Source organism: Pelodiscus sinensis, chromosome 22 (assembly GCF_052426305.1).
Source record: "Pelodiscus sinensis isolate ZL-2025 chromosome 22, ASM5242630v1, whole genome shotgun sequence".
Taxonomy (NCBI): domain Eukaryota; kingdom Metazoa; phylum Chordata; order Testudines; family Trionychidae; genus Pelodiscus; species Pelodiscus sinensis.
In genome coordinates this window covers 9,840,831-9,901,778 of record NC_143073.1, presented here as the reverse complement: position 1 = coordinate 9,901,778, position 60,948 = coordinate 9,840,831, and the positions used below count along the sequence as shown (strand labels likewise).

The 60,948-nt window shown below is 55.9% G+C and overlaps 3 protein-coding genes across 4 annotated transcripts; 1 reads left to right on the top strand and 2 right to left on the bottom strand.

Moving 5' to 3' along the window:
• Positions 1 to 858: 858 nt before the first annotated feature.
• SCNM1 (sodium channel modifier 1) lies at positions 859 to 8,255 on the bottom strand. 2 transcript variants are annotated; one of them, XM_014568962.4, is made up of 8 exons: positions 7,968 to 8,255; positions 6,493 to 6,563; positions 5,180 to 5,268; positions 4,367 to 4,464; positions 4,185 to 4,285; positions 2,703 to 2,890; positions 2,077 to 2,203; positions 859 to 1,660 (listed from the first exon to the last, which is right to left on the bottom strand). In XM_014568962.4, exons 1-8 carry the CDS (start codon positions 8,016 to 8,018, stop codon positions 1,606 to 1,608), a joined length of 780 nt encoding a protein of 259 aa, XP_014424448.2. In that variant the 5' UTR covers positions 8,019 to 8,255; the 3' UTR covers positions 859 to 1,605. The 2 variants fall into 2 exon arrangements, with proteins under 2 accessions (XP_014424448.2, XP_006113991.1); XM_006113929.5 differs by having other exon boundaries at positions 859 to 1,665; positions 7,968 to 8,250.
• Positions 8,256 to 8,425: 170 nt separating this feature from the next.
• Positions 8,426 to 14,459, top strand: LYSMD1 (LysM domain containing 1). Its single transcript, XM_075907582.2, has 3 exons — positions 8,426 to 9,092; positions 10,892 to 11,193; positions 12,620 to 14,459. Exons 1-3 carry the CDS (start codon positions 8,913 to 8,915, stop codon positions 12,777 to 12,779), a joined length of 642 nt encoding a protein of 213 aa, XP_075763697.2. The 5' UTR covers positions 8,426 to 8,912; the 3' UTR covers positions 12,780 to 14,459.
• Positions 14,460 to 14,469: 10 nt separating this feature from the next.
• TIPE2 (TNF alpha induced protein 8 like 2) lies at positions 14,470 to 34,928 on the bottom strand. The gene is made up of 2 exons (XM_006113927.5): positions 34,726 to 34,928; positions 14,470 to 18,683 (listed from the first exon to the last, which is right to left on the bottom strand). Exon 2 carries the CDS (start codon positions 18,676 to 18,678, stop codon positions 18,118 to 18,120), a length of 561 nt encoding a protein of 186 aa, XP_006113989.3. The 5' UTR covers positions 18,679 to 18,683; positions 34,726 to 34,928; the 3' UTR covers positions 14,470 to 18,117.
• Positions 34,929 to 60,948: the final 26,020 nt, after the last annotated feature.

The following is a 60,948-nucleotide window of genomic DNA, read 5'->3' as shown; positions in this document are numbered from 1 at the left end:
GCTGGAGCGCAGGAGTGTGAAGGCTCTGGCTGGGGATGCAGGCTCTAGGGTGGGGCTGAGATTGAGGGACTCAGGGCTGGGACAGAGAGTTGGGGTACAGGAGGAGGGTTCCAGGTTTGGGAAGGGGGTCAGGATTGGGGGTGTGGGCTTTGGGGTGGGGTCAGGGATGAAGGTTTTAGGGTGCAGGCGGGTGGCTCAGGGCTGGGGGGGAGGGAGGGTCAAGGTGGGACAGGGGGTTGGGAGTTGAGCTTACCTGATAGGGATAGCGAGGGAAGCCCCTTTCCCCCAGCCATGGCAGCACCAGTCTGGGTTTGGCAGGGAAGAGCTCTCCTCTGCCAGCCATGGCAACTTGAGGGCTTGGGGAGAGAGATCTGTCCCTGCTGCATCCCTGAACCCGTGTGGGACTAATGGAAAGCTGTGTAGCTTAGGGGGAACATAGGTCCTGGGCCACAATTGAGCTCCTAAGTACTACCATGATACACAAATAATATACAGCACCTAATGCAAGAGGGTCCTAGTTCATGGCCAAGGCTTTATGGTTCTACCGTAATACATCTAACAAATAATTATTTTAGCCCCCTTCTCTAGAGGGGACTGATCTCCTATTCACAGTTAAGCACATGTTCAAAGGCTTTGCTAGCTCAGGCCAGGAACACCGCACAGAGAGCACCACCCCATTTCGTCAGCATGTGTGGTCACTGGAGGCGGCATCAAACAGTAGTGTGAACAGGAAGGTGCTCCCTTCCCAGTGGGCTGCTGCAGGACAGGTCCCAGGAAGCAGGAGAACAGACGCAGGAGAAAAGCAGGAGTATGGCTTTTTAAGCATCAAGCCACTCCCAGAGCAAGGAGAAACTGATCCAATTTTAAGATGGACTTTTTAAAAACAACTTAAACCACAGAAAAAAAAAAAAAGGCCACAGAACTGCCTGTTAGGAGACAGCATTGTCCAGCGAGCTCAAGGGCTAAGAGCGTCTTTGTGCAGCGCCCAGCCCAATCCAGGGCCGAGGTGCCCAGTGCCACCGTAATACACCTAATAAAGGTAATCAGAAGTGAGAGTCAGGGCTCCTGACTCTTCCCATGGACTCACGTGCATGTTGCTGCCGGTTGGTGCCTGTTTCTCCATGTGAAAGGGGCATGATGCTTGCTTCCCTCTGGGAGACGCTTTTAAGATGCTAGGTGAGACCAAAGCACTAACTTCCTCTGGCACTGCCCCTTTCTTCTGTGTCCTGCCGAGAGCTGCATCTCAGCCTTGGGCTCATTCCCGAGACAGAACAGGCCTCGTGCTGGGAAGCTGCGGTGGTGGCGATAAGACAGCTCCCAGTGCGGGTGACCCCAGTGGTATCCCTGGATATTGTGAAGCAGTTACGGGGGGAGGTTCTAGGAACTGTTTGGAAACATCCTTCTCCCCCAGTGATTTATATCTGAAGTCAAAGCCATGGAGGAGGATGGGAGGATGCAGATAGGCTGTTCCTGACCCCCTCTGCCCGTCCCAAGAGTTCGGTCAGTGTAGCTTAGCACCAGGCCTGGCCGCTAGGGGTATCCTGCTAGCTGGAGAGGCTGGGAAGTCAGGATGGCGACAGGATTGGTGGTGCATCCTCATCAGAGTCAAACTCCACATTCTCGTCTTTCACCCATTTGCCAGAAGGGTCCTGGATCCAGCCTGAGCTGCAGGAAGGACAGACTGACAGGGTTACAAACACAGGACAGGGGGATGCCAATTTAAGAAGACAGAAGTATGGTGCTAAGGTGATGGTTTGTCTACTGACCAGACATAGGACAAGAATCCAGGACTCCTGGTTCCGTAACCAATTCTGTCAGTGCCAGTCACTTCATCCCATGCCCTGTGCCTCAGTTTCCCTCCACCTGTGAAGCCATCCCTTAGTAAACATTTAGAGACGGATGGCTGGGGAGGGCTCTATGGGACTGCTGTCCAACAGCAAAGGGCTTGGTAGGACTTAGAGGGCTTTTTCCCCTTTGCTGAGTGATGAGACAAGCTCTTACCACATAGTCTCCAGAGATCAGACCCCTGCCCATACACTCTGCTGCTCGGCAAGGAACAGGCAGAAGCCAGCTCACCTTCTGAGCAGGAGATAGTGCTCCAGGGCCTGGCGTTTCTCAGGGCTGATGGCTTCAGGCTTGGCAGACAGGCAGGATTTTCTTTTGCTGCTTCTCTTGATCTTTGTAGAAGGTTCCTTTTGCAAATCTAGAATGAGAAGAAAGGGGCAAGATGAGGCTGTGAGGCCTTGGAAGGTTGGGAGCATCACTGCCCATCAGCACCTCTGTGGAGACCTCACCACCTCTGTGGACGTACCTAGATCCAAGCTGAACCGTCAGCTCATGGCAGACGGAGATCCGGGAGCTCATTCAACAAAGGTAATGGCACTTTGGCATGTTTACAGTGATCTGTAACACTGCTTACAAAGTGGAGTGACAATGATATCTTGCACCCCACTAGGGAAACCAAGACCTGGGTGTTTGCCCCAGAGAAACAGCATATAATTGGTGGTGACAATAAAAAGAATCCAGAAAGCCTAACTCCCTACTCACCCTCACCCTCCTCCCCACACACTCCCCTTCCAGAACTGGAGCTAGAACCCAGGAGTCCTGACTCCCAGTCCCCCACTCTAACAAGCAGACAACAGCAATGGAATTTCCAGAGGATTACAGAAATATACAAGCTGCAGAGCCCCTCAGGCTGGTACCTGCTCGAGGGCTGGCATGTCCACGAAGCTGTGTGGAGGGAGGAATGTCCTCAGCAGCACATCCCTCTTCGCCTCTTGCCACAGAGCCTCCTGGGTCTCCTGGCTGCTTCTCCACAGCACCTCTTGAGGCAGCAGGGACAGCAGACTCTGTCCGAGAAGAACTGAAGCTTGAGCTGCTGCCATCAGACCTAAAACAGATGGCAGGTCTCATGAGGACAGTGGCAACCAGCTGCCCACTGTGCATGGCCACAGTAACAAATCTGGGACAGCATCTTGCTCTCTAGAGGAGCATCTATCAGAAGATTCCCCAAGTGACTCCTGGACAGGGAGTAACCCTCAAAGCTCCCTGTATAAGGGAAGTAAATATTCTCTCTGGCTACGTCTACACTGGCGGCTTCTTGCGCAAGAACAGCTGTTCTTGCGCAAAAACTTGCTGGGTGTCTACACTTCACACACGTTCTTGTGCAAGTACATTTACAATACAGCGTCAGAAAACAGGGCTTCTTCCAGAAGAGTTATTCCTCTCCCCACGAGGAATAAGCCCTCTTGCGCAAGAGGGCAGTGTAGACAGGCAACATGAATTTCTTGTGCAAGAAACCCCTATGGCTAAAATGGTCATCAGCAGGGCTCGCCGAGCGGCAGCGAGCCCCGCTCGCCGAGCGGCAGCGAGCCCCGCTCGCCAGCCACACGGTTCTGCGCTCTGTGCATGCACAGATCGCTCCACGCCGGCTCTTCTGGGGTGTAATCTATTTGCTACAGGTGAGGATTACACTATCTGTCGAGCCCTGGCGTGGAGCAAAAACAGTTCTTGCGCAAGAAGCTGCCAGTGTAGATGTAGCCTGTGTGTTACAGAGGGGAAAACTGAGGCACAGAGGGATGGTTCTTCCCCCTAATTTCCCATTCTAACCACCAGACCTGCTTCCTTCTTTGATCTGGGAACAGAATGCAGGATTCTTGGCTCCTTGCCCCCACTCTAACCACTAGACTTCATTCCCCTCCCAGAACTGGGAGAATCCAGGTATACTCCTAACCCTTTGCCCTAAGCACTTAAGGCTGGGAACAGAATCCAGGACCCCTGCTCTGACTGTCAGATCACACTCTTTTCTCAAAGATGTTGCCTTTACATGATACATGTTTTGCTGCTGAAATGTAAAGCAGGCACAGCAGAGACTCGCAAGCCTCTGCTCCGAGACCATTCCCACTGCACTCTTAGACTGGCCCACCAGGAGAACTTAAGGATTCAGGGACCGATCCTGAGCTGGTGTCAGCACCATGCCATAGATATCCATGGAGCTATGCTAAGTGACCCCAGCTAGGTGAACGGTCCTTACAGAGGGACAGAGCAGAAGAACCTACTGCTGTGGAGATGGTGGCACTACCTAGCAGCGAAGACCTAGCCAAGACCATGCCTGGCTCTTGTACCAGCCCCCCATGCCATGACAAACCCTCGACCTAAGCTGGCAGGGAACGCACAGGTATTACCTGTTCCTTCGGCAGCAGCTGTTGTAGGGAGAGGCCTTCAGCAAAGCATTCTGGGCAATTTTCCTGGTCTGAGCCAGCAAGGGTGCAGGGCATGCAAGATCCTAAGGAAAACACAGACAAGCTAAGGACAGCTAACTAGGTAAATGCTGTAGGAAGGTTTCCCGATGGGGACACATGCCAACCTGTGTGCCTGCCTCTTCTGCCCGCAGGAACTCCTGCTGCCGCCGCTTCTGCACCTCATTCTCGTGCGAGCGCTTCTTCCCATAGAAAGTCTGCAGGCCTGGGACACACAGAGACAGACACAGGCTATTCATTTGGCGATTCCCCATTTTTTCTCCACTCATCTGAGGAAGTGAGGTTTGCCCACAAAAACTCACGACACTATATATATTTTTGTTAGTCCCTAAGGTGCTACAGGCCTACTCATTTTTTTACAGGCTAATCCAGGCAGCACGACTCCTCGCCAGGCAGTCTGCCACCTAGCTGGGGGTACATCACCACTGGGATACCCACAACATGGCTAACATTTTGGGATGGCATGAACTGCCACTGCCTGCCGTGTTTCAGGGGACGGATGGCTTTAAGCAATGCAAGCACCAAACCTTCCAAGGTCATTTCAGTTTGTCTTTCCCAAGACAGATAGGCAGATCACCCTGAGAGCACAGATTTTGAAGGGGTTCATGTCAGTTACAACTGATCTCTATTAGGCACCAGGAAAAGCCTTATGGAGAGGCAGATTCTCTCACATCTGTCAGTCACACCTGCCTCCGAAGCACCTGGCACTGGCCACTGCTGGGCTGAGGATACTGGCCGAGAAGGACTTTGGGTCTGATGCAGCCTGGCAGTTCTGACAGTGGTAAGACAGCTCTTTTACATCCCAGCACCATCAACTGCCCCTGAGCTCTGGGAGTCTAGCTGGATTCTTCCTTCTGCACCATCCCCACGACCCAGGATCAGCAGTTCCTTGAGCAACTGAGCCCTTGGGGCTGACTTACTAGCTACATGTTTCTTGCCAGCCCTGTGGACTGTCAGCATGTCAAGTGTGTCGAAGACCGGACGGTGGAAACACACTGTGCAGGCATATCTGAGAAAGGAGAGGAAAGATAGTCAGATCAAGCCAGGATAACCCCTGCCCCCTCATGCACACCTGCTAGGGCAGTTGGGCCCAGCCTTTCTTATTAGCATTAAGAGACAGTGCACTTGGTAATACTGCAAGTGGGAGAGACATTCACTAGAATAAATGACCATGGTCCTCAAAGTCATTCAACACAGTGGGATTTCTACAAATATAATTGGCCAAGGTTCCCAGAGCACAGGTAGCCAGGATAAATGTTACTACCCCATCTTACACGTGGGGAAGCTGAGAGATTTGCCCAACAAGTCATGATTCCCACACCAGTGTCCTGGATGCTGGACCACATGCCCTTTATTTTGTTATCTCCAGTTTGAAATTTAGGGAAACAGGTCAGAACTTAAGTGACAACCAAGGAGAGTCAAGAACTGAAACCCAAATTCCTGGCCCCATGGCCACTGGTTTATGCTCATTCTCTGCTAGGCATTTAAAAGTTTGAAAGCTGTATTCACTCTGTTCGCTTGTTATGTTGCACATGATTTCTACTGCCCTGTACTGTTCTGTAGTAATCCCTCACACCTCGGTGACACCTGTCTGAGTCTGTAATATTAGCCAGAGGCTCTCTTGGGGGCATGTGGCTCTTTTATATCTGAAGGGAAACAGGAACTGTCTGCAAAGCCAAAATGAAAACTAACCCAAAAAACAAAACACCCCAGATCAGCCTCAATGCACTGCACCCTGGATTTTGGTGGTGTTTCAAGTCCAAAGCTAGATCCAGGTTTATGTTTTACAGACCATCTTTATTTTTATAATGGGCCTGAGCAAAACATTTCTGAATGCTGGAAATCCAGATCAGAACATTTAATAAACACTACCACCCCTAGGCGAGCACTTATCAAGTGCTTTTCATCACTAGATCTCAAAGCACTTGAGAAAGGAAGGGCAGCATTGTTATCCCCATTTTACAGATGGAGAAACTAAGGCACCGAGTGATAAAGGGATTTGCTCATGGACACAAAAGAGGTTTGTACCAGAACAGGAAGAATCCAGGTGTCCTGCCTCCCACTTTGGTACTCTGTGCATTAGGTCACGTGGTCAATTTTGCAGCTTCAGCCCCCAAAATATATGCAGTAATCAATTAATTGAACTGGTTCAAAGATTCATCTGTAATCTGATTCCTATGGCACATGGTCCTCTCAGAACAATGCTGCCTACCTTAGAATAGATCTAACATACCTGCCGCTCCTTAGCAACAGTGCCTCATCCTCAGGGATATAGTTTGCCAGCAGATCTGCAACTCTTCTTTTCTGAATAAATGAACAGGCCACGTTACTGAGGAATCAATATTTTGGGTGTGGGCGGCATAGCACCTGGCACCAGGATGAATTGGGCCCTTCCATGAAAAATGAGTCACGGACCATGAAACCTGGCCATCCATTGTGAAATCTGGCCTTTTGTTTGCTTTTATCCTATACTATACAGATTTCATGGGAGAGATCAATGTTTCTCAAATTGGGGGTCCAGACCAAAAAGGGAGTTGTGTGTGTGTGTGTGGGGGGGGGTGTCATGGTAATGCCACCCTTATTTCTGCGTTGCCTACAGTTGAGTGGCCATAGAGCCATGGCTGTTGCTGGGCACCCAGGTCTGAAGGCAGCATCCTGCAAGCAGCAGCACAGAGGTAAGAGAAGCAATACCATGCCATGCCATCCGTACTTCTGTGCTGCTGCTGGCAGCAGCTCTGCTTTTAGAGATGCTCAGCTCTGAAGGCAGCACTGCCACCAGGAGCAGTGCAGAAATAAGGGAAAAGTACCACAGTCGTCCCTTCCCCCCACAACTCCTGCTGCAATTACAACACCGTGAAATTTCAGATTTAGATAGCCAAAATAAGTAAATGTATTATTTTAAAAATCCTGTAACCATTAAATTGACCAAAATGGATTGTCATTTTGATAGGGGCCTATAGAACAACCACCACCACCTCTAGATCTTATCTAGTGCTTTTCTACTGTGGGACTCAGAGCACTTTACAAAGGAGGCTGGTATTATCATTATTACAATTTTACAGATGGGAACATTGAGGCACGGAGCAGGGCAGTGACTTGCCCAAGGTCATCCTGCAGACCAGTGGCAATGGCTAAGAATAGAACCCAGGGCAGCAGGAGAAGGGGGCCAGAAGGCAGGCGCCAAGGGCTGAGGAGTGTTGTGGGACCACTCTGGGGATGGGGGAGTAAAGAGGAGGGGGGAGTAGCAGGGAAGCAGCCGGGTGGTCGCTCTGGGGCTGGGGGGAAGGGTTGGGAGGAGGGCAGGCGATTGTTTGGGGGACGGGAGAGCAGGGGGAACAATGTGGGGGCAGGAGAGTGTCGGGGGGGGGGGGGCAGGGGAAGGGCTGGGGGAGGATGGGAGGCCGGCAGGGAGTTGAGGCGATTGTTTTGGGGAGGGGGCGTGGCGGCGCTGAAGGGGGGGCGGGGAGAGGCTGGGAGGTTGCGAGGGGAAGCAGGGGGCGCTCTGGGGCTGCGGGAAGGCTGAAGGGAGGACAGGGGAACGGGGCTGCCAGGAGTTGGGAGGGGCTGCGGGAAGAGCCAGCGGGGCGGCGTTGGGGAAGCTGAGGGGCTCAGGGAGTTGCTCTGGGGATGAGGAGAGTTGTGGGGCCCGTGGTGGTTGGGGGGGGTCGGTCGGGGGGCGGAGCCGGGGTGTCCCGCCCCGCCGCTCACCTGCAGCACATTCAGCTGGCCCGAGTCATCCCCCTCCCGCTTGAAGGACATGGCGGCGCCCCGGGAGGGCTAGACCCCGTCCCAACCGGCGGTAACCATGGCAACTGGAGCCACCCCGCACTTCCTCTTCGGTTCACTTCCGGGACTACCCTTCCCAGCATGCCTCTGGGCGCTCGGCACCGATAGGCCTCTGGGGTCAAAACCGCCGTGATGCGTGGAGAGGTCTAGAAGGCGAGGGGCATGCTGGGAAATGTAGTCCTCACCCACGTCTCTGCTTCCGCTAGGCGACGCTTGTGGCTGGGTTGAGGGGGGTGGGATGTTCCCCACTGTGCTTCTCCAGTGGCCTCCAAAGGGGCGGAGCGTTGTTAGGCGGGGAGGAGCTTGCTAGGGAGAGACTATGTTCCCAGAGGCCTTTGCGCGGCGTGGGCGGGGGCTGGCCCCGCTCCGCTGTTGGGGCGGGGCGGAGGCAGCGCAGACTCTGGCTGCCCTGCGCGGGGTGGCGGGGTCCGTGGGGTGGCTGGATTCCGGGGGGAGGGGAGAGTAATTTGCCCCTCCCCCCGAGTAAAGGGGGGGGCGGCGCGGATGAGATAGAGGACCCCCCCTTTATCCCTCTCCGGCGGAAGGGGTGGGGAGGAAATCGGGGGACCCCCTGCACCCCCATCTGTGCAGGCTGCGTTTTGCAGTGTGGGGCGGAAATTGGGTGGCCCCCTGCCCTGGACTAGAGGCCGAGAGGGGGGAGAAGAAGCAAGACCGGAGAGAGACCCTTTGGGGGGGGGCTAGAAGCGGGGGGGCTAGAAGTGGGGGGTCCCTAGTCTGCCTGGGAGGCCCTTGTTCGTTCTGCCATGAGCACCCCTCAGGAAAGAGGGTGCTGGCAGGAGTCCTGACCCCTCCAGGCCCCTCTGCCGCCTGCACTGGTTGCACCACTGACTGGGGGCTGGGGGGGAGATGGCCTCCCCCTCCAGGCAAGGATCCCCTGGAGGGGCTGGTTTGCTCTGTGGCAGCAGGACCCGGTCCTACGGCAGCCTCATCAAGTCGACACACTCCCCGGTGAGGGAGAGGAGGGTGGAACATCGTCTGGAGCCGGGGGACACCTTGCAGGGGCTGGCACTCAAGTATGGCGTCACGGTAGGTCTGCGCAGCAGCTTCCCCTTGCGATCTGGGGGATGTAGCTGGGGTGCCCATGAGGTCCCACTGTTGGAGCAGGGGGCAGTACCAGGACTCCTGGGTTCTGTTCCCAGCTTTGGAGGGGAGTAGGGTCTTGTGGATGGAGCAGGGAACAGGAAGCCATGTCTTCTGGTTTCTGGTCACCACTCTATACCTTTTTCTCCGTTTTATAAAAAAAGCTATTCCCATGGATGTACCTTTTGTAAAGTGCTCGATACCTGACCTGTCCCGGCTTCCCTTCTTTCTTGTGTCAGCCCTGATCCTGCAGCTTGGGGCCTCATTGATTTCCACTGATTAGGGGGACCCCATTTTGTACTGTGCTTTGTGTGTCTTGGATGAGGAGTTCTGCTAAAATACTCAGCATTACTGCTTTTTTGTTTGCTGAATGTCTGGGGTGAAGTAGGGAGGCTCCCATCATGAGCACCCCTAAGAAGAGGGGCTGCTGGCAGGAGTCACCTCTCTTGCGTCCAGGCACCTCTGATTCCCCTGTGGTGGGATCTCCTGGTTCTTGGCTGAGGCTCCTAGAGGCTTCTGCAATACACCTAATGATTCATAATAGTTTATGGCACTCCAGAAGGGGATTGGCAGCAAAATCAAAGCCATAGTCCAGCGTTCTGATCATGAAACTTGGAGTGGGCACCCCACTGGGGTCCTCGGAGTATGGGTGGATGCACGGGAGGGCTGAAAGTCTGAAGTCTCATGCAGATTTAGGTCTGAGGGTTCCAATCCTGCAATTGCTGTCTCCTCATGGTTGCCCAGGTGTGCTGTTGCCTCTTCATGTGGCTGATGGGATCCGGCTAATATGCACTTGTGCATTTACATGAACTCGCACCCTTCTCATTTCCTGTATTTTGCAACTTTGTGTTGTGGCCCCAAGTGGTTTTCACAGGAGTTCAGTGTATGCAGCAGAAATTCCCCTGGTGATGGGAACAAAATCCCCCCCCCTCCCCCACACACACATATCCGGCTGGGCCGGGCCAGCTTTGCTGTCTGTGGTGTGGTCAGGCAGTAGTGGCCCTCAGCAGTTTAAACCTTGATAGGCCTGGAGCCTGACCACAGCAATTCATTCTTCCCTAGAACTCTTGCATGCTGCTCGCTGCAGGAGTGCCTTGCCGTGCAGCTGGAGGGGCAGGGAAAGAGGGGAGCTTTCTCTGAGGCTGCCAGCCAGGGGGGCAGCTGTATTTCAGTGCCAGTGTTGAGAACCTGCCAGCTCATTTTGCAGGGACCTAATGAGCAGCCAGTAAGGTAGAAAGGAGGGTTTTTTGGTCTTTGGGCTGGAGATGAGGCATGTGCCGTGGTGAAGGGTTTCCAGGTTGTCTTTCCTCATCCCTCCCACCCCCAGCAGAGCATAGGAGACCGGTGGGGTGGACCCGCTAGCAGACTTGTCAATGGCATGGCCCTCTCCCCTCCAGTGAGAGAGCACAGACTCACCTGGCTGCATTGAAACCTGAGCCTCAAGCATGCGGAGTCTGTCCCCCCACATTCTCAACATTAAATCTCTAGTGACCTCCAGCCCTTCTCCCTGCCAGCACAAACCCAGCATTTGCAGTCCAGGCCAGCTGTGTGCCTGCTTTCTCTCATTGTGTGGTGTTCTGTTTGCTTACTGGTGCCCTCCACCCCAGAAGTGGCTGCATTTTGGTAGTGACTGATATTAGGCACCCAGCTTGCAAAGTAGCTTTTAGGACCATGCTCTGAATAGAGAAGGTTGGTGATGTCTGTCGCAGGCTAGTGGGCTTACAAGTCTTATGGTGCCTTCCCAGATGGAGCAGATCAAGCGGGCAAATCGTCTGTACACCAGTGACTCCATCTTCCTCAAGACGACACTGCACATCCCTGTCCTGGTGGAGCCCGAGGAGATGGTGAACGGCTTAAAGCGGGAGGAAGGAGCCACACAGCCTGCCACGGGAAAGGAGACGCTGGTGCTGAAAAACAGCTCTGCGGCCAGTGCAGGCTCCACCCCCCGTCATGACCTCTCGGCCACGGATTTCTTACGAAAGCTCGACTCCGAGATCAACCTGTCCAAGAAGGCCGCGGTGAAGAAGCTGAGAGAGGGGGAAACAACGTGAGTGCCACCCTGCAGTTACTGTGGCACTAATGTGGTGCCCGGGCTGTATGGGCCGGGGGTGGAACCCCAGTCCTGTTGCTCCAGCACATAGGCCCCTGCTAACAGCATAGAAGGAGAGTCTCTGCCGGCTGCCCTTGTGTTTGCCCTGGGTGGCATTTGAGTCTCTCTTGGGTGGTCACCTCGGGGCTCAGCTTTCAGGGAACACCGGTCCCCAAGGTTAATGGGCAGTATCCTGGTGGGGGCTGACGTGAAGAGAGCTCCGGCCTGAGGGGGACGGCGAGGGGTTCTTCATTGTTGACTGGGCAGAGTTGATGTATGCCCCAGGCTTTGGCTGCTCCGAGCCTCCCCAACCCCCATCCTGCTCCTCCTCGTGCTGTACAGTGGCCAGGCAAGTGCAGATGCCGCTGGCGTTGTAGCCAGCGATCTGGCACGGGGAGGAGAGGCTTGATTGCGCGTGCATGGCAGGGAGTTATCTGAAGGTGATGAACAGCCGTCCACGGCAGTGTGGGCGCTCAGACGTGCTTGCTGTGATGCTGTTTGGCCCCTCCCTGCCCCCCCCCTTCATCTCCTATTGGCGCTGTGCTGGCAAGAGCTAAGAAATCGTGTCCTGCCAGGCTCGTGCTGCGCACTGCCGAGGTGGGAAGGAATTCACCAGGGTCCCAGGCTGTTTCCTGGGTCCCTCCAGGGGAAACGGCCCTTGGTCGCTCCTGAGGGGGAGGACACGCTAGGTGGGATGGATCCAGTCTGTCACTGTCTGTGGCTCACGGGGCAGAGGTCCCCGTACGGCTTGGATTGTTAGAAACCGCCGGGTTCTTGTCCTCCCCTTGGTGCAGAGCTGCAGGGGGATCCGCTGCCAGTGCCTTGGCTCAGGGCGAAGCTGGAGGAGCCTGTGGCCACAGTCGGGCCCCCCACTGGCTGCTGTACAGGGAATCCCCGGCTCCGAAGCCAGCTCGGCTAGACTTGGGGGCCACTAGAGGGCGCCGTTGCCTGCGGTGAAGTTCTCTGCTCAGAACTGAGCAAGGTTCCAGCCCCTAAATCCGCACCCGCAGCCCCCTCCTTTCCCAGCCCTGGGCTCCTGGCCCTCAGTCTCAGCCCCAGGCCATGGCCCCCCCACCCTGCCCCCAGTTCTGCTGGTTCACACTCTGCCCGAGGTTCCCGAGCCATGTGAGGGTTTTGTTGGCTTTGAACAAAGATCCCACAGAGCTTCTACAGTCGTCCCTCCTTCCCATCTGTACTCTGTCCTCTCCGGTCTATTGCACTCCTAGGAATCCCACCCTACCCTCGATCCTTCCCAGCCCCAGCTGTGGGCACTGTGCTGGGTCACACATTCCCTAGCAAGGCACAGCAGAGGGATCCCCGAGCAGGGTCTGTCTGTGGGGGCCGTTCCCCTGCTGAGATCTAACCCCCTCTTCTTTCCCTGCAGAATTGCTGGGATGGAGCCAGGAGCAAGCAGGACCTTTCCCTGTCGGAGCGAGCCCTCTCCTCCCGCTCAGCAGCGCTCCCTGCTGGGCCCCGTGCCGCTCACCAAAACCACGCGGGCCGCCACGTTGCGGGACAAAGAGGACGAGATCTTCACGCTCTGATGGGCGGTGTTGTCTTGCCTCTCACGGGCCTGCCTCTCCCCTCCATCCCTGCACATCCATCCGCAGGGGGTGGCACAGGATTGGAGTGGCTGGTTTGGGACGGCCCTGCCGTGGGGCCCCCAATCCTGGCAGGAACCTGTGGGAGCCCACCAGCCGCCCACGTCTTCACGCCAACCTGCAGAGGGTTCAGCTGGCTGCAGAGGACTAGGAGGGGAAGGAGAGGGGGTGTGCACTGAGGTGTGGCATGGGGGTGACTGGCAGAGCACCCCGTTGGGGCAGGGATGTCACGGCAGCCCGCTGTAACGCTCAGCTCTTTCTGCACTGCTCCCAGCTGGCCTTTCCCACTGCCCATCTCTCAGCCCTGCTAGAGCAGCCAGCGCGCCCGCCTCTCCCAGTTTGTCCTATCAGGTCGCCGTGTTCTGAGACAGCCCAGTCGCCTACAGCCCCATTGGGCTTCTTGGCTCCTCTGCTGAAACTTTGGGGAAAGGACTTGGGGCTAGGTCCTCAGCCTTGCCCCCAGTTATCTCCTGAGACCCCCTCAATCCTGAGCCGCAGGCTCCCACCCCCGCTCTTCTTGTTGAGGGACCGTGGCCTGCCAGGCACCTTCTCAAGCTGACATCCCGGGGGAAGTGGAAGGACCCCATGATGCTGATCCTACAGGGTGCCTGGCAGATAAGTGTCAGCAAGGCCCATAAGCATTGTCACCTGCAGCTCCCCCAGCTGTTGTGCCCACCTGGGGCCAGGTTCCGCCATAGAGAGGACTCAGCACTTGTGCTGAAACCTAACCCCTGGGACCTGAGCTGAAATCTGCCTGAGCCTTTTCATCGAATGGGGCTTTGGCTGGGGGCTAAGGGGGTGAATTCTTCACGCTGCTCAGCTTCCTCTCCCTGAAAGTAATTGGTATAGTCCCTGCTATCTCTGCTCCCCATGGCTCTGCCCCCTAGGTCTGCCAGAGCTACACTGCTTAGGGTTCTGCTTAGCCAAGCTCTGGGGGAGGGAGCCGAGGCCTGGCCCTGGTAGCCTTGCGTAGCTAGTCTGGCTCCAGGGCAGGGAGCCAGGGTCTGTCCCTCTTTGTGGGCCATGAACCCAAGGGCTGATCAATCCTTTCTCCCCAGCTGGCCCACTGGGGCTAAATGGGGCACCATTAGAGCCAAGAGCCGGTTCATATCTCCTTTGTTACTGGGCATGAGGTGAGAGGGAAAACACCCAGCTTGACTCTCAGCTCCCCAGCTGAAGTTTCAGGCCAAGGGTAGGGAGATGGGCACAGGTAGTGGTTTGTAACTGGCATTTGTGGCCGGGGAGAATGGAGGGACACCCTGAACAGCCCCTCCTCCAAAGGTGATAGCCACTTGAGCCAAGCTAGAAGCCCAGTGCTCTGTATGGGGCAGGTAAGTCGCGCCCCAATTTGCCGCTCGTGTTTCATTCGGCCTTGCTGATTTGAAACCCTTCGCCGTCCAGCCTGGCCCAGCTCTGGGGAGAGAAACTGAGTTAAAATAAAACCTTCCCACGGTTCCATCTGTAAAGCCAGCTTGCACACGGGAGGCCTGGATCCCCTTTACCCAGGGTCAGGTACTTTTCCTACACAAGACTGTGATCTGCTGCCCCGTCAGCGGCCAGACGACCCTCCAATAAAAGTCTCCCGTCCTGATTGCTCTTTGGCCCTTGGAACAAAACACGCAACACGTCTCTATGGTAAATCATTTCTGTTCCTCCCCTTTATTTCTCTGGTGAGGCACAAAGTGAGTGCGGATTGGCCTTTGTGCAGCAGCGGTGCTCATAGGGGTAGGGAGAGGGGAGCTGCTCCAAACGTGGGCCCGATCCTGCTGCCCTAGACACTTGCCTTCTGTTTCAGTGGGTGGCTGGTGTGGGCCTGGCATTGGCTGCTGCCTCGTTTGTCTTAGGAGCCGGGTTGCAGTGAGTAAGGCCTGTGCTAGCCTGGGGTGGGCGCGGCAGGTTGGGATGGAGGGGCAGCGGCGGAGCTGTGGGCTGTGTGGTGGGAGTGAGGGGCAGGGATGGGGGGGCAGCTGAGTGGGGCGGGGTGATGGGGGGCTCTTGCGCAAAGCTGTCCTGTCCGTAGAATGAATTGGGGTGACCGCCCCAGGCCCCATGCTTTTCGGGGCCCTGCAGAGGCGGCCCCAACCCTTCTATGGATGGGGAGCGTACGGGGGCTTGGCGCGATGCTGGCAGCAGGTGTCACGTCTCCTCCCATCCTGTGGGTGGAGGGAGCCGGAGCGTCCCAGCAGCCTGCTGCACGCAGCTTCTCAGCTGTGGCCCGAAGCAGAGTGTCCCGCCCCAGGGGGAGCTGGTTCTCGCTGCCCATGGAGAACTGAAGTGCAGTGGCAGTATGGGGGGCAGAGCAGGCTGCTGTGCTCCAGCTCCTGCTGCCCACATGGCAAGTGCCCCCATTGCTTGGGGGAGGAGACAAGGGGGCAGGGTGGAGGCTCTGGGGGAGGGGTGCCCTAAGCCCCATGCCTGGGCACTGGTGGGGGTGTTGCCCCAGGTACTGCACCTCAGCACCCTTGGGACATCCTTGCACCTGCATGCAGGAAGGGGGCTGTTCATGCAGTGAGAATGGGGCAATTGATAACCTGGGCCTGCCAGGATGGGACAACAGGACTAGTGCTTCCCCTTGGCAGAATCCTGAGCAGCTCTGGGCCTGATCCTCCAGTGACTGCCTCTGTCCTGCCCCTGGTGCTGGCATGTCCCATTGCTCCACCATTCACCTTCGCTGCAGTGGAGCTTTCCCTGGGATTGTACGAGTCCTTCAGGCATCATCTCCTTCCTTGGCCTCTGCCCAGCTCACCCAACTTCCGCTAACCCTTGACGGTCCACCCATGTGTGGAATAATTTTTTTTCATGCATGGAGGCACGTGAAGATGTGCACCACCAGGAGAACCACCTGCTACCAGCTGTGGGCACTCTGCTAATCCACTGGGTGCCATTTGAATCTCTCCTGGGGGCTGTCCAAGTGCACAGCTTTCAGGGAACACTGCCACAGACTCCTGGCTACTTCCTCCCCACCTAAGTGAAATGGGGAGAAGGGGGTCAGATACCCATGCCAGGGGCTGGACTGAGAGCCCTGGAGACCTCTGGATCCCTCTCGTGCTTCGGAGGGGGGGGGGGGGCACTTTTGTACCCTGGACACGTATTGCCGACTGAGCTGAGACCCATCGAATTTGTTCCATGCAGCCCACTTCATAGTAACAGTGTCTTAATTGCTGTAGCCCTTGAGAGATCCCCGTCCAAAGGTTGACCAGGTTGGGCCTGCTTAGCTTGGGTGGCTGAAGAAATGTTTGGGCAGCAAAAGCCCTTGGTTGGGTTGGTCTCTTTGGTGACAGCCAAAGCTGTGGGCTGGGAGTCCTGGGATGTGGGTTCTATTTCTGGGTCTGCCCAGGGTTCCCTTGGGGGATTAAATATTTCTTAAGGCCTCAGATTCTTCTTTTCACTCTGTCCAGCCAATAACTTGTCAGGGCAGGGGCTTGGTCTCACTGGGCAGCACTCAGCATTGTGTGGCCCCAATCTTGAGGGCCCCCCGTGTTACCATCACACACGTAACAGCAATCAGAGCCCAATGACATGGGTCCCATATGAGGAGAAATTAAAGAAACTTGGACTTTTCCGCTTGGAAAAGAGGAGACTAAGGGGGGATAGGATAGAGGTCTATAAAATCATGAGTGGTGTGGAGAAAGTGAATAAGGAAAAATGATTTACTTGTTCCCATAAGATAAGAACTAGGGGCCACTAAATGAAATTAATGGGCAGCAGGTTTAAACCAAATAAAAGGAAGTTCTTCACACAGCGCACAGTCCACCTGTGGAACTCCTTGCCTGAGGAGGTTGTGAAGGGTAGGACTATAACGGGGTTTAAAAGAGAACTAGATACATTCATGGAGGTTAAGTCCATTATGGTTATTAGCCAGTATGGGAAAGGAACGGTGTCCCCAGCCTCTTTGTCAGAGGGTGGAGATGGATGGAAGGAGAGAGATCGCTTGATCATTACCTGTTCAGTTCTCTCTGGGGCACCTGGTGCTGGCCACTGTCACCAGACAGGATACTGGGCTGGATGGACCTTTGGTCTGACCCAGTACGGCCGTTCTTATGTTCTTACTTTTCTGTCCAAGCCCTGCTAATCGCTGATAAGACGTGAGCCCTGTTAGAATACCATGAGAGGGGAGGGAGGCAGGGGTGGCAAAGTCCCTCACCCGAGGGGGTGTTGAAGGTGCAATGTCCTTTCCTGCTTTTAATGATCTCTGGGAGGATCTGAAAGCTAGTTACATTTCTCTGGTTAATTCACACCCACCTGGCTGTACTGGGACGAGGGCAGATGCTCATCTGCAGGGAAGATTTTGCTTTAGGGGACTAACATCTCCCATAAAAGGCAGCTCGTGGAAGGGGGGGGAAGTCAGCCGCTCCCCCAGCCCTGTAGTTACCATACCCCTGGGGGTTGGGCATTGGTGGGAATTGAACCTGTAACCTCTCCATTTGCAAAGGTGCCAGCCAAATTAAAACAGAGAGCCAGGGGGTTCTGTAGGGAGGAGCTGCAGAGCTCTAATTTTGGGGGGGGCCTCAGTCTGGGAAAGTGCAGGGGGTGTGCCCCCCCACCAGGTTCCTTAAGGGCTTACTTTAGTGAGGGTTAAATGGGATGAGCATAGGTTGTGTATTCAGGGCAGCCAATTCAGCTATTTCTTGGTGCTAGAGTGGGGAGGAGGGGATTCTAGTCCCTGCCTGGCAGGGACACAGGGCGTGTTTGGGAGGAACTTGATCTAGCCTCCTGATACTGTGCAGCGGGAAATGAACCCAGCCTCACCCCTGCACGTCCACCAGCCTCCCAGACCGAAGCATTGAGGTTACTGTCCCGTGGTGGGCTGGGGGGAGGTGGAGCTTTCAAAGGGATGCAGCGCCTAGGCGGGACACCCCAGGCCGGCCCCATGCCCCTGCACAGCAGACCCCACCCCATGACGAGCCGGATGTGGCGTCTCCCTTCTTAACATGTTAGTAAACAACAAGCTGAGCATGTCCAAAATCAACAGCTCTGCAAGAGTCACGGAAGGGGAGAGAGAGCTGGAGACGGGCCAGCCCACGAGGCTGTGGAGAGGACTGAGGTGGGGGGCAGCGGGCGCAGGCCATCCTGAGCGTAACTGGTCCGTGCCTGAGTCTCGACTGTCCCGCTGGATCATCTAATTCTCCATCCCCGACAACCCTGAGGGCCCTTCTAGGGTTTCCATAGGTACCAGAGGGAGCGAGGTGCTTCCAAGCTCATGCCGGATACAAGCCTCCAACTCCCATAATCTGTGGCTGGCTGAGGAGGAGGAGAAAGGCCAGGCCCCTCCCAATCCACTTCACAGCTTCCCCTCCTCTATCAGCTTGTTCAGGCCTTGGCAGATCTTCTGCAGGTGGGGCCGGTAGGGCTCCCCGGGGCTGTAGAGCTGGCTGAGCAGGTCGCAGTTGGCGAAGTGGTCGAAGACGTGGCGGATGCGCCCGTGGGACTTGGCCGTCAGGTGCTTCTCCACCAGCCGGAGCAGCAAGTCCCGGCTGTCCTGCAGCAGCTGGGCCAGCACGTCCGGCTCGAAGGTGAAGTCCACCTCGTAGAAGCTGACGGCCGTCATGGCGCCCTGGTGCAGCTTGCGCTTGAACTCCTCCGCCAGGTCCAGCTCGCCGGGGCTGAAGCGGTTGTTGCGGTACAGCACGCTGATCTTGACGGCCACCTTGATGAGGTTCTTGATGATCTTCTGGGCCTCGGTCCGGTTCTGGGTGTGCAGCTTGGAGACCCGGTACAGCTCGTCCAGGATCTCGCTACTGGTGTCGTCCAGGAACACGTTCACCACCGACTTGCTGGCCATGCGGCTCAGGATCTTCTTCTCTGCCTGCATGGCCAGGTTCCTGGAGCTGAACGTCTCCATCGTGGCTGCGGGGGGGCAAAGAGACGCTGCTGTTAGGGGTGGAGAAGGGAGAACGGCAGAGGGCTGTCCATGCTCTAGTGCTGATCTAGGAAGGGGGAGATGCCATTCCTTTCTCCCCGCCTGAGGGTGCTTTGGGGGGAGAGGGGGAGCAGCGTCTCTGCCCTGAATCTCCAGGGGCCTCCCTCCATAGTCTCTGCCTGGCTTTAGAGAGCTGACAGCCCAACTCCAAGGGAGTATCAGCCCAACCTCCCTTCCCCATACGGTGGGCTAGGGGCTAACGCACTGGACTGGGATACCAATGATCTGCACTCTAGCCTGTGCGCATCTGAGAGTGATTCCCTCCCCGCTCTGTGCCTCAGTTTCCCCTGCTGTACGATGGAGCTGTTGCAGCCCTCCTCTGTAAAGTCTTAGGGAATATTTGTGACAAGGAGTCCTGTGGTACCTTATAGACTAACAGATGTATTGTGCAAAGACCCGCTTTGTCAGATTCATGTAGTGGAAATTTCCAGGCAAGTATAAATATGCAGGCCAGAATAAAGCTAGAGATAACGAGGTTAATTTAGTCAGGGAGGGCGAGGCCCACTTCTAGCAGCTGATGTGGAGGTGTGAACACCAAGGCTGTGTCTACACTGGCATGAATTTCCAGAAATGCTTAAAACAGAATAGTTTTCGTTATAAGTATTTCTGGAAAAAGAGCGCCTACATTGGCAGGCTGCTTTTCCGGAAAAGCCCTTTTTCCGGAAAAGCATCTGTGGCCAATGTAGACGCGCTTTTCCGGAAAAGAGCCCCGATCGTCATTTTCGCGATCGGGGCTTTTTTCCGGAAAAGACTACTGGGCTGTCTACACTGGCCCTTTTCCGGAACAGTGTTCCGGAATAAGGACTTATGCCCGAGCGGGAGCAGCGTAGCTTTTCCGGAATAGCGGATGATTTTGTACAGTAGAGCGTCGTTGCTTTTCCGGAAATTCAAGGGGCCAGTGTAGACAGCTCGCAGCTTATTCCGGAAAAGCAGCTGATTTTCCGGAATAAGTGGCCCAGTGTAGACACAGCCCCCATGATGGCCAGTGGTGTTCTGTTGGTTTCTTTCTTGGGCTTTCTTGGGCTTTCCAGGTGGAGGAGCGGAGTGCTGCCGGGGAGGCAGAAGAGCGGCGATTCTCGCTGCTAGGCTGCCTACATGCAGCTCTGGCACGAGGAGGCGGGGTGCAAACCAGAGGGCGGGATGCCAGCAGATGCCAGGACGCTGGCATGACGTGGTGTCGTGACATCACGGCCGGCGACTGCTGGATTTAAAAAGGCTCCAGCAGCCTCGCAAATTGGAAGGCAGAAGCCAGGTAGAGGAGGGGAAGAGGCTTGTGCTGAGGGGAGCAGGTCAGGAGAAAGGAGAAGGCACCAAGGGGCAAGGTGTGTTCGGTATTTTTTGGGAGAACATCCCTACTTGCGGTCCGCAGCTGTTTTCTTTGGAGTAATATGGCCCTCGCCACTTTCCGAGTTGTGCAGGCCTGCGCCAACCTGAAGCAAATTCTCACCAGCAACTATATACCACACCACAGTAACTCTAACTCAGGAACCAATCCATGCAACAAATCTCCGTGCCAACTCTGCCCACATATCTACACCAGCGACACCATCACAGGACCTAACCAGATCAGCCACACCATCTCTGGTTCATTCACCTGCACATCTACCAATATAATATATGCCATCATGTTCCAGCAATGCCCCTCTGCTATATACGTCGGCCAAACTGGACAGTCCCTACGTAAAAGAATAAATGGACACAAATCAGATATTAGGAATGGCAATATACAAAAACCTGTAGGGGAACACTTCAATCTTCCTGGACACACAATTGCAGATTTAAAGGTAGCCATCCTGCAGCAAAAAAACTTCAAGACCAGACTTCAAAGAGAAACTGTTCATCTGCAAATTTGACACCATCAGTTTAAGATTAAACACAGACTGTGAATGACTAGCCAAGTACAAAAGTAGTTTCTCCTCTCTTGGTGTTCACACCTCCACATCAGCTGCTAAAAGTGAGCCTCACCCTCCCTGTCTAAATTAACCTCATTATCTCTAGTCTTATTCTGGCCTGCATATTTATACCTGCCTGGAAATTTCCACTACATGCATCTGACGAAGTGGGTCTTTGCCCACGAAAGCTTATGCTCCAATACATCTGTTAGTCTATAAGGCGCCACAGGACTCCTTGTCACTTTTGCAGATCCAGACTAACACGGCTACCCCTCTGATAGGGAATATTTGTTACCATCAGGCCTTCTCCAATGACCCTCCCCCGTCATTCCGCAAACATCCTCAGTTTGTTTCTTATGGCCCCCTTTACAGACAGCATGAGTTGGGGGCACAGCAAACAGCCTCTGTCCTTGAGTACCCTCTGCATCCCACCCCATTGCCATGAACAGCGCTGTCTTCTTTTTCCCAATGCTCCAGAGCAGCATGTGTTCCATTGGGCCAGTTGGTAGGGGGCAGCTGAGGTGGGGTGGACATGGCTCAAATTGTCCCTACACAGCCCGGGTACGCCACTTGCAAGTCTCACCCCAGGCTCATAGATGCCTCTGAAATTTAGTGAAACGCTGGTGAGACACGGCTGCCCCAGGCCCTTCGCACAGGTGTTCTGTGTGGCTCTGTAGCCCCATTAGCAGGGAATTTATTCCTGGTGAAACCAAGGGCCACTGGGTATTAATTGCCATTGACTTTGGTGCCAATTTACATAGAATCAGAGAACCATAGAGCTGGAAGAGACCTCAGGAGGTCATCAAGTCCAGCCCCCTGCTCTAGGCAGGACCAATCCCAACTAAATCAACCCAGCCAGGGCTTTGTCAAGCTGGGACTTAAAAACCTCAAGGGATGGAGATTCCACCCCCTCCCTAGGGAAACCATCCCAGTGCTTCACGCCCCTACTAGTGAAATAGTTTTTCCTAATATCCAACCTAGACCTCCCCCACTGCAACTTGAGACCATTGCTCCTTGTTCTGCCATCTGTCACTGCTGAGAACAGCCTCTCTCCATCCTCTTTGGAACCTCCCTTCAGGAAGTTGAAGGCTGCTACTAAATCCCCCCTTGTTCTTCTCTGCTGCAGACTAAACAAACCCAAATCCCTCAGTCTCTCCTCATAGATCATGCATTCCAGTGCCCTAATCATTTTGGTCGCCCTCCGCTGGACCCTCTCCAATGCGTCCACATCCTTTCTGTAATAGGGGGCCCAGAACTGGACACAATACTCCAGATGTGGCCTTACCAGAGCCGAAAAAAGGGGAATAATCACTTCTCTAGATCTGCTGGCAATGCTCCTCCTAATGCACCCTAATAGGCCATTAGCCTTCTTGGTTACAAGGGTGCCCTGTTGACTCATAGCCAGCTTCTCATCCACTGCCATCCCCAGGGCCTTTTCTGCTGAACTGCTACCTAGCTAGTCGGCCCCCAGCCTGTAACAATGCTTGGGATTCTTCCATCCTAAGTTCAGGACTCTATACTTGTCCTTGTTGAACCTCATCAGATTTCTTTTGGCCCAATCCTCTAATCTGTCTAGGTCACTCTGGACCCTATCCGTGACCCATCTTCTGAGGATCTGGCTGAAAGCCTGAGCAGGGCCCAGCTTAGGCAAACAAAGGGCACAATTTCCAGCTCCGCCGCACCCCCTCAAGTCCTGCCGTCTTGGAGGGGATGCCCTGGGAGCATGAGAACTTTACGTCTGGCTTGACCGGAAGGGGAGCAGATCCGTGGGTAGTCGAGGGCCAACACTGCTAACCGGAGTTTTACCCACTTCTCCTTTTGGGGCCTATGGCATTTGCCTACTTCTCCTCTCAGCACTTGCTCCTCTGATAAGCAGTGTGGCTGCACGACCCGCTCCCCCTTCCCCCAGTGGATGTGCGCGTGATCTACCAGCTGGTCATGCTCTGCAGTAGCTGTGGCGCGGGAACCGTGGCGAAGCCTGCAGCAAGCCGTGGCTTCGCAAAGCCTGCAGTGCACCGCACGTCGGCTGGACTGGAGTCATTTGCCGACGGCCACGCCCTCTAGTTCACCCACCGTGCTGGGCTAAACCCTTTCAGAATCAGAGCCTCTCTGCACCCAAGTACCTGGAGTGCCAGAAAGGCTCTTTTGCTTTGCCCAATTCTGGATTTAACGCCAGGGCAGCGAGGGGCAGCCGGGCTGGGTTTGCAAGTAAGGATTTGCCAGAGAATGGTCTGAGACTCCTTTGGCGCTGCCACGTATCTGGAGGCCGACTGGCTCATGGGTCCTTTGCAGCCATGCCAGTCTAGTCACGAGAGCTGCCCTCGATTGTACTGGCTTTCGGGGGTGTCAGTCCTGGTGTTAAATCCAGATCTCTCTCTCCCTTTGTGATACAAACCACTAATCCCGGCAGGGTGCCCCGGGTGCCCCTGGGCGCTCTGTTATCGTGCTTAGATCTCAAAGTGCTCAACAAAGGAGAGGCAATTTGGCTATTGGGGAAACTGAGGCAGAGTGCCTTGCTCCAGGTCATCCATCTGGGAATGGAAAATAGGTCTGGAGTGCCCCAGGCCAGTGCTCTGTCCACACAGCCACCCTTTGGTAAATAGTTACAGTGCTCAGGACAGAAAGAGCATCCTGGACTACGCAGTGGAAACCTGCCTAGGTTAGCAGTGCAATTAAAATGTGGCATTAGGCCCACAAAGTTCACTTAATGGCAAGAGCCAGTGGCATGGTGGGGGTGGGGGCACTGTCCCCATACCCCAGAGATAACTGGCGCAAAGCCATGCCCTGCTGACCCCCAGCCTCCTTCTGAGCTGCAGGCTGGCCCAGGGGTTGGGGTGCTAGCTTAGCAGACCTGGATTCAAGTCTGTCCTCTGCCACAAACTTCTGCTGTGACCTTGGGCAAGTCAGCTAGCTGCTCAGTGCCTCAGTTTCTCCACCGGCCCAATGAGGATAATTGCCCTGCCGCACAGAGGTGTTCTGGGGAAACGTTACAGATGGCGAGGGCCTCAATTCGTATGGTACGGGGGCTGGGGCTACGTCCAGACAAGCAGACAGAACGTCTTGCCTCAGAAAAGAAGCAGCTGTTTGGATGAACAGCAAGAAGCATCTGCAAAGGCACCGGCCAGATTGAAACTAACAGCCAGGATTTTGTGTAGTGAGGATTTGGAGAGCTTTAATTTCTGGGGGCCTACTCCTGAGAAAGCACTGAGCATACCTCCTCACTCCCCCGCATCTAGGTTCCTTAAGGGGTCACGTTAGCACAAGTGCTATGATATTTGGTATTTTTCTTCAAGCCTCAGGCCCCGGAGTCCTGGGATTACACGAGATTCTCAGCGTCCATTTCAAAACAAAGTCAGTTTCTAGCCCTTGTGGCTGCAGAGGAAAGCTGGATTCCCAACTCTGACGGCTCAGACCCCCAGCCAATGCATACAAAAGTTCCTTACCCCAAATGTATTCATATCATGTGTTTGAAGCGAAGCTTGTTGGGGTTTTTTTGGGGGGAGGCTGTTTCATGACATTTCAATTGCTCAGCCGGGAGCCCCAAAATCACCCCTCTAAATCATGGCCTGTGTTACTGTCTTTCTGATGCTTTTCATCCCCAAAGAGTCCAGGCAGAAATGCAGCCCCCTTGGTTCTCAGCACACAGCAGCTCTAAGCCACGTTATGGCAGGAGGCACCAAAGACTACGGAATGGGGCTGAAACCACAGAGGGTCAGTCAGTGGCCCTGGGATGTTTTTTACAGTGGGGGTGCTGAAAGCTAGTGGTTCTCGCCGCCTCCCTCTCTTAGTCCTGTCTGTCTCCTCCCACCCCAGAGCTGGGGCCAGGAGTGGGGCTGCGATTCTGGGTAAGTGAGTGAGAAACATGGACAGAGTTAAGGGGATCAGGGCTGGGACCCCACGTGCAGGGCTGGTGGCAGCCGGGACCCCATGTGCAGAGCCCTGGGAGTGAGGTTGGTGGAAGCCAGGGCCCTGATGGTGGGGCCAGGAGCAGAGCCCGGGGCATGAGTCCTTAGGTAGCCAGTGCCCCGCAGCCCACATGTGGGGCTGGGAGGAGAGCCCCGGAAGGGTACGGCAGGTACAGGGCCAGGAGTGGAGCCCGGGACACTGGGAAAGCAGCACCAGGCGGTGGGTGGAACCTCACAAAAACTGGGGGGTGCTGCTGCGGCACCCCCACAACCCCAATAGGGTCAGTACTAGCCGTGAGGGGAGCGTGCCACCTATTGGAACACCCACCCTGCTCCCTGCCGCACAGCGCCCCCTAGCGCCGCTCCCCAGCAGTGCCCTAGTGCTGCCCTCCCCATGCTTTGTGACATGGCTGGATCCCGTCGGGCTGGGGATGGGATGAGGAAGAGGAGCATGGATGGGCGGGGAAGAGGAAGGCTCCCAGTTATTCTGCCTGGGGTCCCAGCTGGGGGAGGGAACAGGGAAGGTGCCCCTGCCAGTTTAACAGGCCTTTTTCGGATAATTGCAGATTCCTCCTTGAGAGAATTTCCAGGTGAGGTCCCAGGCGGATTCCCCAGCTGGAAGGGGCTATGGGCAGCCAGGGTTCCCTGGGCGCTGCTGGCTTTGCGTGGGTTTGGAAGGGGAAGCTGCTAGCAAGCCATGGGCAGGGCAGAAGCCGGAAAGGCCTGAAGACAAACGGCCCGACTGGCAGAGGATGGAGGAACTTGGCCTCCCTTCTATTTCTGGATCGGCCCCCACTGCCCAAGTGGGTAAATCAGAGCAACTCTCTGTGCCTCAGGCCCCCTCCTGGAAAACAGGGCTTGGCAACATCTCATTTTGAAAGAGAACAGCGCCCCCTAGTGCCACACTGAGGTACGCCCCAACTAGGAAGGGAGAGCGCCCCCTACAGAGCCCCAGTCTGCTCCCTGCAGCACAACGCCCCCCCACCTCCACACAGGGGTCACCACTGTCTGCAAATGGACAGCACCCCCATTCGGTGCCTCCCGCAAACTCCCTGCAGCACAGCGCCCCCTAGCAGTGCACTGGGGTCAGCAGTGACTCAGAAGGGAGAGCGCCCCCTACTGAGCCCTCCCACCTTGCTGCCTGCAGCACAGTGCCCCTAGCTATGACTGCAGCGTTCAGCTCCCTATGGGCCTGGGGGATGGAACAGGCACCTCTTTGCTTTAGGACCTCGTGGAGGAGAAGATGCAGGGATCCCCAGGAAAGCAAACGCCCTGCTCTGCAAACTCCAGCACATGCCGAATCCCACCTTCCTCCTCCTCCCCCCCACGTGGGGAACCACAGTCACAGCTCCCTCCCCTCTAAAGCTCACTATGAAGCAGCCCCTCTCTGGGCTGGCCCCTGGTACTCAGCATTTTATTGGTCTTTGGGCACCACTCTCCTGTGGAGCTCCTTGGGAGTTTGGTGCCTTTGAGGAGCTGGGCCTTGCTTCCTGCTCAGGGGCAGGGAGGCCTCAAACACTCCTTTATGTTTCTCCCGGTGCAGGGCTGCCCCAGAGCAGCAGAGCCCTGGCTTAATGCAGGGGGAGAGGGAGCTGCTGTTGGGGTGATGCAAAGTGGGGAGGCTTTGTAAAGGGGATAGTGCGGTGACTGGGGTGGTCAGGACTAATGCAGAGGGGTGGGGCAATAGTGCTGCAGGGGATGGTGCAGTGTTAACGGGGAAAGGGGTGGTACAGGATCAGGGAGCTGGAATTGCAGGGGATGGTGCAGTGGGGGGGATGTTGCAGGGTGGTGCAGTGTCAGAGGGCTGGCAATGCAGGGGCATTGCAGTGTCAGGAGGATGTTGCAAGAGTAGTGCAGTAGGGGATGGTGCAGTATTGGGGGCTGGCATTGCAGGAGGTGGTGCAGTGTTGGGGGAACAGTGCAGGATCGGTGCAGGTCGGGGGGCTGGCATTGCAGGGCATTACAGTGTCAGGGGGCTTGGTTTGTAGGGGCAGTGCAGTGTCAGGGGGATGTTGCAGGAAGTGATGCAGTGTTGCAGGGGTGGTGCAGTGTCGGGGCTGGTGTTGCAGGGGGCAGTGTAGTGTCAAGAGGACATTTCAGGGGTGGTGCAGTGTCAGGGGGACATTGCAGGGGGCGGTGCAGTGTTGGAGGGCTGGTGTTGCAGGAGGGGACATTGCACGGGGAGGTGCAGTGTTGGGGGGGCGTTGCAGGGCATGGTGCAGCGGTAGGGGCTGGTGTTGCTGGCGCAGTGCAGGGTTGGAGGGCTGGTGTTGCAGGAGGGGACATTGCACGGGGAGGTGCAGTGTTGGGGGGGCGTTGCAGGGCATGGTGCAGCGGCAGGGGCTGGTGTTGCAGGGGCAGTGCAGTGTTGGAGGGCTGGTGTTGCAGGAGGGGACATTGCACGGGGAGGTGCAGTGTTGGGGGGACTTTGCAGGGGATGGTGCAGTGTCGGGGACATTGCAGGGAGCAGTGTAGCATTGCAGGGCCTGGGGTGGCCCAGTATGGAGGAGCGGGAGGGCACGGCGCTGCAAGTGGGGGAGGAGACAGGGCAGGTTCTGCCTGCGTCTCAACGGGCCGTTTCGACAGCGCCGCCCACACAACCTGTCTTCAGGCCTCCAGCTCTCCTGGCTCCGGCAAGGAGGGAAATTCCCAGCGCGTGCCAGAACCTGCAGGGATGGAACCGACACTGCGCCCCCCAAGGGGTCTCCCTTTGTGTCACTGCCCACGCTGGACCCATACCCTACTGCGTGCTTCTAGGCCAGCCGGCCAGAGCCTGGCCACCCCACCCAGCAGCCTGGGTCCCCTCCCTTACCACAAGCTGCCAGGAAGTGCCTCTTACCACAGGAGAGTTGCAAAAATAAGCTAGCAACAAACACTCACTCTTCCCCTCTGCCTGAGCCCGACCTGGGGAATCGGACCTGATTTCTAACCCAGCAGCCCCAACCGCCCTCCGGGCTCCATTGTGCTGGGGCTGAGACTCCCTGCCCTGAACAGCTCATGACTAAAAGAGACCAGGCAACCAAAGGCTCTCCTATGTTAACTGAAAGGGGAAACTGAGGCACAGAGCACTCCTGGGAAGGCTCTCCTATGTTAACCAAGGGGGGAAACTGAGGCACAGAGCACTCCTGGGATAGGCCCCCGGGCAGAGTGGGGCTCTGAACCCTCTCGCTTGCTAGTGAGCACCCTGCCGACACCACGGCCAGCCTTCTAGTTGGGCTGGGACGCTTAGTTAATATTTGCAAAGCTCTTCGAGATCCTTGGTGAGAGGCTGTTAGAGAAGGGGAAAGTTTCGCTCTCTTTGTCTCACGCACACTCAGCTTTACTTCCTGTTTTTCTCCTTGCCTTTGAGTATAACAACCCCGTCTCTTCCTGAGCCCCCGTCCGGTGCTTCCCGGAGAGGCCGGATTTGTCTGACCCCTGTTCTACCATCCCCATTGTCTGTTCCATTAAGATGATATCATGGGAGTTTAAAGGGGGAAGATGCAGGTGTAGGAGGAGATGAGACCAGGAAATGGGGATTCTGGTAATAGGGGCCCGGGTTGGGGGCATGGTTCTCTAGGTTCAAATGGGTTGGTACTTATTTAGTGTCAGTTTTCATTTTAAAGTTTTAAACTAAGTTAAAATCCTCAAAAGTTTTGAGAGCAGGCATCAGATCTGGACATGTCCATTAAAAAATGCCCAGCCTTAAAATAGTTACCCGTCATCATTATGGTTCAGAGTTAACAAGGTAATTTACATGAAATGGGGCAGATCAGGCCATCAACCCCACCTCTGCACCCACCAGCCCTAAGCTCTCCTACAACCCCAAGCTTAACCCACTGAAAACAATTGGATTTTTGGTGGCTAAAAAAGCAAATAACCTTCATGTTTACACCTGCATCATTAGGGTTCAGAGTTAACACAGTGCTGAGCTAAAAGGCGTCACTTATGTCCTCCCTTTGAGCTATCGATTCAGGCTGCCCTGTCTGCAGCCTCAGGAAGCCAGCACTGCCTAGGGCCGCAGTAGGATACTTGCTCCAGGATCTTTCACTAGGCGCTTTCAGTAGGCTGGCTCAGGCTGAGTGGCTGCATCTCCTTCTGGGAGACTGGCAGCCCTGCCGAGCTGCTGAGGTGGTGCGGTGCTGCCATGGCAGGTCTCACGGGAGGGATGGACGCCTGCCGGGTGTCGTTCGCTGGGGTAGCTGCCAGAGGCTGATCCAGTGAACACGATCGTTGGGGACAATAGCTGCACGTTACTGGAGTCCTGCATCCCATGCAAGGCACGGGGCCTCCCTGCGCTTGGTCAAACAGCCTGGAGAAGGGCATGCTCTGTGGAGGGAGTGTGGTCTAGTGGTTGGAGCAGGACGCCTGGGTTCTAGTCCCAGAATGGGGTCCAATAGTTATAATGGGGGGGCTAGGAATCAGGCTTTCTGGGTTCCGTGCCTGGCTCTGGGAAGACAGCGGTGTCTAGTGGTTAGAGAAGGGGGCCTTTAGGATTCCTGAGTTCTGTCCCTGGTTTGTGTTGGGGAGCGGCATCTACTGGTTACAGCAGGGCGCCTGGGGAGTCAGGAGGCCTGGGTCTGTTCCTAGAGCAGCTGCGTGACTGGTTGCTGCCTATCTACTTGCTCTGGTTCAATTCCTGCTCAGAAGCTGCCGTCTGCATGGCAGTGTAATGTGTTCAGTTCATTCCTGCTCTCCTGGGCTGCCTGGTGATGCCTCCAGCAGATGCATCCTCTGCTCCCCAGAGCCCTCTTCCCCTCCTGCAAGGAGCCAGCTCTTTGGGAGGAGGGTGGGGGGCCCTGGGTACATTGTTTGCTCCACTAGCCCTGCAAGCTGGCTTGGGTCCAAGGTGGGGAGGGGCTCCCCTGTTTGGGAGGATGGCCGGCTCAGCAAGGCTGCCAGCAGGTTGTCCCAGCTTGGAGTTTTTCACATGGACACTGGCAGTGGTGGCTAGTGGTTACAGCAAGGGACCGGAGGGCCGGACTCCTAGTTTCTGTTCCCAGATCTGTGCAGGCTACTGGCAGTGCCCCTGCTGCTCCTGGGCACGGCCCTGTGGGAGGACGTTTGCCCTGCAGCTGTTTGGGCTGCACCCATCTGTGGCTAGGGGGAGGCTACGAGCCACCTGTCTGCTACCCTGGGGCTGACCTGTCCGCCCGTCCCCCACCCTTGTGCTGTGGGGCGCCCCTCTCACCGCTGCGGGTGGCTCCCTTTTTCAGCTGCGCTTCCCAGTGACCTGGGGCAAGTCGAGTTCTCCCTCGATTCCACGCCCTCCCGGCCTGGTCCCAAGCCCGCGGGGGAAGGTAACATCCGGCAGAGAGGCCCCAGAGCCAGAAGGGGAACCATCCAGCTCAGCCCCCGGCAGCCTCTGCAGCCTCTGTCTGCACAGCTGAAGTGCGGAGCAGCCCTGAACCCCCAGGCTGCCTGCAGCCCCAACCCAGCAAGGATTTGCAAAAGGCTGAGCCAGTGGCCTTGCTTGGCCAGCGTATTTGTGGCTCGCTGAAGCCAGGCTCTGCCCCGGCCGTTCCCTCTTTGCTTGCTGCAGGAGCCGGGCTGATGGCTTCTTCTGCACCCTGCTCCTTTTCTGCCCTGGCCCTAAGGCTGCTGTGTTACTGACCCCCGGTTCCAGGGCTCTCTGGCTGCTGGGAAGGGGCCGGGTCCCACAGCAGTTCTAGGGACAGAACCCAGGAGTCCAGCCCATGTGCAGTAGCCTCATGGGCAGTTAGCGCTGGCAGCCGCTGTGTTAGGGAACCAGCGTCTGGTGAGCAGACTTGGCCGGGGAAATCCATCCCCACCCCAGCAGCTGTGGGTCTCCAGTCTTCATCCCACCCCGGGAGCTGCCACCAACATTCCCTGTAAACCGGGTGCTCGGGCAGCCACCCAGGAGAGAATCAAATGCTGCCCAGCTGATTAGTGGAGCGCCCACAGCTGGCGGCCTGTGTTTCTACTGGTGGTGCACAGCCACACATGCCTCCGTGCACATAACAAAAATCATTCTCTCCAGGGATGAAAAAATTAGAGGGAACTTTGGTGCCTTCCTGCCTCCCCCTCAGATGTGCCCTTTGGACCAGGAAGGGTAACACATGGGGGCCCCCCCCATGGAGAATAACAACCAACTACGGCTGCCAGCCAGCAGTGCTGCCCTTTTAGCGCCAGGTGATTGACTGTCTACAGTTGGCCAACTTGTTAGTTGCTGTTCCAAGCTGCGTGGGACTCTCCTGCTACACAGCAGTGTCCCTGGAGGACAGTTAATCAGCCAAGGCAATTGGCTGGACAGATGAGCATAAAGCCCAATTAATCAGCCATGCAGCGGTGCATGAGGCTGGACTGGATTGACAGGCACCACTAATGGGATAATGTGCCCTCCTCAGACACCTTGCCTAGGGGTTAGAGCATGGGGAGTGGAAGAAGACAGGACTCCTGAGTTCTGCTGGAGAGCGTTTCTAGGAATTAAAGTAGGGGCGATTTGACATCAGGACCCCTGGGTTTTAGTCCTAACTTTGATGTGCCCTCTGATCTTTGGTACGGCACCATGCCTCAGTTTCCCCATTCCTCCACTGGCAATAAACCTGACCCATTCCGACGGTGGGGCCTCTGCAAAGCTCCTCCATGCCAGGGCAGACCTGGAAGCCACAACTAAATCCTCCTGAGCCCTTTGCAAACACAAACTACCCTGCTGCCAACCCTGGGAGGAAAGCCCCGTTGTCCCTGCCTTATCCACGCGCAACCTGAGCCATCCAGGTGAAGTGACTTGCCCCAGGCCTGATGGTGAGCCAGTGCCAGAGTTGGAATGAGATTCACAGCCTCCTACTGCCACCTTTCTAACCATATCTGCTGGGCCTGAGACTTCCTGGGAGGGAACCAGCAGATCTGGGGCTGGAGGTGCCGGTGGCATGCGTTAGTCACCCTGTCTACACTGCATCCCTCTTGCGGAAGAGGAAATGCAAATGAAGTGCTCATTAGCAACGTCTCGCACTTCATTTGCATATTCTCTTTCGATGCTTTTTGCGGAAGAGGTTTTTGCACACAAAAAAGCCATGTAGACGGGTCTGTTTTGCGCAAAACCCCCCTTTCATGCCAGAACGTGTAAACCTCATTTTTTGAGGAATAAGGGCTCGTGCGCAAAGGGGTCTACACTGCATTTTCATCATCTAATAAACCATCTTGTTAGTCTTTAAAGTGCTACCTAGTCCTGTCTTTTGTTTCAGCTGCACCAGACGAACACGGCTACATGTCTATCTCTCTTCCGCAAAGAGCATCAGAAGAGAACATGCAAATGAAGTGCGAGACGGTGCTAACGAGTGCTTCTTTGCATTGGCTCTTCCGCAAGAGGGATGCAGTGTAGACGTAGCCAAGGGCTCCCAAGGAAGTCTGCAAGGAAGTAATTCTCTTTACGTCTATTGAGGAGATTTTCGTGGGCCTCCGCCAGCCTGACGCGCTGCCACAGGCCCTGACTCGCAGGACGGCAGCCTGAGCCGCCCTGCAGGCAAACGTGCAGCGGAAGCAGAGCTCAGGCAAGGCCCAGGGACCAGCTGGGAAATGTTGCTGTCAGGCCCACTCCCTGGCACTCCCAGCCCCCAGCAAACCCGGAGCAAACAGGAGGCTGGGTGCGCCCCAGCTGCAGCCTCGCCACAGGGCTGTAAAGCAGGCACCACCCGGACTCCTGGGTCCTATTGCCACACCGAGAGGAGAGTGGTAGCTGGTGGTTTTAGAGCAGGGTGGATGGGGAGTCAGGACCCTTGGGTTCTACCGCTGGTTGTGGGGGAGGAGGGAGGACTAGTGGTGACAGTACAGGACTGGGTGCCAGGATCCTGGGTTCTACTGCTGGTTGTGGGGGAGGAGTGTGGACTAGTGGTGACAGTACAGGACTGGGTGCCAAGACCCCTGGGTTCTGTTCCTAGCTCATGACAGGATTGTGGTTAGTGTTGACCCGGACCCCTGGGTTTCTATTGCTGGCTGTAGGAGGGCAGTAGGGTGCAGTGGTGAGGCCTGGAGCGATGAGCCAGTACTCCAGGCTTCTAGTCCTGCCTCTACCAATGGCTTGCCTGTAGCATTTTGTTCACATTAAGCCTGCTCGGTGCCTCAGTTTCCCCAGTGTAAAATGAGTGTTCCGTGGCTTATGAGTCTCCTAGGTTTTCACATCCCCAGAGCAAAGACCTTGGGAAGCGGAGCTGCTGTGACTCAGCCGCTTTGCCAAGCTCAATCACACCTCTCCCAGCTGTTGGCACCGCAAACCCTCCAGCAGACCAAATCGCCTTCTCCAGGTGGTTTAATTTAGTCGCCTGCCTATGAATATTCCAGAGAAGCATCCGGCAGGGCAGTGGGTTGTCAGAAAGCGAAAAGGGGCTTCCCCCCGGGGACACCCCACAGTGACAGAGTGCAAGGGCTGAGTCATAACCAGTCCTAGCTCTCAAAGCACTTCCTCCAGGAGGTCAGTCTGGTCACCCCCATTTCACAAATGGGGAAACTGAGGCTCGGAGGCACGACGTGTTCACCCTGCAGACCAGTGCTCTAACCACTAGGAAACACTCCTCCCTGTGACTGGAGAGTGGCTGCAAGACATCTGCCATCTTGGCTGGTAGGCTGAGGGTGGAACCAGGGATCTCAGAGCACCAGCTCAGGCGGAGGGGCTGGGCCGGAGGCTTGGGCACAGCTGACTCTACTGACCAGTGGGCTACAATCATCTCCACTAGGACTCTGTCTGGTTAATCCCTCCTCCCCACCCAGACCCACGCTTGTGGGGAGAGCCATGCATCCAGGCTCTTCTCTCTACCCTGCCCGCAACTGCCCCCTGCACCTCCCCGCTGCCGGCTCGCTGGGCCACCCTAATGGGATGCCAGGTGGCAATTGTCCTGCTACCGATTCCGGTGGCGAGCCATGGCTGGGCCCACAGCCCCGCCAGGGGTGCCGCTCTTGGGGTGTACAGCCCCCCCACGCTGGGCTGGGTTAAGACATGCCCTAAGCGATGTCAAGTGTAAGAGGCCCCCAGCAGGGCCACACCAATGCGCCTTGTTCTCCCAGAAAGGGGAACGAAACCAGAAAGACTAAAGTTTTGCATTTGCGTCTACGCCGGTCCGTAGGCGAGGTGCAGCTGAAAACGAGTCCTTTTGGGGAGTTACATGCCCCTCCTGATCTCGGGCACTAAGCTGCAGCTCGCTCAGCTGTGCCTAAATCTGGCATTGCCCCCACGGACCAGCAAATGCCTGAGCTTTCATTGCCCCGGCTGGGATGCATTTATCCTGGGTCAGTGGGTGGGCAGAGCTCCCCCACCCCGTGCCATGGGCAGATCGACCCCTCCCAGCTGCCCACCAGAAGACACACTCCTGGGGAACAACCGTCCTTTGCACTCAGTGGACCTGGGGTATCCAGGCCTGGAGACCCTTTGTGGCTAGGGTCACATGCATAGTCTTGGGCTGCCCCCCCCCCCCCCCCCCCCGTCGCCCGGGAGCAGGCGATCTGGCGGGACAGGCCTGCTTCACCCGGAGGAAAGCAGAGAAGCTGCTGGTGGAGTGAGGCGCATGTGGCTGCTCAGAAATCGTCGGGGATCCCCCCGCCCCCTCTTCTGGCAGAGCTGCCCTGGTCTTGAACGCAGCTTCTTCCCCTATGGGCAAAGCCACCCCGTCTGGAAATGGTTAAATCTTCCCAGGAATCCTCACTCCCAGCCCCCTGCTCTAACCCCCATGGCCCCACGCCTCTCTTAGGGCTGGGATCCCGGCGCCCAAGCTCCCCGCTCTAACCACTAGGCATGCTTCCCTGCCCACACGCAGGACCAAAACCCCGGAGTCTTGACTCCCTGCTCCCTCCCTGTACCATGCTTAGTCGTGCCCAGGCTTCCCTCCACCGGCATCCTCCCCTCTCCCCCGCATCCTTCTCTCCATGCCCGGCTCTCCCAGGTGTGTGGGGGGAGGAGGAAGGGCAGGAGCGTCTGGGCGAGGAAGGAAGTGAGTGAGACACCCGGCCCCGTCGCAGCACTAACCACTGCCAGGAGCCAGCCCCGTGTCCCAGCCAGATCTCTAACCGTGCCCCGAGTCCATCCCCGCTGACTCAGAGCTGCTGCCTGTCCCAACATGTTACGGCAGAAACTGAACGGAAACCGACGGGCCCCCCCGGCCCCGTGCCCCGCAAACAGCCCGCGTTCAGTCCCGGTGGGACGGGATGCTCAAACACGCCCCCTCGCCAGCCCGTACGCCACTCACCGCGTCCCCGGCTCTCGCCCGCTGGTTCTTGCCGCTCATGCAGGCTCCCCTGGAGCAGGCTTGGGCATGAAGGACCGCAACCCCCCAGCGAGGCAGCACCCGGGCGAGATAAACTTATTGAAACTTCCTTGAGGAACCGTCGCTGGGGCCCGCCCTTGTCAGCTGACGGGCTGACTTGCTTCGGATCGTGAGCTGCTCCCTGAAGACACAAAGAACAGCTGGCAGAGTGGGTCAGATACTGGGGAAATTTTCGTTTCCTCTCTAAACTTCCTGCAATCTTTGTCTTAAGGCGCATTGGCCTTGGTTCAGCCTCATCTCACGAGGACAAGGAATCTTTGCCCTTCAGTCTGGCAGTCACAGTGGGACTGCCAAGATCAGCCCCTTCCCAGCCTGGCGGGGCTTTTAATCTCTCTTCAGCAGAGGGGGAAACTGAGGCACAGAGAAGGGGAAGTGATTTGCCTTAGGTTGTGCAAAGTGTCATAGCCCTGGGAACACATCCTGGGTGTCCTGCCTCCCAGTCCAATACCCTACCCACTGGGCCAGCTGCAGCCTTAATCCTGTTAGTCTCATTATATAGATTGGGAAACTGAGGCACACAGAGGGGAAAGTCATTTTCCAGGGCCATATAGCAAGTCAGTGGCCAAGTCCTGAATTCCATCATTTCTTCCAATTTCAGCCCTATGCTCCCTCCATGAATTAGGTCCAGAACACTGGAGTCCTGACTCCCAGCCCCTCCCCACTCTAACCACTAGGCCCCACTCCCCTCCCACAGCCATGGGTAGAACTCAGGAAATCCTGGCTCCCAGCTCTAACCACACACGCCACTCCTCTCCCAGAGCAGGGAAAAGAACCCAAGGGCTCTAGCTCCCAGCCTCTCTGCTCTAACCACTAGACAAGCTCTGCCTTTGAGGAGCTGATACTAGCCCCTCAGAGCTGAGGCAGGGTGGCTGAAACCTCATGCAGGGGTCAGAGTCCCAGGGTTGGGCCGGAGGCAGAGGAAACAACCCCCCCTGGTGTGCAGGTGTGGGGTACTGGCTGTTGGGAAATACCAGCATTGAGTCCGTGGCTGAGCACAATGGACCTAGCCCAGGCGAGGCTCTCCCCCGGGGAGCGGGGCAGGTGGTGGCCGCTATAGGTCTCAGAGCATCATGCTGGAGGGGCTGCTGGCGGCACAGCCTGGCCCTCTGCCTGCACATCTGACCCAACCCCCTGCAGGTTTCTCCCCGGCTTGCCCCCTCCTGCCACGCCAGATCACGCTACTGCTCCAAGCCTTACCCCCTAGATCAACAGGGGTCCCTGCTTCCTGCCATGCCAGAACTGGCCCCTCGCCCGGCCCGAGTCTGGCCCAGGACAGCCGACACTGCTGCAGATCCCCCCTCCCCGAAGGGCGCCGGGCGGATGTCCGCCTGGACTCGCTGGCAAGCCCTGAACCGGCGGCCTGGCTGTTCCCGAGGGAAGGGAAGGGAGCTCCGACGCCGGCTGCAGCCAGCTGTCTGGGATCCACGTGGCCGCGACCCTTTGCAAAGGCGAGGGGGCGTCAGGCTGCGGTGCTGAGCACCGGTGCCGGGAAGCTGGAGCGCCTTCAAGCCACATGGTCATGTGGGGAAATTTTTGGGGTAATCGGGGGGAGGAGATGGGACGCCACCCTGGGGCAGCAGCAGTCCCCACGCAATCTGCTCTCTGGCACGGGGAGCCACCATGAAGCCCTGCCAGCCCCGGTCCCGACCTGCCGCCAGTCACCCAGGAATGGGTGGGCAGAGACGTAGGGAGGGGGTGATGCACCTGGGGGCAAAGGAAAAATTTGCGTTCTCCCCGACCCCAAACCTGGTGCATGGCTGAGCCTGACCCTGGGGCGGGGGGGGGGAGGGAGGGAGCTTGTACCGTGTCTTCCCCCATCCCCTCCAGTTTGGGGCCCGGCCCCCACACGCACTAAACCGCCGGCGGAGATAGAGGAGTTGTCGGGCTGGGGGGAGAGAGGCAGGGAGGAGACTGCAGCCGCCAGTGGAGGGCGGAGGAGGAGCAGGCGAGCTGGGGGATGACGGGGGGGGGGAGCGGAGGGGGACTAAATTGGCGCCCCCTAGAGTGGCACCCGGGGGCAACTGCCCCTCCCCTCCTTGCTACGCCACTGCTGGTGGGTCTGGAAGGGCGTGAGTGGGATCAGGCCTATGCCTGTGGCTTTTGAGACCCAGAAAAAAGGGACATCTAGGGTAACCCTACGCCCATAACTCCAGCTGGCTGGCTGCATGTGCTGGACTCCCGGACGGATTTCCCAGCCCAGCTGCCTCCAGAAAGGAAAACGTGGACAAGGGGCAGCCCTACTCAGGCCGGGGTGGGGGAGTGAGGCCAGATGGACCTGGGGAGGACAGGACCTGGGTGCGAATCCTGTCCATGGGGGTGAATCTCTTTCCCCATCGGTTTTAAATCCAGACGGGGTGTTTCCCTACAGTCGGGGGCCACACAAAAGGGCTAGCAGATTGTGGGAGGGGCTGCCGGGACGCAGACTTTGGGTGTGGGGTCTGGGCAGACGGGAGGGGGCAGGAATGTGTTGGGGGTTGGTGGGCCTGGGAGGGTAGGATGCAGGACCTGGCTCGGGGTGGGAGTACTGGGCTGGAGGTGGGGTGCAGGAGTGGAGGTGGGGTGCAGGACTGGGCTGCGGGTGGGGGTCTGGATGGGAAATAGGAAGCTGGTGCTCCAGCCCTGTGGTGGTGTGTGTGGGGGGGAGTTTACAGGGGTGACACAGGGCTTGAACACCAGTGCTGGCTCTCTGTTGCTGTGGGGGTAGCCCTGAACCTTTGGGGGCTGGATTCAGGCAAGCCAGGAGCTGGGTCTGGCCCCCTGGCCATGGGTTCCCCACCCCCTGCTAAAAGGACAGGGGTTGAAATATATTCCCATGGGGGGAGGGGTGGCTGAAATGCAGAGGATGGGTGAGTGGGGAGAACCTTGGGTCGGGGTTCTGGGTTCAGGCAGTCTTAGTGGATAGAGCACTGGGCTGAAGCGTTGGAGAGCATGGCTTCTAGTCCTGGCGCTCTCAGTTTCCTGCCCTGTGCCTCAGTTTCCCCAACGATACAACAGGGCTAATGTACCTGTCTGCCTTTGGAAAGTGCTGTGGGTTCCATGGCTGGTAAGGGGAGGTGATTATTCCATTGCAGGGAGCAGGACTGAGGGCAGCAGGGACCCAGTCCTATTCCACAAGGGCATGTGGTGAGGCCTGAGGACAAATAGGGGTGGGTGGGCTCTCTAGAGCCCCCCGCCCATGATCAGCAAGCCAGCAGACTCCCCCCCCAAAGCCAGGCACTCTGCCAAGCACGTGCACTTTAAGCCTCTTCCTTTATCTGCCATCTGCCCCCCACTTCCCCAACTTCCTCTTCTGAGCGCTCGCACCGTGAGAGGCCAGCCCCGCTCTTCCTCTTGCAGCTCGAGTTAGATGGGGCCGCGCCGCTGCCTGACAGCTCTGCGGGGCAGCGCCAGCTCGACGAAGGAGCCTGCCCGAGCTAGCGGCCCCAGATCCCATGGGCATTCCATGAGCTTTGGCTGCCCAGCCTTGAACCGCCCCCCCCTCCGGGGGGCCTCAGTTTCCCTCCTCTCTAAAATGGGGATAATAATATTTCTGCCTTTCTCCTGCTCTATGTCTGCCTCGTCTGTCCAGAGTGGGAGCTCTTCTGGCCGGGGCTGGCTCTCGCTCTGAGAGGGCACCAGTTTCCCTTGGGCAGGGAGATCCAGCCATACAGAGGGTGCTAACCCTCCTCCTGCCTCCCCTCCCCCCACAGGTGCCTCCTTCCCCAGCACTGTCTCATTCATTAAGCAAAACAAACCCGTTTCCTGCCAGCTTCCTGTCTCACATGATGGCATCTCGCAAGGAGGGGTCTGCTGAGAGCTTTGGCCCCCACATCCGAAGCCACGGGATTCACCTGGGGCAATCCCTAGAGAGGCCGAGTGGTCTCCGTCTCCCGCCTCAGCCTGGGGGGTCACGACCCACCAAGGCAGTCGCAAGCAGGGTCCTCACCCTTTCATTTGGTGTCCCTAGCCCCGAGAGTTGTGAGCAAACCCCCAAACCGCTGAGCGAAGCCTGCCTGAGTCTGCAGACAGCCTGGTGCCAGAGCGCTAAGGCAGGGCTGTTTGCCGGGCGTGGGGGAGGGATTGTCACCTTCGTTGGCAGCCCGTAAGCTAAGCAAGGGAAGGCATTGCCCTCCCAAAACTACCTACACTCCCTGGCCGCTGGGGATCAGGCTGGGGTCGGGTGTGTTATGGCGCCACCCGGAGTGGGCGGGGACATTGCTGAAGGGGTGTGGCCTGATGTGGAAGGGGCGGGGCTGGACCCATGGTCACCTTCCAATAAGAATCAGAGACTCAACATCTGCTGCTGAATGGGGGAGGGGATCCGGGCCAGATGAGGGGGAGTACTGGCAGAGTGAGGGTGGTGGGGAAAAGAAAGTTCCAGTATAAGACCCACAGCCTTTGAGAGGGGCCATTGCAAGAGGCTGTAGTGGGCCTTGCTTTGGTTGCCCGTGGTGCTTATCAGCCAGCTAGGGTGGCATTTCCCATCCCTTTGCCCCCGGCTGGTACTAAGAGAGGGTCCAGGTTGCAGGTGCTTTGGAGGACAGGGTCAAAATTCAAAATGACCCGGACAAACTCAAGAAATGGTCTGAGGTAAATAGGATGAAGTTTAATAAGGACAAATGCAAAGTGCTCCACTTAGGACGGAACAATCCGTTTCACACACACCGAATGGGAAGCGACTGTCTAAGAAGGCGTCCTACAGAAAGGGATCCAGAGACCACAAGTTAAGCGTGAGTCAACTGTGACGCTGTTGCAAAGAAATCAGACATGGTTCTGGGATGCAATAACAGGAGTGTTGTGAACAAGACACGAGAAGTCATTCTTCCACTCCCTCAATTGGAATATTATGTCCAGTTCTGGGCACCACATTTCAAGAAAGAGGTGGAGAAACTGGAGATGGTCCAGAGAAGAGCAACAAAAATGATGAAAGGTCTAGAGAAAATGACCTACGAAGGAAGGCTGAAAGAATTGGACTTGTTTAGTTTGGAAAGGAGAAGACTGAGAGGGGACGTGACAGCGGTTTTCAAGTGTCTGAAAGGGTGTTACAAAGAGGAGGGAGAAAAAATTGTTCTCCTTGGCCTCTGAGGACAGGACGAGAAGCAATGGGCTTAAATTTCAGCATGGGAAAATTAGGTTAGAAATTAAGAAAAATTTCCTTACTGTCAGGGTGATTAAACACTGGAATAAATTTCCCAGGGCGGTTGTGGAATCTCCATCTCTGGAGATATTTAAGAGCAGGTTAGACAGAGACCTGTCAGGGATGATCTAGATGGGGCTTGGTCCTGCCGTGAGGGCAGGGGACTGGACTCGATGACCTCTCGAGGTCCCTTCCAGTTCTAGGGTTCTATGACTAGCCAGAACTGGTGCATCACCAGCTGATTGGGATGACACCTGAGGCCAGCCTGCTTTCTGCTTTGCCTGCCAGGTTTCCATGCCACCTTGGCTGGGCTGTGCCAAGTGACACCTTGCCTCCTGGCACTAGCACAAAGCAGCAGTTGTCTCCTAAGGCCCAGTGAAGGTGCATCTGTGCAGGTTCAAGCTGGCTGTCTGAGCCTTGTTATTAAGGTCCAGCCGGGGGTTCCAGTCCTGGCTCTGGAAAGGGAGTATGGTGTAGTGGTTAGAGCAGGCGAGCTGAAAATCAGAACTCCTGGGTTTCTAATCATATCTGTGGGAGAATAGTGGTTAGAGTAGACAGTGCGGCAAGTCAGGACATCTGGTTTCTAGCTTGGCTCTGGTAGGGGAGTAGGATCTAGTGGTTAGAGGAGGAGAGAGAATCAGGATTCCTGGGTTTTCTTTCCACTGCTCAGACGAGTAGGAGTCAGCACTCCTAGGCCAGGTCTCAATTCATTCGTGGTGTGACCTGGGGGGAGATATTTCCCTTCTTTCATTGTGCCTCAGTTTCCCCCTCTGTACAATGGGGTGCTAACGCCCTGCTGAACTGAGTTCTGTGAAGTGCTTTGTGAGCCTGAGGCCGGCGTGTGCTAGTGACAGGCAGGGAGGCAGTCACCAGGACTGCTCTGAGCATGTTTTCAGCGTGAATGAATTTCCTGTCTAGGAGACTTGGTTGGGGAGGGAAGGGGGAGAATGAGCAGAATCCCCCTCTCTGGCACCACAGAGCCCCCCACTGGCCCAGCTCATTGTTAATCCCAGTCTTCTGACCATGGCACCCCAGGCAGATCTCAGGTGTTGGCTGGTGGCCACTGGTTGCCTACATGCCCAGCCCAGTAGCCAATGGGGCACCACTGGCCAGCTCTTTCAGCACCAGGGACAGGGGCTGTGCAGCACCTTGAGTTCCCCCTCTGCCCCGCCCAGCTCCCACCCCGGGGTGTGTGGGTCTCCGGGCCAGAGGGCCAGACCCAGGTGCTCCCCAGAACAGGTGGAGCTTGGGCAGAGGCAAGGCCAGCTGTCACCCCCTGCAGGGAGAGAGGGGAGCTGAGCCGCCGTCACCCCTTGGCCTCTGCCAAGGATCCGCCTGCAGCCAGGTGTCTGGCACGGGGGGCCTGGGAAGAGGCCCGTGCTGAGTCACTCGGGGTCAGTAGTCCAGGCTGCAGGCTCAGGGTATGTTCTCCTGCTTGCGCCAGGATTCCCATCCCCTTGGGACATATGGAAGCCATGGAGGGCAGCAGGAAAAAACAGCCTCCCAGCTGCACTGCACTGAGCTGGGCTAGGGAGCCAGAGCCAGCCTGGCAGGAGCCTCTTTTGCACCCCTGCAGGAAGGGACTTGGAGCCCAGCCCAGCACAGTCGCTCGGTCCACCGGCTCCGCTGGCAAAGGGAGAGAGAGGCAGGAAGAGGGCAAGGCACACGCCTGCATGTGTTCACACCAAGCCTCATCCCTATGCACTCAGCCCCCCACGTGCATGGGCACATGCACCCCCCCCGTTGTGCATACACACTCACACATGTTTTGATGCACATACCCCACCTCATGCACCCTGCACGTATCCACACCCCCATGTGCATACACACTCACCCCGACACATATGCCTATGCACATGCCAGGGGTGGCAGCTATTATAGGCAGGGGAAGGCATTGTCTTCCCAATCTGCCTTGCCCCTGGCTCCCTCCCCCAGCCGGCTCTTGCAGTGGCAGAGACTGGGGGTTGTGCCATGCGGCCTGTCCTCTCATTGCTGGGACTGGTGGCAGGCATGGCACGGGGAGGATGGGGCCATGCCACCCGACTCTCGTCTCTGGCACTCCGGAGCCTGTGCTGCCCACTGGAGCTCTGAAGCTGGGACCGAATGCAGCCATGCTGCCCGCTGGCTCCCTGCAGCTCCGGCACTCTGCTATTCCTGTCTGGGGGCCAGCGGCCCCATTGCGTATGCAGGAGGAGGGGGCTAGGCAGAGGCCAACAGTGGTCACAAGGGTAGGGCCTCGGGTAAAAGGGGTGGGGCTTGGAGGCTTGCCTCCGCAAGCTGTGGGGTCGCCCATCGTCCATGGCACATACCCCACATGCCTATACCCCACATGTATGTATCCACACCCCATGTGCACACACACTCACCCCTACAAGTAGCTATAGGAAGAGCCCTCCTTGTGCATGCACACTTACCCCCATGAGCCTAGGCACCCCCTATGTGCACACACTGTCCCATGTGTCTAACCACACCCCAGTGAATACACACTCACCCCTGCACCTGTGCATATGCACACACATCCCCACACATCAATACACATGTGCATGTGCCCACACCTGCATGCACGTGTGCCTATGCACACACACTACACACTTGTGCATCTGCATGTAACCTCACAGCTACTCCAAACACAAGTATTCTCGCTCCCTCACACCCTACCACTGAACACTTAAACTCAGATGGGCTCAACCCCAAATGTCATGTGCACATGAACACACCAATCACAAGCCCCAAACACAGGTGCACCGCACAATTGCACACACATGCTGTTCCCCCCCATGCCCGCAGACAGACATACGTGCAGCCACCCACACCCATCGAGGGGCACACGTAACACACGTGCGCACAGGCGTGTCTACCTTCACACACACACACATAACGGGCCAAAGTGCCAAAGGGTGTAGATTGTCCCAGCTGCGCTGCGGCCAGTGAGCCTGGCCCATCCCACCACACGTGTGCCCATGCGAACATCCACACACGTGCACTCACACCCCCGTGCTATCACACAGACGGACCCACAGCCCCAGAGCTGCAGCCCCCAACACCACACACAGCACTCAAGGAAAGCCTCTCAGATTGCCACAGCCCCTCTGACGTGGCCATGGCCTGTCACGGCTGCTTTTCACAGAAATAGCAGCGTTTCGAAGCCAATAGAAAGGGTTGCCGATGTGCCTGGCTCCGCGGCTAGACCATCTGAAAGGTAGCATTGGGGGCACTCGGTCACCATGTTGGCAACGACTTGGAGGTGGTTGCATTTGCCCCATGGGGAATCCTAGAGTTTTCATTCATGCCCCAGGTGGACGCCTCGTTCATGGAGTATCCTAAAATGGGTGAAGCTCATCCACTGTCTTTGGTGGAGCAAGGAACCAGGGGACAGAGGGAACTTTGGAGAGATGCTTGCTGTTTCGGTCAGATCCAGCCCACTGCACCCACTGGGGGGCTTCTGGGTGGCCGCAGAGAACCTCTCCTCCCGCTCAGAATGGCTCGTGGGACTTGAGGCGAGTGGGCGGCAGATGAACAAGCTGGTCACGGGGCAGATTAGCTGGGGTTTTCTTGTGCTTCTGCATGGGCGCCACCTCTGACTGTCTGCCTGCAGGAGGGATGTTTGCAAGGCCTGGAAGCCAAGGCAGTGGAACAGAGGCAGGCCACTCGGTCACTCCGTGCCTCAGTTTCCCCATCCATCCATGGTGCTGTTATGAGGCTAAATACATACAAGGCGGGGGAGGAGGGGAAGTGCTTTGAGCTCTATTGAACTGAGCTATCTAGGAGCTGAGGATTATCACTTCCTCATATTCAGGAGCTTCAGAGGGCAGCCAAATTAGTCTGTTACAGAAAAAAGAACAAACAGTCTGATAGCCCTTTATAGACTAATGAAACATGTAGATGGTATCATGAGTTTTTGTGGGCATGAACATGAGCACTCCTACCCCACTTACATGCACACTTGCCCCCTCACAGACTTGTGCTCACATGCTCCCCATAGGGAAAGCTTTCCTTGCTGAGCTAGGAAGGGTGTGATGGAGTGGGGATTGTGTTCGCTCTGGTTGCTTTGTCCTGCTGTAGGAGATTCCTGCGGTCCTGTACTGTGCTGTTGTAATCCCATGTATGTGTGCCTCAGTTTCCCTGGGCACTACGCTGGTACCTGGCTTGGCGACGGGAATATTGGGTGTGGCTCTCATGGAAGAGAGACTGCCCCAAGCTGCCCCATTTTAGCACGTCCATAACAATAGCTCAGGCTGTCTTGTAACCTCAGACTGGGTGGAAGACCAGGTGACACCTTTTGTCCAGGAAGCTAGACAAAGGAGGAGGGGGGGTTGCCTGCAGGGTGGGGACGGGCTGCTCAATGTGGGAGTTAGTCTCCACAAGCTTAGGATGTGGGGAGGGGGCCCAGGGCCCTGGCCCCTCTCCCTCCAAGTTGGATTGTACTGACTGCATCTGGCTCCTGTGCTAATAACAAGTCTGTGCTACGCTGTATCCCTGCGAGCCAATAAACTTGTTTTACTTGCTGGCCGAGAGTCTCATCTGACTCCGGTGACTCCCCACTGAGAGGGCCACTGACAGTCTGGGCAATGGTAGCCGGGCCCACATCAGAGAGCAGCGGGGGAGAGGAAAAAAAAGTTTGCCAATCTCTCCAGGCCATGGGACCCTGCCCCCTAACACCGCCATGGGACCCTGCTGTGCGAAGGTAGCCCAAAGTGAGAGATGCTGCGAGTCGGGGCCCCAGCCTGCGGGTGTGTTCGGCCTGAGAGGTGTGACCGTTTCTTTGCCTTGTGCAGCTCGCTGGCCGCCCGGAGCAGGCACTGGCCTCTGCGCCTCAAAGCAGGAAGAGAAACTTGTGGTTCCTCTGGAGAGGGGCAAGGGGCTAAGAACAGAACTCAGCACTTCTCCATCTTGTGAGGAGGGAGCTCGGAGCCCTGAGCCCCTCCCCCCCTTCACTACTGGTCTGCGGGGCAGGGCTATGAACTAGACACAGACAGAGGAGGTATCAGCAGGACCGTGATGATCCAGGAGACCTGACTGCCCAGTTGCTGTGCTGTTTATTATTAACATTGATGATGGTAACACCTAGAGCCTAGTTTGAATTCAAACTAGATCAGGTACAAAGAAGGGCCACTAGGATGATCCGAGGAATGGAAAACCTGTCTTATGAAAGGAGACTCAGGGAGCTTGGCTTGTTTACCTTAACCAAAAGAAGACTGAGGGGGGACATGATTGCACTTTTTAAATATATTAGAGGGATAAATACCAGGGAGAGAGAGGAATTATTTAAGCTTAATACCAATGTGGACACAAGAACAAATGGATCTAAGCTGGCTAGTAGGAAGTTTAGACTTGAGATTAGACGAAGGTTTCTAACCATTCGAGGAGTGAGGTTCTGGAACGGCCTTCCAAGGGAAGTAGTGGGGGCAAAAGATCTATCTGGCTTCAAGATTAAACTAGATGGGTTTATGAAGGGGATGGTTTGATGAGATAACATGATCTTGGTAACTAATTGACCATTCATTATCAGTGGGAAATAGGTCACTGGAGGGATGATAGGAATTATTAGAGAACTTTCTGGGTGTCTGGCTGGTGAGCCTTGCCCACATGCTCAGGGTTTAGCTGATCGCCATATTTGGGGTTGGGAAGGAATTTTCCTCCAGGGTAGATTGGCAGAGGCCCTGGAGGCTTTTCGCCTTCCTCTGTAGCATGGGGTACAGATCACAGCTGGAGGATTCTCTGCATGTTGGGGTCTTCAAAGTATTTGAAGGCTTCAATATCTGAGATATAGGTGAGAGGATTATTCTAAGAGGGGTGGGTGAGATTTTGTGGCCTGCACTGTGCAGGGGGTCGGACTAGATGATCATAATGGTCCCTTCTGACCTTAAAGTCTATGAGTCTATGAGTCTATGAGAGGCCCAAGCTGCACAGATGCAACATGAGAGACAGGCCCTGCCACAAAGGACAGACTGTCTACAAAGACCAGACAGGCAGAACAGCAGCTGGAAAGAGGGAAACCAGAAAGAAGCCCAAACTCTGACAGTTCAAGTGGAAAAGTACAAGAATGCAGGCCAAGAAGAGCAACCAATCAAGGAGGCAAAAAGGAACGTCCATTTTTGTTTAAGTGTCTCAGGAGCCCACCGGGCGATTGACACGCTAAACGAGCACTCAAGGACAATAAGGTCATTGCGGAGAAACTAAATGAATTCTTTGCAGCTGTCTTCCCGACAGGGGATGTGAAGTTGAATCCTGTACCTGAGCCATTCTGTTCAGATGGCAAATCTGGGGAACTACCCCAGACTGAGATGTCTGCAGAGGCAGTGTTGTAACAAACTTGGGAAATTAAACAGTAAGGAGCCACCAGACTATTCTCCAAAAGTCCTGGAAGAACTGAAATATGAAATTGGAGAACTGCTAATTCTGGTATTCAACCTAGCATTTAAATCAGCCTCTGTATCAGATGACTGGAGGACAGCTAATGTAACACCATTTAAAAAAAAAAAAGACTCTAGAACTGATCCTGGCAATTACAGACTGGTAAACCCAACTTCAGTGCCAGGCAAATGGGTTGAAACTGTAGTAAACAACAGACTAACCAGACACATTGATATGCTGTTGGGGAAGCGCCAACATAGCTTTGTTAAAGGAAAATCACGCCTCACCAATCTACTAGAATTCTCCGATGGTGTCAACAGACATGTGGACAATGGTGATCAGTAGACACGATGTACTTGGAAGCTTTTGACACACTCCTTCACCAAAGGCTCTTAAGCAAAATGAGCAGTCGTGTGATAAGAGGGATCAGTAACTGGTTAAAAGAGAGGAAACAAAGGGTAGGAATAAACTTGTCAGTTTTCCGAATGCAGAGAGGTAAAGAGTGAGATCCCCTAAAGGTCTGTACTGGGACCTGTGCACCATATTCCTAAATGATCTAGAAAGAAGGGTGATCAATTATGTGTCAAAATTATTTGAAGGTAGTGAAGTCCAAAGCAGACTGTGAAGCGCTACAAAGGAATTTCATAAGACTGGGTGACCGGACAACAACATGGCAGGTGAAATTCAGTGATGATAAATGCAAAAGCACAGACATTGGAAAACAGAATCCCAACATGGCATGCCAAATTATCTGTTCACTCTTAAGAATTTCAGTGTTAGTCTGGAATAGAAAAAACGTTTTAAAAAACTAATCGTCCTGCAGCACCTTAGAGACTAACAAACAATGTGGCTGGTATCATGAGCTTTCGTGGACGCAGTCTACTTCTGAAGAAAGCTCTAACGCCAGGATGTACGAATGTGCCAGACCTGCTGTGTTGTATGCCCCATGTCGCCCAATCAGTGGGAGAGCTAAAGAGGGCCAGTCATCCTGTAGGAACCTGGAATTACTGGAGAGCTGCCCTCCCCAGGACCTGCGGAGGAGTTAGTGAGGCTGTCGCTTTCTCTTTCCACCCGTCCAGGTTAGCCAACATCTGCCGGGTCTGGTGAGCCCCCAGGGGAAGTGTTTCCCAAGAGGGGACTTCTCCTTTTCAGCCGCGTTCCAGGCAAGAAGCAGACAGCTGCTCAGCCTGATCACTCTTGCTGGAAATGCACAGCCTTCCCCCCATGCATGGTTCCCTAGAGTCCTGCCTCAGTCCCCCTCTCTAAGCCCTAGTTCCCACTTCCTTCCCTAAGCTGGGAACGGAACCCAAGAGTCCCCTGCTGGAAGCACTAGCCCAGGGACTGGCAACCTTTCCAAACCAAAGAGCCAAACTACATCAAAAATTCAGAACAAGGGGTCAACAAAGAGCTGTATAAACGTGCCCATTGGATTGACTGAAAATAGACAACTTAAAATGATGAATTGACATGCTGATGAATAATAGTGTAGATGAAACACTGTACCCACAAACTTTATTGAAAGGGACTTCTGCGGCTGCATCTTTTTGCACATTTCTTTGACACCTACATCACAACTGGTCAAATCCAGCTTCCTGCACGCATTCAGGCTGTCTTCTGTCAGTCTTAAGGCAGGGGGCTGGGGATGTGGAGTGCAGGAGTCTGGGTTGGGGTGTATGAAGGGCTCCGGGTAGGGGGTTCAGGTGTATGATGGACTCACGGCACAGGGTTGGGGTGTGAAGGGGGGGTACAGGTAGAGAAGATAAGCCAGAAGCTGGAGGCAGGGTCCTCCAGTGGCCTAATGGGTAAGTTGGGAGCCTGGGGTTGTGGGTTCAATTTCCTCCACTGCCCACCCAGGAGCAGTTGAGTGGCCACCGCCAGCTTCCCAAAGGTGGGAAGTGCCACCAGCTGAAGGTAGGGAGGTGGGGCACCAGCTTCTCTGGAGCTGTCAAGGATGGGGTGGGTAGCTTGCTCTAGGGCTGTGCTCAGCCAGCATATAGCCTACCCTGGCCGTGTACCAGAGCTTGGCTGTGGTGCATCCCCACAGCAAGATGGGTGCCACTGGGCAGCACCAGTTTGCCCAGGGCTGGAGCTGGCATCTGCTGAAGGCAGGGAGATGGGGTGGGTCCTTCAGTGGCCTAATGAGGAAGGCATCAGCATGGGGTTGTGGGTTTGAATCCACCCAGGGAGCAGCAGGGCATCTGCCACCCTGGGCTGCAAGGAAGGTGGGTCCTCCAGAGTACGCCTAGATTACAGGCTTCTGTTGACAAAGAGCGTCTAGACGACATCCAGTTCTGTCGACAAAGCAAGCCGCTTTGTCGACATGAGAACGTAGACACAAAGGACAGTGTAGATGCAATAACACCTTCTGTCGACAAAAGGCGATATTCCTCGTAGAAGGAGGTTTACCGCCGGCGACAAAACTGCGAGTTCTGTTGACGTCATGTCAAGAGAACTCAGCGGTAGTGGAGACGCAGGTATCGTTTTATCGACCAACGTCCACTTTTGTCGCAAAACCCTGTAGTGTAGACGCACACCCAGTGTCCTAATGGATAATTTGGGAATAGAACCTTGGGGTCCTAGTTCCCAGCTCTCGCCATCAGACACCACTCCCTTGCTAGATGCCCATACTGTCTCCAGGCATTGTTCCTGGTTCACTGGGGCTCTGTGACACCCAGGGCCATTGTTGCCACCGCCCCCACACTAGGGTGCACTCCGGCTTCCAATCTGCCGTGGCTCCGTGTGGCCAGCAGATGTCAGCTGAGCACCAGGTTAGCCACGGCCGCATGGGCTGTAGGAGGCCAAATGCGGATAATAACCCTGTTCTGCCCTGACATAGGAAGTGTGGGCCTGCCGTGCCCAGAGTGGGAGAGGTGTGTGGGGAGGGGCCAGATAGGGGGAGGCCACGGGGAAGCAAGTGGGACCCAGAGAGTTGCTGTGGCTCCCTGAAGTGAAGGAAGGCCACGTATGGGGCCCACTTCCTGGTTTGGATTGCCCATCCCTGAGCAAGTTAATAATTGACTGAACTGCCCCTCTGGTCCCAAGCTCTAGGGGGCAGTGTGTGTGTGAGAGAGAGAGAACGTCTGCCACCTAGTGGAGAAAGGGAGAACTTTGCTGTCCAAGCTACTCATGAACAACAGAGGAGATGGGGTTAAGCTGGGTTTGGTCCAGTCTGGCCTGAGCCCCCTGCATTTGGGATATAGACACTGGGCCAGCTGGCATCTGCCCACCCCTCTCCGCTGCCCCACGGTATCCTCCCCACTGAAACTATAACCGCAGTCAGCAGGGAGAGGGGGATGTGCTTCTAACTCTCACTGAGCATCAAAGACCCCTGGGTGCTGAGTCATTTTCTGGGCCTGCTCCCTTTCCCTCCGACCCTCAGCTGAGCTGGTGGCAAAGGCAGGAGAATTGGGGATAGGCCACTGAGCCTAAAGCTCCCGAATCCGGCACAGCTGGGAGCAGCAGCTTTCAGGCTAGAACCTGGGTGAGGGGAGGAGAGGGACAGGTTTGGACACTGGTTCCATGACAAGAGCTGCTCTTAGCTGCCTTTGACTCACACCCTGGCTCTAAGGGGGGATGGGCTAAGCCCCTGATTCAGCTCACCTCCCCCAGCCCCTGGACACAGGGTGGGAAATGTTTCCTGTCAGCATCCTGGTTTCCCCGCCAGGGGAGGGCTGAGGGAGCAGTGCCGCAGGCTGGGGCTGCGTTAGCCCACGGCGACCCTGCGTCAGGACGCCATGCCCTGATCTCCCCCCGGGTCCCAGTCCTCAGGGTGGGTCCTCCCCTCCCCCACCCATTCAGAAAGGAGTGTGCGGGGGGGGGGGGGGTGTCTCTCCAGAGACCCTATTTTGCTGCAGAGAGCTGGCCACAGGGTTAGGCAGGGAATGGACTGAGGTGGATTGAAGTGGGACCCGCTTTCCCTCCAGGCTCCTGGCTTGACCCCCGGGCAGGCCTTGAGCAGTGGGGTATGTAGGGTAAAGTGCCCCAAATCCATAAAGGGGGGCAGCTGGAGTGGGGCTTCCCACTTGCTGTGGGGGTGCAGCTGGGGGGCATGACACCCACTGAGGGCCAGGAGGCAGCCAGAGGGCTCCCCATGACTCCTACCACCCAGGGAAGCTCTTTGGCTCCTACCAGCCCAGCCAGGGGATTTGTCTCCCTGCAGAGATGGGCCCAGCCCGGGAAGGTGACTCCCTCTCCCAGGTGGGACCAGCCTCCTGAGCCTCCCAGGATTATTATCAGCTGGGGAATCAGCTCCCAGCAGTGACTGGTTGGGCCAAAGTGGGACTGTGTGTGAGCTGCACCTATCAGTCCATGCCAGGTGCTGTGTTAATGAGGCAGGGCAGGTAGCCAAGCGTGGATCTGCCCTTATCCCCCAGAGCTCAGGCATCCGACTGACTCAGCCCCAAAGAATCAGTTCCAGCAGCAGCCCTCTTGGCGCCAGTACATGACAGGGCCACTAGGTGTCCCCCTCACCTTTCCCTGCTGGCTTCACCCCCCTTCCCAGGGATCAGCAGGCTGGTGTGTGCGGTGGGATCATGACCGCAACTCCCCTTTCCCCAGGCCTACAGGGAAAGGTTAATGGCTGCCCCCTGTGCACTGCCCCAGGCGAGCTAAACCCTGCCCTGCAGGCCTTTTAATGTGGCTCCGTCTGCATCGTCTCTCCGCTGTGGCCTGAAGAGCCAAGTCGCATGCAGAGGGGCCTGGTGGTAGCTGACTCTGCTGTCTCCTCCGTGTCTCTCCGCCTGTGTGTGTAACATTCCCCAGCAGCCTCCGACAAGCTGCACTCTACAGGAGACCGGGGGCCTGGTGTGTAGCTGGGGGAATCAGGGCAGAACTCCCGGGATACACCCAGCTGCAGGAGGGATGCTGGCAGAAGAGTGTAGCTCAGAAGTCAGGGCACCTGGGTTTTCTGGGGCTCCCCACAGGCTATCTGTGTGTTGTTTCCCCTTCTCTGGGGCAGGCGGAGGGCCTCTGCTGTTTGCACAGTGCTCTGCAATCCCCAGCAGGAGCGAGAGAGGGCTGGGCTATTCCCAGAAGGCCTGGCAGGGGTTTGTGGTGCCCAGGTTTCCCCTTCCAGGTGGTGAGGCACATGAGGAGCAACGCCTGGGGATACAGCACTGATTTACCTCAAAAGGCACCTTGGGCTGCCACTGCCACCGCTTCCCCCTCGCTGGCCCTGTGCAGCAACTAGACATGGAGCCCGGGGCTGGGGTGTGGTTGGCTTCCTCCTGCCCAGTGCCTGATGCTGCCATGCTGGAGCCGCAGGGGGTAGGCTCTTGTTCTGGTCAGGTTACGGTGGGAGGTGGCTGGGGTTGGGGGTTCTGTTCCCAGCTGTGACAGAGGAGTGAGGCCTAAGGGCTAGAGCAGGGGGAGGTTGCTGAGTGTCAGGACTCCTGGCTTCTATTGCCAGACCTGATGTTGCCCTGAGCAGCCCCTCAGCCTGTGTACTGTGTAAGGACGCTGTGGGTCGGGTGTGGGGGTCTCATTAACGCTTTGCAAAGTGCTTTGAGATCAGTGGGTGGATAGCGCTGGGAATGGCCTGCCTGGCATCAGGGTCTATAACCAGCTTCTTCCTCTCGGGTGGATGGAGCCCCGTGCTACTGGGTGAGCACCCAGGCACAGCTATTGGTTCCCCATGGCACCCGGTCAGCACCCGGGCACGGCTATCGGCTCCCCACGGAGCTTGGTCTGCTCCGTTTCCTCTGTGCCTTCCTTTGTGCGGCCAGTCCGAGGGAAAGTGGGTGCATGATTGGGGGGTGAGCGGGCAAGCTGAGCGCAAGTTCTTGCTTTGCCACAGCCACCTGATGTGACCTTGGGAAAGTCATGTAGCTACTCTGTGCCTCAGTTTCTCTGCCTGGACAATGGGGCTATCAGCCCTGCCTCCTAGGGAAGCTAAATCAGTGATACTCTGAGTGAGGCTCAGGAGCTGCGAATGGCTTTCATGTGGCTCTAGTGACTCTTTGCTGTGATTTGATTATTGTGACAATGCTTTTACTATGTTAGTAACCAATCATAGACTGCTTGGCCAGCCGTGCTGCTGTGAGGATCAGCTCTATCAGTAGGAAAGGAAACAAGGAATTCACACACCGATGGCTTTTGGGACACTGCTGGTCGCTGATTTGGCTCCTGGACCACTGAGATGTGAGTGTCACGGAGCTAAATCCATTGAAACACTCCGACGCTCCAGGAATGGGGGTGGCATCCTTAGGAGACTCCGCCCTAGATCATGTCCCTCTTACTCTGCTTCTCCCCCTGGGGCTGGTCTTTTCTGTGAGGTTTTCTCCCATGGGGTTTGGGGGAGAGGAGAGGCAGAGGCCCAAGTCAAAGGGGGTAAAACTAGCGAGATGGGAACCTGCTCCGGTAACAAGGAGGAGAAGAGCCAAGAGCAGCCCCTCTGCTGAGTGGAGAATTTTGCCCCAGGCATGTAGGGCCAGGACCCCAACTTTGCTCCCATTATGGGCGAAAGTTCCCAGGGGGAAACAAAGGGCCAGGCTTCCCAAAGAACCCAACCTGCCAAGGTCTTCAGACAATCTGCCCCCACCTTCTGTCAGGCTGTCCTTAGCAAGGCTGGTGCCCTGCGCAGCCCAGCCCCCTGCATCCCCCAGGAGGGGCTGTGGGGGGCAGGGAGGCTCCCCTGCAGCCTCCGGAGCAGGCGGGAGGCGTGGGTGGCAGTGAGCAGCATGAGCCCGCAGGCTGGAGGAGCAGCGGGTGGCCGTGCCGCCGGTCAGAGAGAAGAGGCGGTTTCCCTTTCTGCTGCACCGGGGAATGGGGCTGGTGGCAGGAGCCATCTCTGAGCCTGTGGCCGGGGCGTGGCCAGGGGCTGAGCTGATAACCGGCGCCAACACGCACCATGCAGCTGCACCATGAAATGTGGGGCAATTTAGTGCCCCACATGTCCTGGCGCCCCACACAGCTGCATCGTTTGCATATCAGTAGGGCCGGCCTAGCCTCTGGTTTCCATGGGAACACCCTCTTTGTTCTCTGCCCTGGGCTTTTGGGGTGGCCACCCCCCGATTCACCCTTCCCTGGGGAGGAGAGTGAAGTGGCTGGCTCTCTGGGTTACTGGTGCACTGGTGATTTGTGTGTGAACGGCCAATCACAGAGCTGACGGGCTGGGAGGTCACCAAGTCAGGCCCCAGCACTGAGGCAGGACCGAATACGCCTAGTCCCTCCCTGCCAGATCCTGTCGCCTATGAACATCCATCAATGCCAGCTGAAGGCTGCGGCTGCCAAGGGCCGGCGGTGAAAGGAGGCGCCTACACTGGCAGCAGTTCCTGGAGTGGCAAACAGCAGCACAGAGATAGGAGAGCAAACCTCAGTGAAAACACCAGTGCCAAGAGTGTGCACAGCACCAGCCGACTAGAACGGCAGGCTCGCACGTCTGCTTTGCACTAGTGTCAATGGCAACAGGAGGGCTGGGGAGAAAACAGAGACGGTTTTACTTGGCACGTCAGCTCAGCTTGTGTGTTGTGTGTGTCTGTGTGTGGGTGTGTAGCTGAGCAAGGGTAATGAATAGGGTGTGTGTGTGTGTGTGTGTGTGTGTGTGTGTGTGCAGCTGACGGGACAACGAACAGGGTGTGTAGCTGAGCAGGGGCAATGAACAGGGTGTGTGTGTAGGCAAGCAATGGCAAGGTATGGGGTACAAGCGTATGGGGGTGCATGGAGTCTGCCCACAGCCTTGTCCCCCTTGTATTCACCTCCGCTCCTCATTCCCTAGAACCCACAACACTCAGTTCTTCCAAGGGGCAGCAGAGCTGGGCAAGTGGGGAGGGGGGGGGGAGAGCAGCAGAGCCAGGGGGCAGTGAAGCCGGGCAAGCAGGGAGCAGGGTGCCAAGCAGAGCCAAGATGCGCATGTAGCCATAAAGCAGCCTCAGCAATTTAAACCCAATTCTCATTCAGCGCAGCGGCTCCACGGGGCTGTTTCCGCTCACAGAGGCAGTGGCTCCGGGGTGCTGCTAAACTGCTCTTTGCTCCGGCCCGGGCCTGTGTGAATCCCCCAGCTCCAGGGGCTTCAGAATCCAGCTCGCTGGGTGAGTTGGGGGAAGGTCATTTACAAGCCCGGCTTTACCTGCGGTTGGGGGTGGCGTATTGTCCAGCTCACATTAGGTGCAGTAAAATAATCTGATCGCTGGGGAGTCTGGGGAGCGGGATCTGGTTCAGGGAATGCAGCCCCAGGAGAAAATGACGCAACATCGCTCTGGAAAGGGGGGATCTGAGCTTTTTGCAGCCCTTGCGGTGCTGGATTCCAGGTGATTTCCTCTCTCTGCATCCATTGACACCAGGCAGCTGCCCTGGGGCACATGGGGAGGGCAGCAGGCATGGGAGGGGCTGTGAAAAGGGAGTCCCCCTCATCCCCCCTCCCATGGCTGAATCCTTGAGGAGGTGTGAGATTTCCATCCCTGGGATGAGACAGGGGGATCCTAGGGAGCAAAGCTATTTCCAGCTCCGGGCCAGCCCATGTTCTTGTTAGCAGCCTGCTGGGCCATGCCCGAGCCTGCGTTGGGGAACAGGGGTATTTTTAGGTTGAGAAAAATCACATACACACACAGTATATGGAAGGAAAGTGCTGACTTGGGGGAATGCAAATACCAAGGCGGCTGGGTTTGGGGAGGCTTTTTGTTTGCAGTTGGCGAGGGAGCTGGCTTCTTCTCCATGGGGCAACTACCAGGGATGGGAGAACACGGTGCCTCAGCAGTTAGCTAGGCAGTCTAGCTATCCGTCCCCGAAGATCCCCGTCTGATTGTCTCTATACCCTCCCTCATGTCTTTGCAAGCATCAATGCCTCCCCCACCCCCTTTTTAACATAGGTATGGGGCATAGAGTGATCACGTTACCCACCAGCAAATTGCAACCACTTCTGGGGAGGACTAAGGCAGTAGTCTAGCGGCCCACAGCAACGCTCTCTGGTTTGGGCCAGAAAGTCTGTAACCATGGGGGGAGATTCAGGGAGGCAGAATCTAAATGTGGGAAGTGAGCTGCAGGCAAGGGACCGCGACCGACACCCCTGCGGGTTCCCAAGCGCTCAGAGGGCTTTGAGCAGTTGGCATCTCACTGCTCATCTGCGGGCAGTGTGGCACTTAGATGTGACCCACCCAGATGTCTGGTGCCCCGGTTGCCTGCCTCTAATTATAATGGGTAAGATCTGCAGGCAGAGGGAAGGAAGAGGAAAGCGGCCAGGGGAGTTGAAGGTCAATTCTCCAGGGAGCTCAAATCCTCCCCCTCAATTTGTCTCTAGTTCCCTCTCTCTCTCCTCACTCAGCTCTTGTCTTCCTCCCACCCCCTTCCAAGACTCTTGGAGTCAGCCTGTGTGATCACTCGGAGGAAATTACCTTCCCTTCTTTTAATAACTCTGGCTTGGGCTTTGCTGTCGGGATCCTCTGTGAGCAGAAGTGTGTGTGTGTGGGGGGGGGGAGGTTCAGAGTCAAAGCTGCAGGACTCGGTGGCTAAGAAGACCTGCCAGGCGTGGGTTGGAGCAGGGGGAAGCCCCTTCTTAGATCAGCCCAGGAGGCCTCCTGGCTTCTATTTATACCGCACGCTGCTGCGAGAGATTTTCTCATACTCATCAAAGCCCAGGCTGTGGTCTTGGCCCCTCTTGGGCCAGAAACTGCTCAGCACTGGGCCCCAGGAAAATATTTCCCCTCCAGCTGGGGAATCCTCAAGCCGGACAGTGACACTGAGTCATCCAGAGATGGCTGGGAATTGCCTGCCCTGTCCAGGACTTGCTGGGCTCCTGGCTTCCCAGCATGCTTGGAGCTTGGGCCAGGTTCCCGCACGGTTCATGAAACCTATGAGCTGGGTTAAGCCCACCTGGAGAGCTGCAGGGTCATCCCTGGCTGCCTTTCCTGAACCCCTCACCGAGCTGTGGCCATCTGAGGCCGCAGCTGGTGATGGTCTCTTGGGTATTAGTAGCAGCCTGGCTAAAACTCACATTGTCTGCCTCCAAAGGCTCAGTCTCCAACTCCCGAGCTAAAAGAGAATCTCTACTAACCAGTAGCACTACAGGGCATCTGACACAGTGTTAAACGGTTCTGATGCCATCCTGTAGAAAGCAGTGGTTGTTCATAAAAATCCCCCCCACCCTCTCCCACCAGCAGATGACAGGACAGTACAAGCCATTCCAAAGCACTTTTCAGACTGCTTTTATCCCACTGTTGAAAGGCAGCCACCTCTGGGGCGGCCCAGGGCAGCTGTTTTAATGAAGACAGTGCAAAGCCCTTTTGCATAGGAAGTGAAGGAGAATCCTGTAACCCCCCCGGCAGGGGGAGTGTATTAATCATCTCTCAGATTTGTGCATCTGTCTGACTGTGAATCTATCCGCAAGTCTGTTTGTTCAAGAACTCCTCCTAATGGTAAGAGCTAGGATCGCCACATTTGGTAGACAGTTTCCTCTTCTCCTAACTTAAAGCAAGGTCAAGGGTTGGTTGTGCCCGGACAATGGGATATGCCTGGAATTTGATTGTTTTCCATAACATGGAAAGGGAGGGAGCTGAGTGGAAGGATGCGATACTTACAATTACCACTGGGGGCAGCTAGTGCAGGGGAGAACTATACTTCAGAGTGACCACTGGGGGTGCCAGCAGGAGGCCTGTGCCTGTCTCCACCCTGGGCTGGGCCCTCCCACCAGCCCAGGGGTGGGTCTGGAGAGCAGGACAGGAGGCCTGTGCAACACGCACCCCGCTTGCCCCTGGACCAGACCCGAGGAACAATGGGTAAGTCTTCTAGTAAAAACATATGAAAAGCCAGGAGCTGTACACTTATTACATGTATTACGGTAGCACTTAAGCACCCCAGCTGTGAACTGGAACCTGCCTTGTTCCAGGTGTTGTAAAACCCTTCTCCCCGCACTGATTTGCCAAAGGGCCCAGCTCCAAGTGGCTGCAGGTTGAGCGCTTGAAGCTCTGGCCATGTATCCAGACTCCTCCAGCTCCCCTAGGACTCCTGGGTTCTTTCCCTGGCTCTGCTGCAAAACTTGGGTAAGTCCCATCTCCACTGTGTGCCTCAGTTTCCCTCCTCAGCCTTTGCCTGTTTTGTCTGTTCAGATGATGAGCTCTCCAGGGCAGGCCCTGGTTCTCGCTCTGTGTTTGCGCAGCAATGTGTCCTCCCCTTGCCCCCAGCTTGGTGGGGGCCTGGAGTTGCTACTGTCCTATAAAAGACGGGGAATGATGCAATATGCACATTCTGGAAGAGCTATTAAGCCTCATGCTCAAGCTGGCCTCTGCCTATTCGGGCTCAGGATGAGAGCTCCTGTCAGGGGGCAAATGATCTTGTGTCTTCTTCTACAGGGGTTCACAGCTTCCTATGCGATGCAGGACACTGTCAGAGCCAGGATCTTGGGCTGGGTGGGTCTCCAGGCTGACGCAGTCTGGAGAGTTCTACGACTCAGAATCATATTCCAAACGCTACAGTTACACCCCAGCTCCGGCTAATCAAAACCTGCTCTCTGTATCCTGATCAAAGACGAGCCCCCAAAGGGCAATTTACAGGGGAAAGAGTCTGGAGCCCATTCCCGGTCCTCTCCCTACCCCCTCCTTTGTCCCTGGAACAATCTACTGTGGGAAAAACCACTTTGTTTCCCTGACACCTCGGTGCCTTTGCAGAATTGTTTGCAAAATATTATTTGGGTTGCTCCAGCCGGCCGTATGATAATAGACTTTCTAATGGGCCAATTTTTCCTACTCAGTTGATTTCTTGCAACCTCAGCCGTCTCTGGAATGGCCATATTTTTCATGCTCTTGCTCTAGCTGGTGCTTTCTCGCCTAGTGCTTGGTAATATTCCGTCAGCCGGCAGGCTGCCTTCCCTAGGAAATGGATTAGGCAATAAAAATATAACTGGGGCAGAAAAATATATCAGGGAAAGGGGATTTTGATGGGAGGCCTGGAATGAGGCTTGGATTGGAGCATGACGCCTGTTTGCTTTCTAGTCAACTAGGGTTCTGGGTGTGAACCGAGGATTAAAATATGCAAGTGTTCTTGTGCATGACGAAGATGGGAAAGGAGTGTGCAGCTGTGTTGCTGGATATTGCAGCAGTAGAAGGCACCTGATGGATGTTCTAGGTGCATCCAGGTAGAGTCCAAGTGCTGTACCGTTGAGCGTTCTAGGTACGCCTAGGTAGAATCCCCTTGTTGTGCTGCTCGATAGTCTAGGAACATCCAAGTAGAACCTACCTGCCATGTTGATGGATGTTGTATGACCATGTAAAACTCACCTACAGTGTTGTTGGATGTTCTAGATACAGGAGGCCCCCAACTTGCGACTGCCCAAGTTTCGCCCCCCCCCCCCCCGCACTTACAACCATTTTTGGTGTGAGTGTGGAAGGGGCCTGCATTTATGATGGCGCTTATCGTAAATGAGGGTTTGAGTTATGATGCCCCCAACTTGCGACGCCTCCCTAGGAACCAATCGTGTTGCAAGTCGGGGGCCTCCTGTACATCCAGGTTGAACCCATCTGCTGTGTTGCTGGTTGCTTTAGGCACATCAGCACATCATAAAATTCTATTAGCTTCAGTGGACCACAGCAGCACATAGGGGTGGAATCAAGGATCCAGGTCCAAAAGCATTAGGCTGCACCCTCTGCTCTCACCTCTACAGTGAGGAGAACTCTGGGCTGGATTGTCCAGGTGTCACATGGGGATGGCCACAGTCCCATGGGGAGGAAGGGGAAAGGACATTACCACTAAACCTGCCAGATCCTGAGTCTTAACCAGCAGTAGACCCTTTCCTGCCGGTAGGGAGAGAGCAGAAGCCGGACAGGTATGTGGGGGAGACCAGTAAGCATAGCAGCGGCAGAGTGAGCTATCTAGCAGAGTCAACGGCAGCTGGGCTCTGAGCTAGCCACACAGTGGCAATGAAGGCTGGCGGAAAAACAGAGGGGGGCATAAGAATGATGGAGATTTGGGGACATCATTGAGGAAGAAAGCAAAAGTCCCCAGCTGGGGCTGCTAGAGATGAAAATGCCCAAAAATAAGCAGGAAACTGACCAGTTTCTGTCCACTACTGGATCCAAGTGAAGCACATGGGTGGGACTGAAGAGGCAGTGTTCCCTGTAAGCTGTGCACTTGGGCGGCCCCCCAGGAGAGAGTCATGTTCTACCCAGCTGATTAGCAGAGCGCCCACATCTGGTAGCATGTGTTCTCTGGGTGGTGCACAGTCACATCTAGCCCAGTATCCTGTCTGCTGACAGTGGCCAATGCCAGATGCCCCAGAGGGAGGGAACATAACAGGTAATCATCATGTGATCCCTCTCCTCTTATCCATTTCCAGACAAACAAAGGCTAGGGATACCATTCCTACCCATCCTGGCTAATTGCCATGGATGGACCTAACCTCCATTAATCTATCTAGCTTTTTTTTTAACCCTGTTCAAGTCCTAGTCTTCACAACATCCTCTGGCAAGGAGTTCCACAGGTTGACTATGCGCTGAGTGAAGAAAAACTTCTTTTGGTTTATTTTAAATCTGCTACTTATTCATTTCATTTGGTGACCCTTAGTTCTTATATTGTGGGAAAACATAAATAACTTTTCTTTATTCACTTTTTCCACCCCAGTCATGATTTTATAGACCTCTATCCTATACTCCCTTAAGTCTCCTCCTTTCTAAGCTGAAGAGTCCCAGTCTTTTTAATCTCTCTTCACAGGGGACCCATTCCAAACCCCCTCATCATTTTTGTCGCCCTTTTCTGAACCTTTCCCAGGGTTCTTGTTTGGATCATTTTTTTAAATGAGGCACCCACATCTTTACACAATATTCAAGATGTGGGTGTTCCATGGTTTTACATAGAGGCCTCAGTGCACATAACAAAATGTATTCTGCACATGATGGAAAAAAATAGAGGTAACATTGCTGGAGGGGGACACTGGATCGCTCCCAGCCCCATCATTCCCACAGGGAAGGGCCTTGTTTTTCCTGCAGACATCTGGGGCTGGATTCTTGGGTGTGTCTGTTGGTTTGTTGAGGGGGTGGAGCTCAGAGGTCCCATTACAGCCCACCCCGATCCTAGGACCAGCCGGGGAGTGAGCTGGGCCCTAGCACAGAAAATAGCCCTGTGCCCCTGTCATGTTCCCAGCTGGCCTCTTTTTTGCAGTGATGGGGAACCCCTGGGATGGGGAATCCCACAGCTGTTTGAGCAGCTCAGATTTAGCGCTAATGAGAGGCCAGGCCTGGTTGTGTGGGGCAGGGATGTGGCCACAATTCTGTGCATGGGGCGCAGGCAGCAATGGAGATGGGAACTAGGCCAGGCACAGATGGGCAGGATTTTCATTAATTGATTTAGGTTGTTAATTGCTCCAGGCAGGCGCAGTCAATGGAGCTGTTAAAGCAGGTGAAATTGGGTCATTTAGCTCCCCAAGCAACATGGGGGGTGTTTGATGGTGGCGATGTGAGGAGTGGGCAGGGAGTGCGAGTGGATGTGAAGGGGCATATGTGAGTGCAGGTGTCTATATGACCTGCTGCGTGTGTGTATATGTGTTTGGGTGTGTGTCTGTGAGTAGGTATGTGCATTCCTGTGTGTGTGTGTGTGCATGCACGGTATGTTTGTGTATGTGTTTACGTGCATGCATGCAAGTGTGTGCATGCGTATCTGTGTGTGCAGCGGTGTGTGCATATGTGTGCATGGGTGTCTGAGTATGTGCACGTGCACGTGCATTCGCATGCAGAGGTGTGTGCATGGCTCTGTGTGTG

Excerpts from the sequence above, each read along its gene's own strand:
- LYSMD1 (XM_075907582.2), top strand. The coding sequence starts at position 8,913 with ATGGCCTCCCCCTCCAGGCAAGGATCCCCTGGAGGGGCTGGTTTGCTC. Across the intron at positions 9,093-10,891 it reads CACTCAAGTATGGCGTCACG|ATGGAGCAGATCAAGCGGGC; the intron begins GTAGGTCTGCGC and ends GTGCCTTCCCAG. Across the intron at positions 11,194-12,619 it reads CTGAGAGAGGGGGAAACAAC|AATTGCTGGGATGGAGCCAG; the intron begins GTGAGTGCCACC and ends CTTTCCCTGCAG.
- SCNM1 (XM_006113929.5), bottom strand. The coding sequence starts at position 8,018 with ATGTCCTTCAAGCGGGAGGGGGATGACTCGGGCCAGCTGAATGTGCTG. Across the intron at positions 4,465-5,179 it reads TGGCAAGAAACATGTAGCTA|GCCTGCAGACTTTCTATGGG; the intron begins GTAAGTCAGCCC and ends TGTGTGTCCCAG. Across the intron at positions 4,286-4,366 it reads CAGAAGAGGCAGGCACACAG|GATCTTGCATGCCCTGCACC; the intron begins GTTGGCATGTGT and ends TGTTTTCCTTAG.
- TIPE2 (XM_006113927.5), bottom strand. The coding sequence starts at position 18,678 with ATGGAGACGTTCAGCTCCAGGAACCTGGCCATGCAGGCAGAGAAGAAG.